This window comes from Odontesthes bonariensis, chromosome 22, assembly GCF_027942865.1.
Source record: "Odontesthes bonariensis isolate fOdoBon6 chromosome 22, fOdoBon6.hap1, whole genome shotgun sequence".
NCBI lineage: Eukaryota > Metazoa > Chordata > Actinopteri > Atheriniformes > Atherinopsidae > Odontesthes > Odontesthes bonariensis.
Window position 1 is genome coordinate 28,088,829 of NC_134527.1, and position 72,089 is coordinate 28,160,917.

The 72,089-nt window shown below is 40.7% G+C and overlaps 1 protein-coding gene across 1 annotated transcript; it reads left to right on the plus strand.

Moving 5' to 3' along the window:
• Positions 1–23,380: 23,380 nt before the first annotated feature.
• Positions 23,381–25,634, plus strand: nkx6.1 (NK6 homeobox 1). The gene is made up of 3 exons (XM_075455780.1): positions 23,381–24,129; positions 24,360–24,532; positions 24,956–25,634. Exons 1-3 carry the CDS (start codon positions 23,568–23,570, stop codon positions 25,199–25,201), a joined length of 981 nt encoding a protein of 326 aa, XP_075311895.1. The 5' UTR covers positions 23,381–23,567; the 3' UTR covers positions 25,202–25,634.
• The last annotated feature ends 46,455 nt before the right edge of the window (positions 25,635–72,089 follow it).

Consider the following 72,089-nt stretch of genomic DNA (forward strand, 5'->3'; position numbering starts at 1 on the left):
AAATAATGGTAACTAATCTTTAATCATTTATTAACTAACTTTGAGTAGTAAACATCTAGCTGCTTACTAATAGGCTACATTAATTAATGTGTTTCCTAATGCTAAGTAATATATAATTACGATTGTTAATACATTTTAAACAGTTAATTAATGCTTAAAGCTGCAGTCTGCAGGATTTGTTGTTGTCATACGTAAAGTCCTAATTTTTGGCATTTTAAGAGTTTACATGATCTATCAGAACGCTTGAAGTTGAAAACGGTGACCTCCGTAGTTGCAAAATGCAAGAAATGCTTATTTTTTAACCGAAAAATAAAAAGTTATTCAACTTCCTGTCCCGCCCCATCAAAACACATGAGAACTCGTGCACGTCTACGTGCACGCCAGATGCGCCTACACGACTCCTCATTCATCAACTCACCTGTCATTTGCGATCATGGAAGACGCAGTAAGTAGACTAGCCCGTAATGAAGTTCAATAGTCTAGATAAATAAGCGTGGGGACGAGCCTACCTTGTATCGCGCGTGCACAATCGGTGATTGACAGGCAGCAGAGCCCAGCTCGTAACCTGATTGGTTACCTTTTACCGGTCCGGTCTGCAATTTTGTAAACAAACCTGCTGGCTTTGGAGGGACCTAGCGGGACATATAAGGGACCTAGAGAACTCTTTTTTTTTTTTGTATTGGGGTATTTAATGTACTACTTTCAGAATCCCCGGACAGTTCCAGGCATTATGCTTGAAAAAGAGCTGCAGACTGCAGCTTTAATTATGTACCAACCAACGCCAACCAAGGGACCCCTATTGTAAAGTGCCACCAAACATTTTTATTGTGAAGCAGACAATATATGGTTTATATACAATGCTTCATTATTTTGCAATATAAATAACAATGTTTTTCCTGGACCCATCAAAGGTAACCCCTCTCCTGCAATTAGCTGGACGTGATGTGGTTGAGTCTGAATATGCTGTGGCCTGTGAGTTTCTGCTGAAGAAAATGACTGGAAAGTTAATTTGTCCAACGACTATTTTTTATGAGGTTCCACAAATAAATTTGTTTGACAAGTCTGTTGTCAGTCATGTTGATGAGTCTATTCCACAGTCGCACCATGTCACCCTTAATCTGCACTTCGCATGGCTCCCATCCCATATCACCACATACTGCGAGTTTGGGGGCCATTTTGTGTACACCAAGGAAGCAGCGCATAGCTCTTTTCTGAACTGCATCACATTTTGTTTTCTTACAATAACCCCAAACTCCTGCACCATAATCTAAAATTGGACAGACACAGGAATTATACAACTGCGTATAAGTTTTATACCCAAGATCCCTACACAGCTTGACCTTATTAAGGACAGCTCCCAGTGCTCTGCCTGCAGAATCTGATAGAACTTTTATTCCTTTTTCAAAGGTAAGATGGGCATCTAGAGTCAGTCCTAGGTATTTGTAGTGCTCAGTATGTGACAAATGTATTGAGCCAAAACAGAATTTAAGCTTAGTCTGTGGTTCTCCCTTCTTCCTGAAATGCATAATCTGAGTTTTACCTTCATTTATCTTTAATCTCCATTCATTGCACCAATCACGAACTATATCCAACTGACTTTGAAGGTCATCTTCAATCTCTGCAAGGAGAACTAAATCATCTGCATAGAGAAGAGTACCGACTGTAAAATCACCCAGTCCGACACCAAGAGCTGCTTGCTTAATTTCGATTATCAAATCATTAATATAGATCGCAAACAGTGTTTGAGACAACACTTACTTGTTATAGAGTAAAATTGATTTAACACTCACAATGGTTAATATACTTTTACTCTGTGAGATAAACAACACTCACAGTGTTATTTAAATATGACACTGCTACATTTTAAGTGTTATTCTAAATCATCTCCTACATTTTTCATTCATATGTAACACTCAATGTTAATTAAATTTAACTCTAAATGTTAATTTGTAACTAATCCAGTGTCAAAAAATGTACTCAATGTATATGGTTTTATTATAAACCTATTGTTAATATTTTTTACCAATATACTGCCAAAAATTTGCAAAAATATATGTAGGACAAAAAAACCCAAAAAACATTATCTTCCTCGTCTAATCAATTTAAGTTTCAGACAAAAATAAAATGCACTTAGGCTTCTCAGCATTTTAGCTTGATTACAACTTTATTACTTTGAAGAAGAACCTGACAACATTAGTGCCATTTTTGACAAAGTAAGCATCTTTGTGTTCGTTCAGATAACAGATATTTGTCCTTTGAACCCAAACATTCAATCATCAACTGCAATCACCAATCTTTTGGAATTAACGCATTGTGGAAGTTGCCTTTAGGCGAAAAGATGAGCCGAAAACTTCTCACATTAAGACTCTGTGAGTCGCGTTTATTAACTGACAAAACTAAAAGCTCGCGCATCAACAGAACAGCCGTTATCATGAAACGTCACCGGATCTCTTAAAGAGACCGCAACTATTAAATGCATCATAACATTCAAGACAATGAACCGCACAACATTAAAGACGATGAACCAACAACATAACAGATAACAGAACACATATAAGAAAGTGAATTATGCCGTCAGTATTGAGAGGACTACACATGCCCCCCCAGAATTCACTCTAACAGAAAACCTGAGAAAAAATATCAACGGCGTGGGGGGCGAATCAAACGTCCAGTGCGGCGCCGCCGAATTTGAGAGTGCGGAACCGCCCCCTCAGTGGCTGTCTGTGGGGCTCCCCTGCGGCATGGTCGAGGGGCAAGAGGAACGGGAAGAGGGGGCCTAGTAAGAGGCCGTCCCCGTTTTGGGGGCTGCGCCAACTCAACTGGCCTGGCCAGATCAAGGTGAGCTGGTTTAAGGCGGTCCACAGAAATACACTCCGGTTTGCCCCCAATGTCCACCACAAAGTGCTTGTCCCCAGTTTCCACAACACGGAAAGGGCCCTCGTAAGGTGGACGGAGAGGTCCGCGGTGCCCATCCACACGAATGAAAACATACCCAGCAGACTGTAGGCCACTGGGGACGTGAGAGTTTGGTAGACCATGGCAGGAGGTAGGAAGTGGAGCAAACAGCTTGGCATTGTCTAACAGGCTGGAGCGCTGGAGTGTGGCTGACCAAGGGGTCGTGGTGCTGGGGACGAAATCCCCGGGGACCCGCAGTGGCTGACCGTAGATCAGCTCTGCGGAGGAGGCCTGGAGGTCTTCCTTCGGCGCTGTCCTGATGCCCAGCATGACCCATGGGAGCTTGTCAGCCCAGGAACTGTCCTTCAGGCTGGCACGTAGGGAGGCTTTCATTGACCTGTGAAATCGTTCACAGAGGCCATTGCTCTGGGGGTGGTAGGTGGTCTGAAGGGGCGCCAAAACGGGACACCCAGGTGCCAATAAATGCCCGTGCCACGTCCACTGATGTTATGGATGACAGTGGAACAGCCTCTGCCCACCGTGTGGTCCTGTCGACCATAGTGAGTACATGAGTGTAACCCTGCGAGGGTGGAAGTGGGCCAACTAGGTCGATGTTGACGTGGTCGAAACGTCGTTCAGGCACTTGAAACTGTTCCAGTGGCGCTTTGGTGTGGCGGTGTACTTTGGCACGTTGGCACTCTACACAGGTGTTCGCCCAGTCCCTCACGTCCTTTTTAAACTTTGCTGCCACCAGCCGTTGTGAGGCCTTGGTTCCGGGGTGTGAGAGGCTATGGATGGCGTCGAAAACAGGCCGCCTCCACTTCGCAGGCACAACAGGCCTAGGGGAGCCCATAGAGATGTCGCAAAGCTGAGTGGTGCCAGCGTCGTCGAATGCCACATCCTGAAGCTGCAGCCCAGTAGCGGATGAACGGCAAGCCTGCACGTCCGGGTCTGTGGCCTGCTCCGTTGCCATGCTGCCGTAGTCCAAGCCGAGGTGGACCGCCCCCGCAACAGCACGGGAGAGGCAGTCTGCAACCTGGTTGTGCTTCCCAGAAAGGTGTGCAATGTCCGTCGTGAACTCTGAGATGTAAGTCAGCTGCCGCTGTTGCCTGCCGGACCATGGCTGAGTGACTTTGGACATGGCGAAGGTCAGAGGCTTGTGGTCCACAAAAACGGTGAACTGGCGTCCTTCCAGCAGTGAACGAAAGTGTCGGATGGCGAGGTACACTCCAAGTAGCTCCCGCTCGAAGGTGCTATACTTCCGTTCACTAGGACGTAACTGCCTAATGAAAAAGGCGAGAGGCTGCCAAGCATTACCCACCCACTGCTCGTAAACCGCACCGACCGCGTAGTCCGAGGCGTCCGTGGTAAGTGCGATTGGGGCAGAGGAGGCGGGATGGGCCAACATGGCAGCCTTAGCCAGGGCTGTCTTAGCGTCCACAAAAGCCTTGTCTCTTTCCGGGCTCCAGTCCACAGTGTGCTTAGGCTTGGCACCTTTCAGAGCCTCGTACAGGGGCCGCATGGTTTGGGCAGCCCTGGGGAGAAAACGGTGGTAAAAGTTAACCATGCCAAGGAACTCCTGTAAGGCTCTGACAGTGACTGGGCGTGGAAAAGTGGTGATGGCCTCCACCTTTGACGGAAGAGGAACAACCCCGTCCTTCGTGACTCTGTGCCCCAGAAAGTCTATGGTGGACCGACCGAACTCGCACTTGGCTGGATTGATGATGAGCCCGTGCTCGGTAAGTCGCTCGAACAGAGTGCGAAGGTGCGAAAGGTGCTCTGGAGGTGATGAACTGGCCACGAGGATGTCGTCAAGGTACACAAACAGAAAAGGCAGATCCCGTAACACAGAGTCCATGAGCCGCTGGAACGTTTGAGCAGCATTTTTGAGCCCAAATGGTGTGCGCAGGAACTCAAACAAACCAAACGGTGTGATTACAGCTGTTTTTGGAATGTCGCGAGGGTGTACGGGCACTTGATGGTATCCTCTCATCAGGTCCACCTTCGAAAACATGACCTTAACAGCGAGGTGCGCTGAAAAATCCTGGATGTGCGGCACTGGGTAGCGGCCAGGCGTTGTCGCGTCGTTGAGCCGTCAGTAGTCCCCGCAAGGACGCCAGCCCCCTCCTGGTTTGGGGACGAGGTGTAGGGGAGAGGCCCAAGGACTGTTGGAGCGTCGAACAATCCCCAGGCGCTCCATGGACTCGAACTCTGTCTTGGCTACGGCAAGCTTGTTCGGCTTGAGGCGTCGAGCGCGGGCGTACACAGGTGGGCCAGTGGTGTCGATGTGGTGCTCTACACCGTGCTTGGCTGTAGAAGAGGAGAAAGTGGGCTGGGTGAGTGCTGGAAACTCGGCGAGCAGCCGTTGGAAACTGTCCGTGACAGAGAGCAGGCTGGAGAGGTGTACTGTGCCAGAGTCGCTGAGCGCGCAGGCATAAGAACAGAAAGTGACGGCGTCGATCAAGCGCTGATTTTTAACGTCCACTAACAGTCCAAATGCACACAAAAAAATCTGATCCTAAGAGGGGAACAGCGACTTTGGCAGTCACAAAGTCCCAGCCGAAGCATTGGCCGTCAAAACACAGTTCAACATGCCTTGTGTCGTATGTACGGATAGGGCTTCCATTGGCGGCTTCCATGGGGGGGCCGTGGGTGTCAGCCACCACGTCCACCTGTGAAGCAGGAAGTAGACTCCGCTGTGCCCCTGTGTCGCAGAGGAATCGCTGGCCGGAGATGGAGTCGTGGATGAAGAGCAGCCCGCTGGCATGGCCGACGCTCACGGCCACTAGTGAGCGCCGGCCTTGGCGTTTCCCGCTCCACTGAAGCTGCATGGAGAGCGGCATCGTTTGGCCTTGGGGCCAAACCTGGCATGGTAGTAGCACACACCTGAAGACTGCTGCCGACGCGGGGCTGCTGCTGCGATGAGCATGTGATCATCGGATATTTCTGATACAGCAACAGCACCAGCAGGAAGAAGGGCAGCTGCGCAGAGCTGTTGACTAGCCAGGAAACACTTGTCAGCCTCAGCAGCCAGTTCTCTACAATCAGCGCTGGCAGTGTTGGCCAAAGCAGCTCTCACATGAGCAGGCAGTTGGCGCAGGAAAAGGTGGAGGAAAAGGAAATCTGGCTTGTTGTCACCGAGCAGATCGAGCATTCGGTCCATTAGCTCTGAGGTCTTGCTGTCACCGAGCCCTTGAAGAGAGAAAAGCCTGCTAGCCCTCTCTGTGTCAGATAGTTCGAATGTTTTCAGTAAGTATTCTTTCAGAGTTTCATACTTTCTCGTCAGAGGAGGACGTTTAAGAAGGCTCACTACTCTCGATGCCGTAGAACTTCCGAGGGCAGATACCACATAGTAGTATTTCGTTTCGTCGGCCGTTATCTGACGCAAGGCAAACTGTGCCTCAGTCTGAGCGAACCAGGCAGAAGAAGACGATTCCCAGAATTCGGGGAGCTTGAGAGACACAGCGTTTGCAGTCATGGCGATCTGGATACGTCCAGTAAACAAACGTCGGGGTCACCAGTGTAGAAGTTGCCTTTAGGCGAAAAGATGAGCCGAAAACTTCTCACATTAAGACTCTGTGAGTCGCGTTTATTAACTGACAAAACTAAAAGCTTGCGCATCAACAGAACAGCCGTTATCATGAAACGTCACCGGATCTCTTAAAGAGACCGCAACTATTAAATGCATCATAACATTCAAGACAATGAACCGCACAACATTAAAGACGATGAATCAACAACATAACAGATAACAGAACACATATAAGAAAGTGAATTATGCCGTCAGTGTTGAGAGCACTACAACATTTTACAATCATAACGTTCAGAAGTGAAATACATTAAGGTGCAAGATCATCTTGAGATCATCATTCACTGCTTAGTTAATTAGCCTAGCCCGTATCTCTGAAACACGTGGAGTCTCCTGAACTTTGCCAACATCTATGTTGTAGACGGTTGTTTGTATGAAAACATACATGTTGTGGAGCATTTGATTATAAACAGTTCCAAATACAAAGTGAGCTTTAAAAAGTTCATCAAACGTTCCAAGGGAGCTGGTTGACTTGCATGGTATGACCTGCTTGTCCAGAACAATGAAGAACTCGTGGATGGTGTTCCTCTTTGTCCCAAGAGCAAGTAGATAGGGTTGCGTCGCGGAGTTGATGGCATCAACGTGTTCCTGGATGCTTGTACCACTCTAAGTATGAAAAATATGAAGTAAAAAAGGAAAATAAGTAGGATTACAAACATTCTGTCAAAACTAACTGCTAGAAGCTTTCCCCATCAAAGTTCAAATCAACATCTAACCAACACTTTCTGCCCCCCAAACACAAGAATACATAGCAATAAAATGAATCAAATTGGTGTCAAATTTTTAAAACAGAATACATTTAATATATACAAAGAATCATAGAAGAAGAAGAGAAAGGGAACAGATGATAGTTGTTGCGAAAATTAACATACAGAACAAACCTTTTGGAAGACCACAAAGTGCTTCACAGCCTGGGACGCAGAAACTTTGCTAGGTCTTTTACGGCCCTGACAGGAAGGAGGAATCAGGTGGAGCAGGAGAATGATGGAAGCAAGATCACTGTCCCAGCCTATGGGAACAGAAATAACACAGAACATAAAAATAAAGAAAACACTTGCAACTATAAGAAGACTATTACTTTAAAGTCGAAACTTGAAGTAATCCAATTGGAAATTAAATTTAAAATTTCCCCAGTTACTATCAATAATTTTTTAAAGTGAAAAGTTTAAGTCCTACAGGACACAATTTAAACTACCAGAGGTAAGGGTCTCCTCTAGTTCCTCCTCACTTGGAGCTCCTTCAGCACAGTAGATTAGTTCTTAAAGGTCAGTTGAGGTAGGGAGACTCTTGCTCTGCTGCATAACTTTCTGCTTGAAAACAGTCGGCCACCTAAAGTAAAAAAGGCATTCTATTAACTGAGCACTGAAAACAATGAGGGAAAAATAGTACATCAATCATGATATAACAAAAATAATCACTGCAAACCATACACTACCATGTTGACAAATTATGTAAAATAAAGACAAAAGTATTACAATATAAAGCAAATGTTTGTAGTTTATGCAACAAATGGAAAAAATAATAAATGGGCAAATTTGATTAAGTTTTTTGCTACTAACCTCTCCAAAAACTTGGTAGCTACATCTTCTCCAAATTCCAGAATGAAGTCTTGATGAATCTAAACATATGGAAAAAGAGCTTATTGCAACATAAAACCCAAATGATCTTCAGGCCTTTATTTCAGGGGCAGGTATGTTAAGACTCTTCAAAGATGTTATTAATTTAAATGCAATGATCCTCATTTTTACTGGATTGTGTGATCAACTCACAATTATAAGCAAAACTCTTTTATTTTTTTTTTCTTCCATTGGGTTTGGATTGTGACTAAACATACTTTGGTAAAGCATCAAAAGTAAAGAATGTGGAGATTGCCCAAAATGAAATGTATATCTATTTAGAAGGTTTCCACTGTAGAAAACATGTCAATTCACTAATATTAACACACAATTGTACATCCAAAGGCTATTTGTGTAAAATGCTGAATTACCAAGCCTTTGACATTTCTGAAGCGAGGAAATTCAGTCAAGACATCGGATGATCTGTTTTCGTCCAGGACCATCTTGCGACGGTAATCAAACGTCATCTTCATTTTGTTTTTGATAGCGGCCTCATCAGAAGAATATTTCATGAAGGAAATGGCCTCCTTGCATTGCTCTTCGCTTAGGGTCACCTCGGGGTTAAATGAAGCATCTCGTCTGGCTGTTGGTCCACCCCCAGCCAGCTGACATGATGATCTTCTGCCCTCTGATAAGGTGCTCTTCCTCTGGATGGTTTTAAGCCTCCATGCTAAGTAGCCACTGCCACTTTCACCATCATAAAAATGTTCCTTTAAAATAGGTTAACAAGTATTAGAAAGATAGCATTTGAGTCAAAAGATAAAAGAATTTAAAACAACTAGTATGGTTCAAATTGGAAAGAATACTTACATATCCATTTTTCGAATATGGATCACGCAGGTTTGGGAACATTTCAATTATGCCTTGAGCATACATCTCTCTCACATGTCTTGGTGGTGCTGTCCTGAAAGGAGCCAAGTAAATATATTTAATGTCTGACAATAACTTTCAAAACATTATTTCTCAAGTAGTACAGCGCTTCAAGAAAAATTAACTTACCCATGAATTTCACTCATGTCTGCAGCAAGGATGTCAACTAGCTTTCGACGTGAGCCGTCTGTCAGGGTTTTTGTCTGCAGATATTCCTTAAGAATCTGATCTCCACCTGGTTTCTTGATCAGTGCTGATTCAACAAACTGTTGACAGACAAAAAATATGTGTTTTTTGCATATTAAGGATGATGATTCTGGTGCTGAATTTGTTGCAGTTTGATGCACTGAGGTGGGAGAAAATGATGTTTCCAGGGTCCAGTGAGATGATGTTGACCCCTGAGAAGCTAGAGGTCACAAGAAAAAAGTATAAAAAATGAATAAGTAAAATACTTTGCACTGGTTGTCACCCCAAAGTTCCATAGTACTTTGGTAATAGTCAAAATGCAAAGGAACATTCAGAAGGAACTTGGAATCAAGAAAAATCAAGCTTACCATTGCCAAATGTGATGGTCAATATGCCAGTCCTGGGCTGTTGCACTAGTTCCTCAAATATTTCTGCATCTACCTCAGTTCCCGTGTCATCAAAAACTCTGATGCCCTCAACAATAGGTGGAATGGAGAACTTTGTGAAAGCTACGGAGAAAACACCACATTTAAATTATCACTGAAATATTTCAAATGTAGGATTTACACTATCAGTTACCAAAACAAGAAAGTGGTGAATAGAACCCAGAATGGTTAGTGAAGAATCAACATTCAACTCAACCGATTTCAATTTTCATTATAAAACAGTTTCTGCGCAGAAATATGAAAAATGGTTCTTTGTGTTTATAATGACAAATTCATTGTTCACTTCTATTTGGGATCACTCAAGATGCAGACTGTAAAGAGCAGAACTGGCATACATCTAAACATCTTCAACCAAAATATTCTTCTTTTTTTTTTCCAACAGTGGGTCAATCATTGCTTACCAGCATTCAATAATTCTTCCAGGCTTGTAATTCTTCCAATACTTCCGTTCTGTATCAATTTTTGTTTTAATAAGCATGATGGTATCTACAACAAAATAACAAATGGAAATTTTGAGTTACATAAACAAATGCAAATTATTATTTTGGTCTTTAACCTAACAGACTAAAATAAAACCTATATTCATTATACCACAAGAGACAAGGCAAAGATAAAACCTATTCTTATTCTACAAAAATATGGTTTTTACATCAATTTTGGCGCAAATTACCAATACCAAATTACCAGCAGATTGCAACACACCTTTCCTCCTTGTTGATGCGTTTAGCAGTGACAGGGTAGAAAATGTTGGGTAATTAATAGTGAAAACAAACCTAACCAGATATTATTTTTCCTAAATTACTTTAAAGAAACCGCCAATCATGTACTTGCTTATTTGGTAATCGCTTGAGGATTATTTCACGATCGTTGAAAAACGTCCGGTAGTAACAAGCATAACTTTTATAAAATACCATAAAGGAGAAATAGCTAAGATTTAATGAAGTAACACTGACGATACATTCTATGCTGTTTCAGAGGAACCGCGTATTTCGTAGTGATGGGATTTTCGGCTCTTTTTCGAGATGCGGCTCTAATGGCTCTTCTTATTGTGGAGAGCCGGCTCTTTTGGCTCCCAAACGGCTCCCCATATATATTTTTTTTACATTATTAATTAATTAATAGCTTAAACCTAATTTTATAACATTTTGTTTCGTTATTGACATTGTTAAGCACTTATGATGAGTAAAAATGCTGCATAACAATGCTTTATAAATAAAAATGTTATTATAACCATTTAAATTATCACAACATAGCACCACTTCCACAAAAATAAATTAAAATAAATTAAACAGTTATAAATACAAACACTCACCACAATACGAAAAAGTATCAAAGCAGCTTCATAACAAAAAAGGTGCCACAATACAAATATCAAATACAGTGCTATTAAATTAAAGTATAAAACTATGAAGGATAAAAAACATGTGGACAACACAAGTTTTGAACCACTAGAGATGAAGAACTCACTGCATTAAATCACTCAAAGACTTACAGATTGGCGTTGAGAAACACCAGGGGGGTATTCCACGAAGCTGGCTTAGCGGAAAACCTGGCTTATTTCGCTACTTCTGGCTAAACTTAGAGAGAGTTCCGTTCCACGAACGTGGCTTATTTGAATGCCCGCTGAGTAACCATGGTAACTTATGCTGCTGAACTAGCCTGGTCCCGGGCAGGCTAAAGTTGAAGCTTAGCTTACCTGCATTTCAAAGAATGTCCGACCGGCTGAAACAGACTCCCGAAAGAAATGTTCACCTAGAATTCTGCGCTCTCGCAACTCATGTTTTGTCTAAAAAACTAAACAAAAACTGTGGTTATCATATCACCACTTTCACTGTCTCGAAAAATGAATCAGTCTGTGCCAGTGCAACTAAAGAAACGCAACTATACACACGTATTGAACATGAAATTAAATGAGAGAGAACATGGTGGTCATTAAAACTAATCAATATCTAACAAACATCTGATCTACACCCACGTAGACTCAGAAAAATGGGGGACAGGTAATAATGTTAATGATACAAATTATTGAGAGCTCCTCTCAAAACAGTCAAGGACACTGTACAAACAAGATATTAGATAAAACGCAGGAATTAAAACATCATACCATATTAAAAATACACAGAACAGAGCAATCAATGGAGGTAAGCACACTTGAACGGATGGGTTTTGAGTTAAAGCTGCAGTCTGCAAGATTTGTTGTTGTCATACGTAAAGTCCTACTTTTTGGCATTTTAAGAGTTTACATGATCTATCAGAACGCTTGAAGTTGAAAACGGTGACCTCCGTAGTCGCAAAATGCAAGAAATGCTTATTTTTTAACCGAAAAATAAAAAGTTATTCAACTTCCTGTCCCGCCCCTTCAAAACACATGAGAACTCGTGCACGTAGACGTGCACGCCAGATGCGCCTACACGACTCCTCATTCATCAACTCACCTGTCATTTGCGATCATGGAAGACACAGTAAGTAGACAAGCCGTAATGAAGTTCAATAGTCCAGATAAATAAGCGTGGGGACGAGCCTACCTTGTATCGCGCGTGCACAATCGGTGATTGACAGGCAGCAGAGCCCAGCTCGTAAACCTGATTGGTTACCTTTTACCGGTCCGGTCTGCAATTTTGTAAACAAACCTGCTGGCTTTGGAGGGACCTAGCGGGACATATAGGGGACCTAGAGAACTCTTTTTTTTTTTGTATTGGGGTATTTAATGTACTACTTTCAGAATCCCCGGACAGTTCCAGGCATTATGCTTGAAAAAGAGTTGCAGACTGCAGCTTTAAGACTTGAACAGAGGGAGAGTGTCAGTATTGCGAATGTTGGGGGGGGGGCCTCTGTCCTTTCAGGCTGCTGCTCCACATTTACAGTAGCCGATAATGTAAAACAACCTACTGGCTGAAGTATTTGCATTAAGTTCATCATCTCCCTCAGGCTTCCCTAATGTTATCGGTGCACTACACTGTACCCATGTACGCATCCAAGGCAAGGCAATTTGTAGAGCACAATTCGTACACAAGGCAATTCAAAGTACTTTACAGCTACATAAAATCACAAGAAGGCAATAAAATCATTCCAAAAAACAAAAAAATCATTAATTAATTAATTTAAAAGTGAAGAGTGCAGATAAATACTTTCAGGTATCATATGCACATCTAAATAGAACTGTTTTCAGTCTGGATTTAAACATTGTCACATTTTCCAGGCCCCTGCTGGACCCGTGGAGGCTGACTATGTAAACCGAAATTTTTTCCATATCCTAAATGTACAGGTACACTTGGGGATAATTGTCCATAGACTCTGAACTCGATTTCTCATTTTGAAAAATACCACATCAACCCCTTTGAGTAATGCTGAGCAATGTTACATTTATGCCCTGTGAAACCTCATCATTGACTCCTATCCTCCGTGCATACAGATGATCTGTGATGGAGCTCATTTCATTTCCAACATTGAGGCCAAATGGCCGGGATCAGTTCATGATTCTAGGATCTTCCGAGCATCCTTACTGGCACAGAGGTTTGCACAAGGCGCAAGCATTTTACTTACCCGAAGGAGTTTACTTTTGAAGTAAGGTGTAGCATAGGCAGAATTTTAGTAATCTAATGAGAGGTCAGGTGTAGAGGTCATCTTAAGGAATTTAAAGTGCTCGTCATACTTTATTATATAGCCATATAAGGTACATATTGCATCAAATTGCCAAGTCTTAACACATGTATATCCATCCAACATTTCTCTTATTCTGCAGGAGAGTTCAATGGTGTCCTGCTTGGGGACAGAGGCTATGCATGCTGGCCGTACCTCCTCACGCCATGTCCTGATCCAGGAACAAGGGCATGCACATGCACATGCACATGCTAAAACAAGGGCACGGATAGAAGTGACCTTTGGCCAAATTAAATACAGGTTCATTGCTTAAAGTTTTCAGGCACCATGGCTGACTTCTGACAGAGCCATCTTAAATTAATAGTATACTTCATATTTTATACATTTTGTCTTGTAAACCACTTTTCAGGCTCAAGTCTTTTCTTCGTTGAGTCCCTGCAGGTTCTAGTTCCTGAAAGGACTCAGTTTCTCCTGACACAGTGAGGGACCTATACAGGGACACATATTCCCTTTGATCCTTATTGTTGTGACCTTTGAGTTAGAACTTCTTTTCATAATTTAGCATTGACACAGTAGCAGTTTAAGTCAGAGCAAGTGTAAGAAGGCTAAATGGACAGAGATGATTGATAACTTTCCACACGTTTAGGTCATGGCACCCCACTGTGAATATAAATGTAAAAAACACATTTCTAACACTTTGCATGAACCGTACAATAATGACAAGTTTGAGTTCAAGTTGTGTTGAATTGTTTAATTATTATTACATGTTTCTCAAGCTGTTGAGAGAAAACAGAATTAAATACAGTTCACGACACGAAATTCTCCTTTATCTGAATTTATACTAACATCCCTCTCCAGTTTCATAATCTCTAGTCATAATCTCTTTTTTATTTTCAGTTTCTTGTATTCCATATCTAGTTTGGTGCTCTCTTTATTGACAAACACATTTCTTCAAAGGCTACTTACCACTCTAAAATATGTTCCTGTACTTTATTCTCACCTGCTGCCAGGTACGCTTTTGGCTGTTAAGATTGCTCCTGTTGAGATGTAACAGTGAAAAATTAACACACTCACGATAATATAGTCACAAAGTATGATGATGCGTGTCGATTATTGGGTTATTAATAAACTGAGCAGGGCCAGTATATTTGTGCTGTACATCTCATACAGAAACAATTCAGCATGCTTTATGTAAACACATTATAACACAAAGAGGAGAGCATAAATACATGAGGACTAGTGATGGGATTTTCGGCTCTTTTTCGAGATGCGGCTCTCATGGCTCTTCTTACTGTGGAGAGCCGGCTCTTCCACAAAAATAACTTAAAATAAATTAAACAGATACAATACAAACACACACCACAATACGAAAAAGTATCAAAGCAGCTTCATAACAAAAAAGGTGCCACAATACAAATATCAAATACAGTGCTATTAAATTAAAGTATAAAACTATGAAGGATAAAAAAGACCATGTGAACAACACCAGTTTTGAACTACTAGGCCTAGAGATGGAGAACTCACTGTATTAAATACAAATACCCACCACAGTACGAAAAAGTATTAAAGCAGCTTCATAACAAAAAGGCACCATAATACAAGTATCACTTTCAGTGCTATTAAATTAAAGTATAAAACTACGAAGGATAAAAAACATGAACAACACAAGTTTTGAACCACTAGATATGAAGAACTCACTGTATTAAATACAAATACCCACCACAGTACGAAAATGTATTAAAGCAGCCCCGTCACCTTATTAATTGAAAGCTGGTGTGATTGGTCAGATGTGTGGAGCACACGCTTGACATGAGGGCAGTGGAGACATTAAGGCACCGACCGAGGAAAAAAAACCTCCCTCTAGCACTGGCAGAAGTAGAGCAAAACGCAAGGAGAGGGAGAGTGAGGGGGAGGGGAGAGACAGTGAGGCACCAAAGGACAAAAAAAACGATGTGGGGAAAAAACTGTCGGCTCTGTGGCACTTGTAGAGCACAAGCGCAACGACAGGGAGGCGGAGAGACAGCGAGATACTGAAAAATAGAGATACTGTCGTTCACTTCAAAGAGCCGGCTCTTAGAGCCGGATCGTTCGCGACCGACACATCACTAATGAGGACAGTAAAATAAATGTCTAACTATTGACAATGGTATGAAACTTTCATAACTTACGCGTTTAGTCTGTCTGCAGTTGTTAGCCATGCCGTTTTCTTCGCTTTTTTGATCGCAGCTGTATTACCATTTCTGGTGATGACACTTTTAAAAGGGCTTCTTACGTTCCTCGTGCACTCGCACTTAGCCAGGCGATGTAAGTCTCGCTTGGATTAGCCTCACCGAGATGCAGCTAAAATGTCTTCGTGGAACGACTTGAGGCTTAAAGCTGCAGTCTGCAGGATTTGTTGTTGTCATACGTAAAGTCCTACTTTTTGGCATTTTAAGAGTTTACATGATCTATCAGAACGCTTGAAGTTGAAAACGGTGACCTCCGTAGTCGCAAAATGCAAGAAATGCTTATTTTTTAACCGAAAAATAAAAAGTTATTCAACTTCCTGTCCCGCCCCATCAAAACACATGAGAACTCGTGCATGTAGACGTGCACGCCAGATGCGCTTACACGACTCCTCATTCATCAACTCACCTGTCATTTGCGATCATGGAAGACACAGTAAGTAGACAAGCCCGTAATGAAGTTCAATAGTCTAGATAAATAAGTGTGGGGACGAGCCTAGCTTGTATCGCGCGTGCACAATTGGTGATTGACAGGCAGCAGAGCCCAGCTCGTAAACCTGATTGGTTACCTTTTACCGGTCCGGTCTGCAATTTTGTAAACAAACCTGCTGGCTTTGGAGGGACCTAGCGGGACAGATAGGGGACCTAGAGAACTCATTTTTTTTTGTATTGGGGTATTTAATGTACTACCTTCAGAATCCCCGGACAGTTCCCGGCATTATGCTTGAAAAAGAGTTGCAGACTGCAGCTTTAACACTAAACGTCACGATTCACAACAAACTATAGGAATACAGAAATTAAAACATGCTTCATATATTTGTTTCTCTAAATACCCGGCTATGTGTAAATGTGGCCTCAGAGTAGTCATAGATGTCTGGGTGGCCTCTCTCACTAGCCTCCTTCTTGCACGGTCACCCAGTTTGTGCGGACGGCCTGCTTTAGGCAGATTGACACATGCGCCATTTTCCTTGCATTTCTTGATGATGGATTTAACAGAATTCCAGGGGATGTTTAGTGCCTTGGACTTTTTTTTATATCCTTCCTCTGACCTATACTTTTCAATAATCTTTTCTCTGAGTTGTTTGGAGTGTTCTTTTGTCCTCATGGAGTAACAGAAGCCAGGAATACTGATAACTGATTACTGAATACTTACCAGTGAATGGACCTTCCAGACACAGGTGTCGTTATACTACAATCACTTGAGACACATTTACTGCGCAATGATCCCCATTACACTAATTGTGAGACTACTGGCACCAATTGGCTGGAGCTCTGTTGAATTAGGTCAGTCACTTCAAAGGGGGTGAATACTTATGCAATCATTATTTTACATTGCATATTTTTATTTAATTGACATTACTGTGTAGAAATCTGTTTTCACTTTGACATGAAAGAGGGTTTTTTTTGTAAATTTTGTTGTAAAAAAAGCCAACTTATATTGACCATGATTGATTTATAAAAGCAATAAAGAGGTAAAACATCTAAGGGGGTGAATACTTGTTCAACCCACTGTGTACACACACACACACACACACACACACACACACACACACACACACACACACACACAGAGATCAACAGTATCTAAGGATTTTCTTTCCTCTGTTGCCTCACAGCCTGGCTTGTTTGCCATTTCATTTGAGATATCTTGAGTTTGCAATGCATTTCATTTCTCTGTGTTTCAGCAACTGCCACAATCCTTGCTCAGTCTATTTTATTAAATAAATTTTTTGCTATGAAAAATATGTGTTGTATTTTATTTCCACCCTTAACATCAAGCAGGTTGTTAGACCTAGTTTCAGTTTGTGTTCAGATATGAATCATTATGATTCAATTCCACTGTGGAATAGTTTTCCTAATGGATCAGTGTGGCTTCATTAAATGAATAGAGGTTGTGCTGGGTGGGCTCACCCTCAAACTTGGTGTTGAACAGTGTGTCCATAAGAATGGACTTCCCAAGACCCATTTCACCAACACAGAGGATGTTGAAGCAGAAACCATGGTTGACAGACTTGTTGACCAGCTGGTCAGGCATACTATCAAAGCCAACATGTCCTGAGAGAGGCACAGCACAAGCTCCTTCACCAGCTTTTCTTGCGGTTGACGCCATGGTTCTTGCACTGTAAACCCAAATAAGTAAGCAGAACTTAAAAAAAGTAAGGCAATCAGTTGCCACAATTCTTTTGAGTTTATAAACTCAAACATTTGAGTATATCAAAGCTTATATATTTTGAGTTTATGTTAAATGTAATTTTAAATTATAGTTCACTTAAATTTACTGATTAAGCCAACACAAAAAATGTCAGTTTCTGCTACTCAGAATATTCATTCATCTTTCTCATTGCAATAATTCAAGAGAACTTAATCATTTCAAGCATGACAACTCAGGATTTCTATGTTTCATGTACTTAACATTTATTAGTTTTTTCATTCAATCTTCTGATTACCCATAACTCAAATACATAGACTTGTTAACTCAAAACTCAAAAAAGTTGACAAAAACAAATTAACAAACATTATTAGAAATAGTAAAACAGTATATTATGAAAATCAATTAAATGCAAATAAGACCAACATGAAGGGGAATTTGGAATATATTAAACAGCGTGTTAAAAAATAATCATGTAACCAACTCATACCCAGATTATTTTATAGACAACTCTATTGAAGAGCATAATATGGAGAATATTGTAAACACATTTAATGAATTCTATATAAATATCGGACCCAAACTAGCAAATAAAATCCTAGTAAGCAACAGCAATGATTCTGTAAACTCATTAATAAATAGGAATCCAAAAACCATTTTTCTCACAGATGTGAATGAGGAAGAAATTAAAGCGGTCGTGAACAAATTAAAAAATAAATCCTCTATGGATAGTTTTGACATAAACATGAGAGTAGTAAAAACAATAATCAATAACATCTCAAAACCATTAACTTATATATGCAACCTTTCCCTCCAAACTGGAAAGTTCCCAGAAAAAATGAAAATTGCTAAAGTAATACCACTTTTTAAAAGTGGAAATAAGCACATCTTTACAAATTATAGACCAGTCTCTCTTCTACCCCAGTTCTCAAAAATATTAGAAAAATTGTTCAACACCAGACTAGAAAAATTTATTGAGAAACATAAACTGCTTAATGATGGACAATATGGATTTAGACCAAAGAGATCAACCACAATGGCAATTATAGACGCTGTAGAAGAAATCACTGATGCAATAGACAACAAAAAGCACGCTGTCGGAATTTTCATAGACTTGAAGAAAGCATTTGATACAATTGATCACGGTATCCTACTCCAAAAATTAGAAAAATATGGCATACGGGGAGTGGCCTGGAACTGGATTAAAAGCTATTTAACAGAGAGACAGCAATTTGTGAAGTTGGGTGAGTTTGAGTCTGAACGAATGAGCATTGTTTGTGGTCTGCCTCAAGGTTCTATACTGGCCCCACTGCTGTTCAACTTATACATTAATGACATATTTAAGGTCTCTAACGTACTAAAAATGGTATTATACGTGGACGACAAATTTATTTCACTGTGATGAGAATTACAGCAAGCTAATAGAAGAGGTAAATCATGAATTAACTAAAGTATAAACATGGCTGAATATGAATAAATTATCACTCAACCTAAACAAAACAAAAGTTATCATATAGATAGAGAAAAAGATAAATCAGCAATTAACATAAATGGTACTGAAATAGAGAAAGTAGCCGAAATCAAATTCTTAGGAATCACAATTGATAATAAACTGAGCTGGAAATCACATATCAGACATATACAGAAAATGGCAGCAAAAAATATTTCAATAGTGAACAAAGCTAAATATGATCTAGATCCTAAGGCTTTGCATATATTGTACTCCTGCCTGGTATCACCATACTTAACCTATGGAATTGAAGTCTGGGGAAATAACTATAAAAGTTCACTTCAGTCCCTAGTAACAATACAAAAGCGAGCAGTGAGAATCATTAATAAAGTGGGTTACCTTAAACACACAAATCCATTGTTTCTGCAACCCAAATTATAAAAACTTCAAGATTTAATTGATTTCTATACAGCACAGCTATTGTTCAAAGCAAGTAAGGAATTATTACCGACAAATATACAAAAATATTTTTAAAAAGAGAAGGTAACTACAATTTGAGGGGCTGTGGCAAATTCAAAGTACCAGCAGTGAGGACCACGAGGAAAACCATGTGTGTCTCTGTTTGTGGCGTCTCTGTATGTGGCGTCCCTCTATGGAACAGTCTATGTGCCAATATTAAACAATGCCCATCCATTCACCTTTTCAAACTAAGATACAAAAAAATGATATTATTAAAGTACAGTGCGCAAGAAGATCGCTGCGTACAACAGTAAAAGATGTTATGATCAGTTACTCACAGGCCTTACCCTTGGGGTATTCTTATTGCCATTGCTGGTATTTTTTAAGGAAGAAGAAAGGGGGGAAGAGAAATGTATGTATATGTATATGTATACATATAAATAAATACATGTACGTGTGTATGTATGTGTGTATGTGTATGTATTTTTTCCTTTTCTTTCTTTTTCTTTTTTTATTTATTGCAACTGTACTATGTACACATATTTGATGGAGAACCAATGATGTAAATGGCGGCGGCCTTATTATTTATTAAGAACTGAATGGGGGTGGGAATCTATAAGCTTGTCTTCGTCCCACTCCTTTCCAAGCTTATTCGAATCTAAGTTGTATAAATGCACTTCTAAAATACTACGAATAAGTTCAGTTTGTGTATTGTACAAAAATTGTAATGTACTTAGCCGCTTGTTCTGTATATTATTTTTGCTTGGAATAAACTAGACTAAAAATAAATAAAAATCATTTACCTCCAAACTTAAAATATTTGTGGCAACTGATTGCCTTTAACACAATAAGTACTCTTTACTAAAAGTCAAACAAAAAAACCCACATCAAATAAAAAGTAATTTTTTTTCTATTCATGTTTAAAACTTTTCTTGCCCCGTCTAGATTTCTAGGCTAGCGCACACACACACATCCACTTTAAAACCTGCTGATGTGTGCAGTTACACGCTGCAGCCACCGGGCGGCACCAGATTCCCACCGCCGCGTTGAGCGGCAGCCTGTCTGAGCAGGTTTCTCCTCGGTTCATTATTACAGAGCAGCAGGATCCACGTGCCTCACTTTAACTGAACCGCGTGAAGTTGTTAAAACAGACAAACAAAACAAAGTGAATCCTCAGAAAAAATGAGATTTTATTTAAAGTAACGGGGTCATAAACAGATATGTGGCTTTATCTGAAGAATATTCAGTCTGAATCTGTTCTAATCTCCTGAATCTTTACACAAGAAGCACTTGATTAGTATTACTGATTCATTATATTATTGACAATCAGTTTGACTTCTACTGGCGTATTTCTGCTGTGTATCAGCATCTCGGTACTGAATTATCACCCTCCAGATCCTCTTCATCATCTCAGAAATCATGTCAGAAATCCTGTTGGGGGGACAAATATGAGACTCTTAGAAGCCGTCATGTACATCATCAGTAAATCTGACGGTTCCTTCTGTAATGATCAATTTATTGATTGATTGGTGATTGAAGTGTCAGAAACTCAAACCAACTGTAATCTTTTGCTCCGTCTCACCAAAACAAGAAAACAGAAGATGCTGTCACAGAAACGGTTCACTTTCATCAAAGTGGATCCCAATCATGATTCTGGTTGATGGACCCAAAAGGTTTTTAGGGGTAAAAAGACAGATCAATTGGGCTGATCAGACCTTTAGGGAGGAGGAGGCCGGCCTTCACGGCACTGATTTACTCTGAGGTTTGGACCTTTCAGGCACCCATGAGAGGCCGAGGAGGTCAGACCTTCAAAAACACGTATGAAGGTCACACATGCACGTCACACACTCTCCAGGCCACGAGCACGCACACAAAAGTGTAGCAGAAAACGGAGTTAAGAGTGATTGTTAACGTGATTTTAATTGTCAGTTTTGTAGATAACGAAAGACTTTGCTAATAAGAGATACAAATATACAAAACAAATATTCTTTTTTTATTTTATGGCTCCTGATTGGTTCAGTCGCTGCTTTTGGTTTGCAAAGGCTGTTTAAGGACTGCCAACATCCCATAATCCACCTGTAAAGCTGCACATCCTCCTGAAGCTCTGATGCTGCTTGTGGGTGAGTTTTTTTTTACTCTTAATTCAATTTATTTCAGTTTATTCTTACAGCACAGACTCACAGCAGAAGTCATCTAAAAGCTTTAAACAGATTTTTATTCAAATCCAATTCAATCCGGTTCTAATCTGATTAAATACAGATTAATATGAGGTTTATAAAGAAAAGCCCAGCAGATTGTATCTTTGATAAAAATGCTGAACATCAGAGCTGGTTTCTGTTTGAATTCATTTAATTCACCACATTTTGATCCTAAAGAACAAAGCAGAGAAAACCACAGAAGAAGAAAACCAGCGTGGAAGAAGAAAGATAAAATAAAATGATAATTAATTCAATATTTCCTCTTTTGTTTCTCTTTATAGTTTCTCCTTCGTTTTAATTTCCCGAGATTTCTTTATTGTTTTGTTGTTCCATTAACAGAAGAAGAAATGAAGGTCATCATTCAGAGTTGTGACACATTTGATCAATTTAAACAGAAAACGCGGTGACGTCACCACCGAAAACATCAAAAGTTTGACCTGAAGAAGATCCAAATGTCTGTTTTTTTAACGGCGCTCAGTTCGTTGTCATCACGCCTGCTTGATGACCTCATCATGGATAATCAGCTGCGTCATTAACCAGACAGCAGAGGAGCTGACGTCATCAGACAGCTCATATTTCTTTTATGTAGCCTACAATATTTAATTTCATTTACGATCTTTAGATGAGTGAAACATGTCACAAAAGGTTTTAAATTGTCAGAAATAATATATCAGTTATCTCAGATGCTCTGATCAGCTCTGCTGGAAGTTGAAAGGAAATAGGATGAACAATTATTTACTTCGAAATTAAGTAGATTCATGGGCATTTTAAACCCCGAGGAGTACCTGCAGGTTCCAGCTGCCTGGAAGGTAAAAATCAAGGTTCAAAATTTTTAGAGAGGAAAAACCGAAAAATATCATCATTATTTCTGACACTAATTATTTCAAATTAGTAATTAGTAATCCCCCCCCCCCCACCCCCCCACGGGCCGATGGCAGAGTGGGCGGAGCTTCAGTATTTGTTTCTATATATCCTATCCGGAATAAATCCGTTAAATTAGACTCAACATTCAACCAGAAATATCAGTGATAATTAAATGTGATGTTTTTCATGTTTTATAGGTTTGAGTAAAGTAAAAGTAAAAGTGTGAAACACGCAGTGGCTCTGAGGCTCAAAACATTTTGTTCAGAGTGTTTCAGCTCAGAAATCTCAACTCCACCTGAAGATGTAAAGCTTTAATGTTTGTGACACGCTGAGCTGCAGATAATCTGGATCCAAAACGAGGGCCCTGTGAAGGCCCCCCGTGAGAGGCCACCAATGCGGTGCTTTCAGAGAGAAAAGAAACAACTTCTTCTTTTATTGTTGAGTTGAGGATTTTGGATCATAAAATCCTGTTTTCTTCTTGAACATGTAAACATTCTGCTGCACTTTATGTGTTTTGGACTTCATCGTCGTCACGTGCTTTTCTGCTGACCTTTACATTCACTCTCATCTCCTCCTTCCCTCTCTGATGGCGGATCATCAAATGCAAGCCGAGCCACGGAGCCAATCAGAAGCTCCGCCTGAAGCTGGACAGCCCACGTCACGGTCGGGTCACCCAATCCAAACACAGATCCCCCCAACCCTCGGCTCTATGTATCCTCCTCTGAAAGTTTGGACTTGCGGCTGACAGACAGCCGGAGCAGATGATCAGTTTTTATGAACTCACGCGGCTCTGCGCACCGCGCCGGACGTGATCAGGACCTGGACCTGGACCCGGACTGTCTGTGGAAGCTCAACTTTTCGCTGTTTTCCTGGAACATTTGGGGATTTTTCTGCAGACTGACTGAGATGGGCTTTGAGTTTGAGTGCAGAGAGGAGCGGCTGTTGCTTTAGTTTGAGTCTGGACCCGAACCCCCCGCAGAAACCCACCCCAGTCCTCCCGGGTCCCCCAGAGAAGTGGTAATGTTAGCGGTGGGTCAGATGGACGGGTCCCGACAGAGCGCCTTCCTCCTCAGCACCCCCCCTCTGGCAGCTCTGCACAGCATGACCGAGATGAAGACCCCTCTGTACCCGGCCTACCCGCTTTCCTCCACCGGCCCCAACTCCTCCACCTCCCCGGCCACCACATCTCCCAACCCAGGCGGCATGGCCGTGTCCTCCCCGGGGATCAAGTGCTCCACGGGGATGTCTTCGGGGCTGGGCTCCCCGCAGCAGTGCTCCTCGGCCACCCCTCATGGAATTAACGACATCCTTAACCGGCCCTCCATCTGCTCCGTGGGCACCACAGCAGCCGTGGCCGCCGCCGCCGCCTCCTCCTCGGCGGGGATTCTGTCAGGACTGCCCCGGTTCAGCAGCCTCAGCCCCCCGCCGCCCCCCGGACTTTACTTCAGCCCCAGCGCCGCGGCTGTGGCCGTGGCCAGGTACCCGAAGCCGCTGGCAGACCTGCCGGGTAGGACGCCGATCTTCTGGCCGGGAGTCATGCAGAGTCCGCACTGGAGGGACGCCAGATTTGCGTGTTCACCCCGTAAGTGTGCGCGCGTCTCTGGAGAAAAAAAGAAAAGAAAAGAAAAAAATATTTCCTAATTAAAATTTCTTAAAATTTCCATTTTTTCCCAGAACGAAATAAAATGGATAGAATAAAATAAATATGTGTTGGACTTTTATTCAGAGGGGTTATCTAATCCCTCTAAAATGTTATATAATTTCAAATAAACTGGATTGAGTTTAAATGGTTCTGTTCGGTTTCTGTTGCAGATCACAACTCCGTGTTACTGGACAAAGACGGGAAAAGGAAGCACACACGACCCACGTTTTCTGGACAGCAGATTTTTGCACTGGAAAAGACTTTTGAACAAACTAAATATCTGGCGGGGCCGGAGAGAGCGCGGCTGGCCTACTCCCTGGGCATGACAGAGAGCCAAGTGAAGGTAACGCCCGGCCCGGAGACCCGGAGATGCTCGAGCCTTTCATTCCATAAAATAATCTAATCTCAATGATAGTTTTCCCCGTTCTGGGGGAAAATCTGATCATTAATAGGCCTACATGATTATAATAATATTTGCAGGTGTATTTTTTTTAATACATTTTCACTTAGGCCTACTTTTCTTGTCTGGAATTTAGTTTTGTGTGTCAGCCTAAATTAAATCGTGTGATTTGGACTGAAATTGAATTGAGGCCCCTCCATCACTCAGTCTGAGCTAAAGATTATCCCGCCCGGGTATATAAGAGCCTGCGGCACCTTTTCAGCCTGAAAAATATAAATCTGCATCATCACATGTCAGGAAACAAACACCTGAACCGGCTGTGTGTGTGTGTGTGTGTGCGTGTGTGTGTGTGTGTGTGGGTGTCAGGTGTGGTTTCAGAACAGAAGGACCAAGTGGAGGAAGAAGCACGCGGCGGAGATGGCCTCCGCCAAGAAGAAGCAGGACTCGGAGACGGAGCGGCTGAAGGGGACGTCGGACAACGAGGACGAAGACGACGACTACAACAAACCTCTGGACCCGAACTCGGACGATGAGAAGATCACACAGCTGCTGAAGAAACACAAACCGGGCTCCGCGCTGCTCGTGCACACGTCGGAGAACGACAGCTCCTAACTGTGCGGCTTTTCTTTCTCTGAACTCTGGAGCACCTGCAGCTTCACTTTGTGGGGTTTTTTTTGCGCGGCGCTGGAGGACTCAGAGCCGGTGAGAGGACGGCACTGTTGCTGTAAATAGAAGCCGATGAGAGGACGGGACTTTTCCTGTAAATAAAAGCCGGTGAGAAGACGGGACTGTTCCTGTAAATAGAAGCGTGAGTTGTATGAACAGAACAGAATAATTTATGTGTAGTTTTTTGTACAGCAGCGCTGCTCAGATCAGACACACTTTATCTTTTCTTTAAAAATCAGCGCTTCCTCTGCGGGTCCATGAACGCCTCCTGGTTCACCAAATGAGGACGGGGCCATGAACGCAGCAGCACCTGTACAGACACACACACTTTTATTTATCTGTGTGGAGCAGGTTCATGTAATGCACTTTTATTTAATAAAACTCCCATGTTGGCTTCCTGTTTCCGCCGCAGATTTAATCCGCAGATTTTTAACCTCCTGCTTTTCTATCATAATTATTATTTCTCTCATTGCTGGAATAATAAATTCTTATAAATTATTTGGGGATAATGGAGCGGAAAAAGTTACATTTACAGGCTCTTGTTCTGCTTCACTTTGATCTGCTTATAAAAGCTGAATCTTTGAGCCTAAAAGCAGAAACATGAGCGGAAAAACGCGTTGAGGGACGGGACGCGGAACCGCGCGTTACCGCGGGCTGTGTGGAGCCTCAGCGGGCGGCAGGTTGTTCCCTGCCGGCCTCCGTCTCCGGCGCGATTTTACCCAGAATTATTCCGTCATACTTTATCTTTTACCTTTTCCTAAAATATCTAAAATAATGATAAAACCGTCTCCTCTAAGAGAAGTTGGAACTCGTTACATCGACTCTCCGCTGTGATAAATTCTGGATTTGAACATTTAATTCAAACGAAGCTGATTTAAATATTAAATATTTGCAGATTTTATTTCGTTCAGAATATACAAATATTTTAGACATTTACTGGGAGCAGCTCTCCCTGCTGATGACGATAAAAACACGTGCTTTAGCATTACCGATGATTCTAACAAATAAATATCTGAGTTCAAACAGTCACAATTATATTTTATTAAACTAATATTTGATTATTAACAGACTTTAATTACCCGCAGAAACATTCTCATTTTCTCTCATTAAGAAAATCTGTTTTTCACCTTTAGGAGGTTAAACTAAGTTAATGTACTGTTCAGACATCAGTGAAACAAGCAGATCAAACCGGATTGAAATATGACCAGGACTGAAATATGTTGTCAGATTAAAAATAAATCAGATTTATTAGAAATAAAAAAAAAACAAAATCAAAACCTGTAAATAGATTAAACAATATGAAATAAATAATAGATAGTTTTATATAAAACAGATTAAAAAACAGGTTCTGAGTGCATGATGATGAAGATTCTTCTTCTTCTTTTTGACTCAGTAGTTTCAAACGTTTTTTTTCCTGGTGTGGAAAAGCTTGTTTTTTTTTTTTTTTCATCAGAGCAGAATTTTCTCCTTTATAATCACAGATCTGGGGAGTTTCGGGGCTGTTCTTCGTCTCTGATCCTCGGCCTCCTGTTCCTCCCACTCAGGCTGGGAGGCTGCTCTCTGATCAGACCTTCAGGGAAAGCGGCTGCATGTTGCAGAACTAACTCCTCAGAGTTTAATCTGAGTCTCAGATCTAAACCTTCATCAGTTTCACATGAACACAGAAACTTTCTGGTCACAATAATCCGTCTCTGATGCAGAAACAGATCAGAAACACCATGTTTTGACTTTATTATTTTGAAAACCCTTTTAAAAGGAAAAATCAACATCGAGATTTGATTATTTGCTTTTATTTGCTTTTTAATTCTTTAACTAAATTCCTCCAAATTGATTTTGTGCCAGCTGACTGACTCTGATGCATCCAGCTGGAAGAAGCTGTTTTTTTTGGTTTCTGCAGAAATAATGAGAGTCACATCTGTCATGAGGGCCACAGGGGCCCGACAGCACGTTTCAGCCCAGGGGCCCCTCAGGAGGTTCACCCAGTCGTGACCACAGAGCCGAGAGGCCAACCCGCTCAGGGTCTTCATGGTTTATCTGATGATCCTTCATCGGGTCCTGCCCCTCATGTCGGGAACCGTCTATCTCCTGAAACACAATTAAATTTCAGAGCTCGGGATGAAACACTTTGTCTGTGCATTCATGAATGAAGAGAAACGATTCTGTTTTCTGACTTTGGCTCCGTTGGTGGCATGAAGAAGTTTTAGAAACCAGATGATTCGCTGTTTTCTGGGGCCTCAGATCTGCTTTCCTCTAACATTTGGATCTTTGACACAAACACAGGTTGCTCCATGTTTCACAGAGCAGAAAACCAAGATGTCCCCTCAGACTCACAGCAGGCCTTCTTCTTTTTCTTTTCTTCTTCTTCTGAAACGTTGCGAAGCTTCTCAACAAAACACACGGGACGATGAGCTTTGACTTTCACAGCTCAGCTCCTCTGTACTGCAGAGTAACTTTGTACTATTTGGAAACCCTCACCGTTCACAGCTTTTCTCAGACTGCTGCAGGCTCAGTTAACGTGTCATTTCTCAGTTTAACCAGTTGTTAAACACACAAACGTTCCAACGCGTTACACGATGAAAAGATATTTTTTTTAGAATAAGCCGGATGTCATTTGTCACCTTCTGTTTGATTTTTTTTTGGATTCTCTGGGAAATGACGACCTTCTCATCACTGCTGTTCTAATGCTACTTACGTGCTAACACAACAGTGATAATTATGCACAAACATGTGAAAGAGTCACACCTGAGCTCTGTAAATAGTTGGTGACGGTAGGAAAACTGTAGCTTTAATAAATCCCAGCCAAAAACTGAAGCTTCAGATCATATTTGTGCTTTAGTTAGAACAACTGAACCTGATTAACAAACATTCACCTGCTTCTCAGCAGGTTGTTCTGCTCATCTGAAAGTTATCTCGCCATGTTTTTACACCTCTAGCCTTCATGCTCCTGAATCAAAATTATCCCCTGACCGCATTAACATGTAAAATTGTTTAATAATGTTGCAGCTTATTGAAGTGAATGTGGACTTTCGATAATTAACGAATGTTTAGTTGATAAAAACTTAAAGTGAGTAATTGATGTGAGGTTTTTATGTTCAGCATCTGAGAACTTTTACTTCCCTGTGGTGACTGACTGAGTGCAGCGCAGGAACAGACCTCCATGTTGAACCTCAGAGGTTCTGCTGTTTCAAGCCGAACGTCTTCAGAATATTAAAATCATCACAGAGGAGGCATCAGTGCAGCTGTGGTTCCAAACCTGAACACAGGACCTCTCACAGGTGAGGAAAGTTCATTTTCACTGCAACAACTAATCAGTGAGTAAGTGGACAGAAATGAAATGTGCAGGAGAGAGTGTTCCCTCTGTGTTTGCAGCTTTCAGCTTCTCAGATGTGAAAGTTTTGTATCTAAGACAATGAACCAAATAAATGTGAGTTTTGAACAATTGGAATCAGAGTTTCTGCAGCAGAACAATGAACAATGAGTTCACTGTGCTCATTTACAGAGGACGATGGATTTACTTTTACTGTCTCACTGTCTTTAATAGGACAGTTTAAGTCCAAGAAATATTTACCTTTGAATAGATTATTGATATTTATTATAATTATTTGTTAGAACAGCATTCTTGATCCAGGCCCTTGTATCTCCAGGGAAACAGTGATATACTGAAACTTGGTCAAATATAAATATAAATACAGAATATAAGGCAGAAACAGAGTTTGTACAATTTTAAGGAGCTTTAAAGTGAATATTTGGTCCAAGCATCTTCATTCTCCAACACAGCCTGAACCCTCTCAGACGAGCTTTGTGTCCTTTCTTTAAGGAGTCTTCAGGAATAGTTCTCCAGGCTTCTTGAAGGACATCCCAAAGCTCTTCTTTGGATGTGGGCTGCCTTTTGTTCCGTTCTCTGCCAACATGATCCCACACTGCTTCAGTAATGTTGAGCTCCGGGCTCTGGGGAGGATTCATCCCTCCATCAGACCTGCTGCCACTGATTTTCAGCCCACTTCTTGTGTCCTTTGGCACAGCTCAGCCTTTTCTCCCTGTTTCCCTTCCTTAAGAACAGCTTCTTGACAGCCACCCTTCCATGGAGCCCATTTCTGATGAGGCTTGGGCCAACAGCAGATGGATCAGCTGAAGGTCCAGATGCATCTCTCAGCTCCTGTGTCAGGTCTTTGCTGGATTTTTTCCTCTTTCTTAAGGACATCACTTTCAGATCCTGTTCATCTGCTGGAGATAGTTCTTTAGGCCTGACACTTCTTCTTTTGTCCTCCACTTGTCCAGTTTCCTCAAATGTTTTAAGGACACACTGCACACCATGCTGAGATATGTCAAGTTTTCAGCTAACAGCTCTTTGGGAATCACCTTGTTGCTGCAGAAATCCTGTTTTCTGTCTGTCAGACTGTGTTATCTTTGCTGTTTTTCATAGATGAAACTAAAGAAATGGGAACAAAAGATGTGTCTTTGTGACAGGCTGCTAGCAACAAAGTGCCTAAAGATCCAATTTAAAACGGCTTCTTTGCTAAGTTGTCTGTTATGGTGTGGACACAACACTGGTTCATCCCTTGAGTTAGGAGCCTTTTTTTTGCTTGAGTGATTCATAGGTCAGAGTTAAGTGGAAAAACACATTCCTCTAAAAATGGTCAGGTTCAGGACTGGACTGAAAATGAGTGAAAAAGCAGAAAATATCCAAAGAAAAACTCTGAAAGACCTTCAGAAAGCCTGAAGAACTATTGCTCAAGACCACTTTAAAAGATAATAAAAAAGTCATAAAGAAATGAGGGCTGGATCAGGACTCTGGAACATGGCTGTATTTGGCAGAAATAAGCATCCCAGTATTCAGAGATTAAATTGAGAAATCAAATCATACAACGTGACGCTGGATAAACAGCAGAAAATGAATAGAAGTGTTTTGCTTACATCTATTTCCCACAACAGGCAAGAAAAGATATTTAAGACTTTTGAACATGAAATATCAAACATCTTTCAACGCCTTTTTTTATCTAAGGATTTTCAGAAGGTGCCGTTTTTTTATTTGACCATTTAACACCAGACGTTTCAGACTGATTTGTTCACAATTTTCCGATGATTTACAGACAAAAAACAAATCCCGTCTCGTGTGATTTTGATGTGGTTATTTTTAGACAGTTTAATGCTCTTTTGTATGTTTGAACCACATGAATCTCACAGATGAACTTTATAGATTTGGTTGAATAATTGAAAATAAAAAATAAGCGCTGCTGTTTTAATGGGAGTTTAAGATAGGATCAGAGTGTATTGATCCAGGAGAGAATTTACAGGCTGCACAGCAGTAAATAAACTAATCAGACTGAGCTGCACCTTCAGCTGACATCAAAGAGATGAAGACATGAATCCATCAATAATTATAATCCCATAATATGAGAGGCCTTCATCTGAAAATGGACAACCTGCATAATGAGGAGTTTCAGGCTGACGTTCTGATGCTGTGACGGTGATCCACTGTGGGTTCCCTCTTTTAAACACAATCACATCAAACATGTTTGTCTTGTTCCTTCTGAGTGTGAAGGAAAACGGCTTAAATCCAAATCAGAGACAACATGAAGGCACAAGAAATATGAGCTGATTTTTAAGATATGACTCTGCAGCAGCAGGAGTTTAAATGTGCACCTTCCAGAGCGTCACAACCTGTAAAGTCTTAGCCTCAAACCCAAAGCTAAGCAGGTCATTTTGGTGCCGTCGCCTCCCTCATGTCTCATAACGAGTTATCTCATCGTTCCCCAGTTAAAACTTACCGCAAAGCCTTGAGATGGCTTGTTATTCGTGTCCCACATCAGGCGGAATGTGTCAAACGTTTTGTGGTTACGATACAATTTGTCAGATCTGTCACTGACATCTCATTATGATGTCCAGTAATTCTACAGAGGGCCCATCCATCACAGAGCTGCAAAATCCTGAAAAGACAACTGTCTTTTTTAAATGAACACTGCACATTCCAGCATAAACTGAATAAGCCAGTTTTAGAGGTTTATTTCTTCAGAAACAGACGGTTTTAGTTACATTTAGGAATTTAAATGATACAATTACAAATGAAGGTAATTAACAATGAATTCTTAGAACACAATAAGTTCATTTATGCAAAACATGCAGAGATGATATGACATGGATCATTCATTTATTGATTATTGTCAGTGGTTTGTATTGTGTCTGGTACTTTAGAAGATTCAGAAATGATGCCTGATAGAGTTCTTAACGTATGTTTATGCTTTATTCACTTTCAATTGTAAATGAAAGCTAGTCATCTCTATTAATGTTGTATTGGTTAGCTGCTTTCAGATAAATATGTTGAATTAAAGTATTTTGGTCACTTTATAAACAGACCGACTCTAATCTGTCTCACTGGTATCTTTGACTGTTGTTGGAATTGTGGGAAGGCGAATGGACCCGCTCTTATGTTTTACTCTGAGGTTGTAATGGAAATCAAACTGACTCTGTGGAGGATCTGTAGCAAAACTTTGCAACCGACCCATCGTGTGGTTTATGGTTAGCCAACAGTTTGTTCAGTCCAGCAGTCTGAGTGTTGATGTTATCACATCTTTAACATTAAAAGTATATTCAAATTTACATCTGTTAATCTTTAAACCCCCAATAATTTGATTACGTTTTCCACACGTTGCACGTGAGTGACACAGATACTTTGACAGAGAACAGGTTGAACCTCTATGAGTGAGCTTTCTCACCTGTCTCTATTTTGTTAATTTTGAACATGTTAATAGGAATATAATAATTGAATTACACTGTATCGAACATACCGCTGGGATAGGCTCCAGCCCCCCCGCGACCCGACCGACGGATAAGCGGGTATAGAAAATGGATGGATGGATGGATGTATCGAACATAAGGAAAATTATCATTGTATTAAATAACATAACGTGTTCAAAATTGAGTAAGAAGAAGCATAAGCTTATCAAATCCCACCCCTAACTAAGGAGCTTCATTTTATTTTTCTTCCTGTTGATGTTCTAAACTTCTATATTTACATTTATTCTTACATACACTCATATACCCATACATAGAAACATACAAAGACACATAGATACAAACACACATTGATGCAAGGGATATGTAAAGAATCCAGAATTAGTTTTCCAGTAGTTCATATTCCAGCATGATGTTTAAAGCTGCAGTCTGCAGGATTTGTTGTTGTCATACGTAAAGTCCTACTTTTTGGCATTTTAAGAGTTTACATGATCTATCAGAACGCTTGAAGTTGAAAACGGTGACCTCCGTAGTCGCAAAATGCAAGAAATGCTTATTTTTTAACCGAAAACTAAAAAGTTATTCAACTTCCTGTCCCGCCCCATCAAAACACATGAGAACTCGTGCACGTAGACGTGCACGCCAGATGGGCTTACACGACTCCTCATTCATCAACTCACCTGTCATTTGCGATCATGGAAGACACAGTAAGTAGACTAGCCCGTAATAAAGTTCAATAGTCTAGATAAATAAGCGTGGGGACGAGCCTACCTTGTATTGCGCGTGCACAATCGGTGATTGACAGGCAGCAGAGCCCAGCTCGTAACCTGATTGGTTACCTTTTACCGGTCCGGTCTGCAATTTTGTAAACAAACCTGCTGGCTTTGGAGGGACCTAGCGGGACATATAGGGGACCTAGAGAACTCATTTTTTCTGTATTGTATTGGGGTATTTAATGTACTACTTTCAGAATCCCCGGACAGTTCCAGGCATTATGCTTGAAAAAGAGTTGCAGACTGCAGCTTTAAGTGTTTGCTCTCTAATGTTAAATTTCAAGATTTGGGCTTGAAGTTTTTTTTTTTTAAGTTATCAGCTGTAACAATAATCTATAATAACTCACAACTCCTCCTGTAATGGGAGAACTTTACATGACCTTTTGAATGCCCCACCTCAGAGTCAGAAACAAGCCTTTATCTGCAGTAAAAAGCTCATATTAATGCCATCACATGACTATCTGACAGTATTAGTAGCTGGTTTTAGATGATGGTACAGGAAATAATGCCTGCATAGAGCAACAATTGTGTGCACCAACACAGTTTTGATTTAAGTTAATGAAAAACGATCAGCTGACTGGGCTAAATTCCTGCTGTTTTACAGTCACTTCCACAGATGTTCCTCTTTTTGTGTTGCTCAGACTCATCAGCAGAGATCCTGTCGTGATGTTCGACGGCGTCAGCGCTCTGCGGATCCAGGTGGAGGTAACCAGCTCCCTGTTGACTCCAGGTGGGGGGAACATTGGCTTTATGTGTTCCAGGTGTAGTGAGCATGGCCCCGGCCTCCAGGGACCCGCTGCAGCATCTGTTCACTCGCTCCCTCTGCCAGGCTTCTGACTACACCCCCTGATGTATTCCAGAAGTATTTGGACAGTTACTTCTCAGTCTGTGTTTTTCAGCACATTCAGTGAGAAATAAAATCAGGTGTTTCATACTTCCAGGTGGCAGTTTTATTAGGGGGATATTACTTCTCTTTTCACACGTGATGCACTGATGTAATGTTGTTGGTAAGGGTCGAGTGATTCAGATGCAGTAAACTAACCTGATTTAACAGAGAGAAAAACATCCAAACCAAAGCATTTCTTTTTAGAGATTCTTCACGTGTTTCCAAGCACCCGTTTTCAGTGCTGAAAGAAACATTCACATCTTTCACTGAAGTAAAAGAACAAATAACTCACGGTAAATATATTCGGTGCGCAGAAATTTAACTTAAAAAAACAATGAATGATAAAACTGGTGTGCAGTTGGTGAGAGGCTGAGGTAGCTTGTGGCTGTAAAAAGATGGTTGTTGTGGTGTGAGGAGCAGATCTGTATAGGGAGTATAGGGAATTACTCACTGAGTCTGGTCCTTTATTTATTTATTTATTTATTTATTTTTTCGTTAGCACAAGTTTCTTGTGTTTACCTTGAATAGGGATGGCTCAGGTAATCTTGAAACATCCCATAGTTAAGCTGCTATAGGCCTAGACTGCTGGGGGGCCTGTCACACCTTTCCTCACTTTACTCTCTTTGTGTATATGTGAATATGTGATACTATTGTGGTCATTAACATGTGTTTCCCTGTTCCAACAGATATCCTTTGAATGGTGTTACAGTGCCGCCGCAGCCGCGCCCCCCCCCCCCCCCTTTCTGTCTTCTCAAACCCCAGCTGGTCGAGGCGGATGGCCACCCTTCCTGAGTCTGGTTCTGCCAGAGGTTTCTTCCTGTTAAAAGGGAGTCGTTTCTCTCCACAGTCGCCTCAGGCACGCTCAGGCCGGGAGATTGGACCGAAAAACAAAAAGTTTTCAGTGCAATCTGTTGGTTTTCTTAGCTAGGAAATAGTTTTTGAATTGGCTCTATATGAACGAATTGGATTATTTTATGAATTATGATTATTATTAATTAATTGAATTCCAATTGGCTTGAATTGGACTTACTATCTAAGTGCCTTGAGATGACATTTGTTGTATTTGGTGCTATATAAATAAAAATGAATTGAATTGAATAAAAAAAAAGGTATCATGAAAATATTCCGAAAGAACTGCTGGCACATCTGTGTTTTATGTCAGAAATATCAGCACAGACAGCAGAAACACTTTCAAATTTTCTGTAACGTCACTGTTTGATTAATTTAATTATTGCTTAACCCAAAGAATTGGGTTTAATCCACAAAAAGCACGAGATTGAATAAGTGTATTTAGTGCAGTAGCCCTGAGCAGCCAAGGCAAAACAGCAAAGACAGTAACAACAAGAACACAACAAAACAAATCAAACTAACAAACTAAAAAGAAAACATTTTAGGAAATGCAAAATTTGTTCCACAAAACACCAGATAAAAGATGTTCAAATCCAAAAAATGAAACCAAAACAACAGAAAGCAAATGCATAAAATAATACACAAATTAGACGAACACAAATAATATTGTCAAAGAAAACAAACAAAAACATTTTAGAGAAATTCATTTTTTTTGTTTTCACGTTTTGTGAACATTTTTTTTTTTTTCTGAAATGTTGTTGTTTTGCATAAAAATCCCTGATTTACGAAGGAACCAGCTGTCCAACAGGTGCGGTGCAGTAAAAGAACGACACGTGGATCATTAAAGGAGCACGGCGGTGTTCGCTGCAGATGTTTGTGATAAACGAGCAGCGCAAACTGAATCCAACCTGTTTGCAGCCTTTCAGCTGCAGCTCTACCTGTTGACTTCCACTAAATCTTTTCCTGTTTGCTGGTGTGACTAATGTGTCAGTCGACCTTTATAAAGAGCCTATTGACGGGCTCTCAGTTGACCGTGTTCTACAAGAGATTACACACAAGGACATGTGTCACGGGAGGCTGCGGATCCCACAGACCTGGATGACGGTCTTATCTCGTTCCAACCCACCTGCAGTCCTGTGATAAGGAGCGTCTGGGGATCTGCATTATGAGGAGCTGCCGGGCCTTCTCTAAGCACACGTTCATGGTTGAGTGGAAACATTGTGGGTCTCTCTGTGAGTGTCAGTCATTCCTGCAGCATTACGCTGCTCACTGACTGCAACAATCAGCGGCCCAGTGGGGACGGAAATAAAGTCAGTGTTAATTGCTCTGTCTGCCTCAGCAACTTAATGACAACTTATGTGAATCATTAACTGAATCTGTGTGTGTGTGTGAGTGTGTGTTGAAGCAGAGGAGGACGTCACCTGCTGGTCTGAACATGATCATGTAACAGAGGAGATACCACAGAGTGTTTCGCTGCCATCAGGAGTCTCTCATCTCTGACTGCCTCAGCTATTTATCCCCACATAATCTCCTTTAATTATGTGACACACGTCTCATCTGTAGAAAAGAACATAGTTTTCAGATTATGTTTCATATTCAAGTGAGTTTGATAATTTAAGTAATTTCTGCTGAATATTATATTTGCCCTGTCATCATCTAAAGTATTGTTCAACTATAAAAAAGTATCTTTAACTTGGATTTTAAAAGTGTAATTGAAAAAAAAGATAATTGTTCTCTCTTAAATTGAGAACTACCAGCCAGTCACACTGTTTCCTTTATATCTGATGACTAAAATGAACCTCTCAGCAGCTTTTGACACGATGAACTCTCTGCACACGTTTAGATGGTGATCTTAATTTAAACGCCTCTCCACAAGTGTGCCCCAGGGCGCAGTGTTGGGCCTCCATCTCTTTCATTCAATTCAATTCATTTTTATTTATATAGCGCCAAATACAACAAATGTCATCTCAAGGCACTTAGATAGTAAGTCCAATTCAAGCCAATTGGAATTCAATTAATTAATAATAATCATAATTCATAAAATAATCCAATTCGTTCATATAGAGCCAATTCAAAAACTATTTCCTAGCTAAGAAAACCAACAGATTGCACTGAAAACTTTTTGTTTTTCGGTCCAATCTCCCGGCCTGAGCGTGCCTGAGGCGACTGTGGAGAGAAACGACTCCCTTTTAACAGGAAGAAACCTCTGGCAGAACCAGACTCAGGAAGGGTGGCCATCCGCTTTGACCAGCTGGGGTTTGAGAAGACAGAAAGGGGGGGAGGGGGCCGCGGCGGCGGCGGTACTGTAACACCATTCAAAGGACATGCAGACGATACCCAACCAAAAGCCAACCCATCAACCAAAAAGGTCACATTGATAACTTTTCCAAACGTTCCTGTTTTACAGATTTTTACCTTAAATGAATACATTTTTAATTTTTCCAATATAATAATAATAATAATTTATTTATATAGCACCTTTCATACACAAAATATAGCTCAAAGTGCTTTACAAATAAGATCAATATACAAAGTAAATAAAGTAAAATCACTACAAGAATAACAAAATAGAGTACCAACACATCTCAAAAACAAGCGTGTTTCGGATTGTGGGAAGAAACCAGACAAAAGCCACACAGGAACAGGGAAAACACGCAAACTCCACATCTAAAAGCCATGATTCAAAGTGAGAACCTTCTTGTTATAAGGCCACAGCACGAACCACCACACCTCCGCCCCCCAAAATGATAAATTAATCCAACAACCAAAGGTTAAAATCTCTTGGCTCTCTGCTGTGGATTCACTCGTAGTCTGGTTAAGTTTAGTCAACAGAACTTTAGGGTTAGACACTAAAACCACACGATCTATTATCATCATTTTTTTTATCATTATCTTTATTTCAGTCCAACCAGTTGTTGACAAAAAACACAAATAAATTCAACAAGAAAAAAAACACAAAACTGAACAGAATTGACCGAAAAGATGTCGGCTGAAGCTTAAGCTTGTTACACAACACTTTTCCTACTAACTTCACCAAAACAAATGCCAGTGTAAATACAATATTAAGACTATACATGAGGATCAAAATAAATATTTAAAAAACAAAAACACATTTAATCCACAAAAGAAGTTTGGACATTTTCTTGAATTTACTTCTTGAACAGCATAATTTTAATTCCTCATCAAGATTTATTCATAAATGTACTCCTCTAACAGATAAAGACTTTTTTTGTTTTAACATTTGTCCTTTTTTTTGGTGCTTTTTTTAACCTGTATTATTACTTCTGAACACAGTTAGGTAGGAGATCATTTTACTTCTACTTCTACATTAACTGAGAAGTGCTGAACTCGACTAAATCATAAAACTTTAAAGTGTGCAGTTTAATGAAAATTCCTTTGGTTCATACTAACCTGATCCGTTTACAATTCTTAATGCTTTCTTCTGAAGCTTATAAACTGGGTTGATGTTGGTTTTATATGCGCTTCCTCAAATCTCGACACAGTTTAAAGTTTCATTATGTAACAAAAATGCAATTTAATGTTCATAACTTTGTCTTCATTGATGCAGAATCAAATGAAAATAATAGTTTTTGTGTCTGTATGAACTTGTAACTACCAATTTATATTTAAATAAAGTCGTGGATCATTCTTCTCACCCCTCTGGCATGATGCATCGTCATGTTACTGTCATGTCCATGGGGTTTTCCCCATGTTGTTAGTTTTGTGTTTATCATGTTTTAGGTTATTTCATGTCTTAGTTTTTAAGTTCATGTTTAGTTAAGTTTTGCCATGTTTTAGTTTTGCCATTGTTTTCCCCACAGTTTCTGTTTCCTCAGTCCCCATGTTCAGGTTATTAGATCATTCACTTCACCTGTCGATTCCCTTAGCTGCATCCATTCCCTCATCAGTTCCCTCAGTATTTAGTTTCTTGGTTTCTCACAGCCTTTGTGAATTCCTTACGCTGTTTTCACCATGCACCTTCACGCCACGCCAAGTCAACCAAGTTAAGTTCTGTCAGAACCACTCTCGTCAAAACGAGACGAGAAACAGAGATGAATTTCAGAAGCTTATTCTGAATGCATACAATTTATGTTTGGCGGTATGGCTCTGTTCGGAGGAAGTTCCCGACTTTTCCATGAGCTCCATGGAAGCCAAGACAGGGAACAGCAGCATCCTCAGGTGGAGTGCCTTCCATTTGCTGTAAAGGCAACAAACCCCCTAGAACAGAGCAAGCAACAATGAACAACAGTATGACATTGTTTGGCAATGAGAAGTCGGTGGAGCAGGGGAGGTGGTGGGTGCAAGCAGAGAGCAAAAAAAAGCAGTGACAGCAACCAAGTTTAAATGAAGTGCCCCAAATGCCAGCATCCAATTGCGAGCATCAGCTGATTACCCATTGAGTGCAGCTAGTTGTGGAGCCATAAGGGTTGGGTCCGCGTCAGCCAATAGGCAAAGGGCACGTTGACTACGTGGTCTGCCAGAACTAACACGGTGCTCCATTTCTTTCAAGTTATGCCAAGTCATGTTCTTTGTTTTGTTTTGCCTTAGCCATGTTTTATTTTCCACAGTTTAATTTCGTCATCTGGCTCAGCCGCGCCTTGTTTTGACTTGTTGTTTTTGAAAATAAACCAAGTTTGCTTTTACCTTTGAAGTCCGCATCCGTGTCCTGCCACCTCCAAATTGACAGTTACTACTGTAGCCCAGAAGAGACAAACCAAACATTGGCTCTAGCAGGTCTTTTTACACAGGTCTTTAGTTTGGGGATAAATTGGGGACATTTGGTTGGTTGTAGATGGCAGTGGGAGCAGGTCGTTTAGGCCATTGGCGTTTAGGCCGCAGTCGATTAGGCCCCCCTGCAGTCGTTTAGGCCAGGCTACCTGCAGCTGAAATCTTTATTATTGTACATACGTTATTATTTGAAGTGGGCGTTTTATTTTGAAGACGGTTTGTGCAGTTCCTCTTCCTTTCTTCACGTTCACCACTCGACATGTTTACACCGGTGTGGCAGTCACTGACGATGTAAGTTATGTTCATACTGATGTGAAATGAATGTGTACATGTTACTTACCTTTCTGATAGTGTTTTCTTGCTCCTGGTGTGTATTTGCACTCTTTAAAATGTCCGTTTCTGCTCGTTAGCATGATCGCGATTTAGCATTGTTAAAGGGACACTATGTAATAAATTAAGTAATTTATTAGCTCAAATCAACATATTCATTCATAAGTTAGTCCTCATTGGTGTAAAATGATCTCTGTCAAAAATCTCACTTATCCTCCTGAGTGAAGAATAACTAGTCTGTATCTACATAGAGCAGGTAAGCTCTATGGAGGCTGCCATGTCCTTCCGGTCTATGAAAAATGACGAAGTGCCGAGAGGGACATAAAGCACTTCGAATCGCGATTTCCCCACCAGGCCTACAAGCAGAAATGACGTCATTGTGACGTCATTTCCGCCAAATGGCTTATTACAGCCGCTAGTGCTAAATAGATTTTATTCCTTGGCACATATGTCTTTGTGTTCATTAGCTTTCTTTTTGTAAGTGCATCATCTTCTTCTTTTTATTATTATTCCTATGCTCCCCCTGGATATCTTCTTTTTGGCGTTATGCTCACATTTGTAAACTGTTATTTTGTTGATTTACTAATAAAGTTTAAAAAAAAAAAAAAAAATGCTAAATAGATTTTATCTCGTAAATGATCCCACTAATAATGCATTGATTGTTACCAAACTTCTGTCGTAGTACACATAGGCTCTTAACTCACAAAACGAGGCATTAGAAAGTTTGTAAGTTTACCGGGAGTTTATTTACCGCTGCTAATGCTCCTATTGCTAACGCAGGCTAATGCTAACGCTGCGTCGACGTCACTTCCGGTAACTCCCGGAATATGACTAATTGCATTGCTTGCACACCAAAGGAGATGTTATGTTATCTGACATGTTATCTGTCATCTGTATTCATAGTGTTGTTGTATGTGTGTTATATAATCCTTTGTACTGTGTGTCTTGATTTCTTTTTGTTTGTATGGACCTTGAGTCTGAAGCTATAGCTTCTTGAATCTTGACACATTCCGCTTGCCGTAGTTCAAGAAGTTGCAGCGCACATTTGAAAACGTGAGGCGCTAGAGAGCAAATTCATTCAACTTTGCAAAATAAAATTGCACCACTAGATGGGGGAAGAAATTACATAGTGTCCCTTTAAGCTAACCGAATTTGTATTATACAGCGTTATTGTCCAATGAATGTGGCAATGCGGATGATTATTTCCACAATTTTATGAATTTATAAATCACCATTTATTAAATAAAAAAAACGTTTCCACACTAAAGTTGGTTATTAAATAATTTACCATAGTTATGTAGGCTACCCAGACAGACCAGTAGAGCTGACTTATATCTTATAATAACGAATGTACAGTAATAAAGATTTCAGCTGCTCAGGTAGCCTGGCCTAAACGACTCCTCTGTCGGCCTAAACGACTGCGGCCTAAACGCCAATGGCCTAAACGACCTGTATCCATGGCAGTTTATGCCACTGGATCTCACTCATAAAATAAATCCAGCACGTCGGATATTGACGCAGAAAAATATATTCTCACAAAGTTTATAGGAGAGTTGGATCAAAGAGAAGTTTCAGTGCAATCTGCTGGTTTCTTGAGGTAGGTAATGGGTAACAATTAATTGGCTTGAATTGGACTGTATCTTTGAAGTGCCCTGACATGACATATGTTGTAATTTGGCATCTGAACTAACTGAACTGATTTGAACTGAAATGTAAATACTGCAAACATCAACTCTGCATTCTGAAACCATGCGAGTGTGTGTGAAACAAATGATTTATTCAAAAAGATTAATCAAAAGCTGCATTTTTACTACTTATTATCGGAAAACTTTTCAAATATTCAGATGTTCTTCAAACAAATAAATTGGGATTTATGGTTTCATCAGAAAAATGAATAAAAGCAATCTTTGCTCTTCAGCGTACCTTAGGGGTCACAGTTTCTAAACTCCTCCAGGATTTGCATTACAGAGAAATTTAATTGGAGAACCTGCTTAGGGTTTGTTTTGTAGTCACATGTTTTGATCGGTGTGTTCCAGATATATTAACGACAGGGAGGAGTTTGACCACCTTTAACTGTCTCAGAGAGAAGCAGAGTCAAAGCACTGTGATTAATTATCAGACTGAAGTTGGACGTGGCCTTCCTGAAGGATGGACGGCGGTGAAATGCTGCTAGCTTGGAGAATGTGGAGGGAGGAGGGGCTCTGCTGGGCTAAGTAATGACAAAATGAGCACCCTCAGTAGACTCTGGCAATGAAAAACCCTGCCCTCATCACCCAAGTCTTTTGTTCAGAATTTTATTAGCACTAGCCCCGCTAAAATAACCTGTTAACACGTATCATAGTGCAGCAATAATAACCTCCTCAATCATATTTTAAAAGTCACGTCAATGCGGCCGGCCGTAATTCATCTCTATGCAAATACCTCTGTGTCAGCCCATTAGTGTGTTCCTACAGGGGTTTTATTAAAATGCATTCGGCCCCTCTCTCTTCCTGCTCAGGACTAATAAAACACGAGCCCTGTTGCTCAAGAATTATAGCAACTATTAGGGTAACATATGGACAGCGTGCACTGTGAAAATAAAAACCAACAGATAAAGTGGCAGGGTCAGGCTGGGGAGCAAACACTTAGGAAATGGCAGTGAAGTAATAGATTGCTCCGGAGCTGCAGACCTGGAAATCAAAGCCTGATTATTCATTCATTTGGGTGGGGTCTCCCGGGTGTTACAGCACCCCCCGCCCTCACCTGCAGCTCCTCCGCCTGATCCATCGCTGGCAGCAGTGCCATGCCACAGAGCTCCAGAGTCATAAAATGTGAGGACACTAAGAATGTAATAAAGTGCATTAGGCCCTTAATGAAATTAAAACAATGGAGATGGATTCATTCACTGATCAGCTGACGTGCACAGCAGCGAGTCGTGCATTCATCAGCGCCTCTACGGCTGCTGCTGTGTGCCAGGCTGAACCGAGTCACTGTAAGCAGTTATGTTTTAATGACACTTTTGAACGCATATTGTTTTGAGAAGCAAAACGCTTTGTCATACAGCTTCATGTCAAAAGAGGTGAACTATCCCTTTAAAGGAATGTAAACTTATTTTCGGTAAAATAAAGAAAGCATCACAGGGAACTTGTTCCGTTTTTTAGTACTTTCTTGTGCTTTTGACCTGGTATTTTTTATTCAAATGTTTTACGTACTGTTTTGATGATTATGTAACTTTGAAATTGATTTGTTAAATTGTATGTTTGAAACTCTTTAGAATGAGGTTACCTGGACAAAAATAAAGTTTAAATTTAAGAAAAGAGTAAAGTGCATCCACCCAGCCTTGTGGCTTCTTGAAGAAAACACTTCAGAATAACGTTTGCTCCGACGTGGAGACGTTCCTAAGAGTCATGTTTCACTCCTGCTGCCTGTAGAGGGTTATGGTAGTTCAGAGGACACCCCCATGGATCGACTTTAAGGTTTTCAGATAACATAAGGACCTATTTGTTCATTTTTATTGACAGACTTGTTTCACTGATATGAATTTTGTGTTTCTTTGCTTGTCTTTGCACCACAGTTTCTCAAGCCTTTCATGTCTGAGCAGTTTGTTTAAATTGGTGAGTTGTTCCACAGAAGGCTCGACGGCCTCGGTTTTGTGTTTTGAATCTTGGAACATTGAAGGGCATGTAAGTGGTCCTCCTCAGTGTTTTCGCTGGAGTATGACGTAAAGGTGGAGCTTGAACAGTCAGAGCCTTATAAACTATCAATAAAATATGAAAATCGGTCCTGTAAGCCAATGGAGTGGAGCCAACACTGGGGTTAAATGAGCATGTGACTGCATTCGTCAGCTTCTGTTTCACATGAAAAATGTAAGAGTCAGTTCCAAAATAAGTTGAGATGCTCCAAAAAATGTAAATAAAGGCAGAATGTGGCGATTTTTTAAAATATCTCAAATCAATATTTCATTCATAATAGAACATGTAAAACATATCAGTTAAAAGTGAGACATTTTACTGTTTCATTAAAAATATCAGCTCATCTTGAATTTGATGTCCCATCTTGACCCATCATGCTATATCCACTCTTCTTTTAACAACATCTGGAACTGAGAAGACCAGCTGCTGGACCTCTTGGAGAGGAATGTTGTTCCATTCCTGTGTGATATAGGATTTTAGCTGCTCAGCAGACCTGGGTCTTCTTTGTTGTATTTTAAATGTTTTCAGCCTAAGAACAGTTTTCCACTTTGCCTCAGTCCATTTTAAATGAGCTTTGGTCCAGAGAAGACGGCAGAGATTCTGGATCCTGTTCACATATGGCTTCTTCTCTGCATGATAGAGCTTTAACCTGCATTTGTGGATGTTACGGTGAGCTGTGTTCACAGACAATGACTCCTGGAGGTGTTCCCGAGCCCATGCAGTGATATCCAGGACAGAATCAGGTCTATTTTTAATGCAGAGCTACCTGAGGGCCTGAAGGTCACAGAGATGTCTCTAGTTTTTTTAAAATCTTTCTATGATATGTTTTGTAGATGATGGAATATATAAAGTTTTCACTGTCTCTGCTGCTGAACCTCTGCCCATCTTTCCTTCTGAGAGACTCTACCTCTTGGTGCTCTTTTTGAACCCAATCATGTTGCTGACCTCATGCAATTAACCTATTTTTTGGCAACACGTTCCTCCATCTGTTTCTTTTTAGTTCCACTTACTCTCCAGCCTTTTGTTGCCCGTTGTCCTAACTTTTTTAAGACACGTTGCTACCATCAGATTAAAGGGATAGTTCGCTTCTTTTGACATGAAGCTGTATGACATCCCATACTAGCAATATTGTGCATGAACATTGACTTACCCCCTTCTGCATCCTGTGAGCCGAGTTCCGGCCTCGTTTTGGCGTTGACAAAAGTAGTTGGCTGGGGTCAAAAAAATAAAGCAATTTGCTTCTCAAAACAATATGCGTTCAAAAGAGTAATACATTTGCATCACGAAATCGTTGTCTAGGAAAAAAGTCAGACCTCACAATCGCTTGGCGCTATATATTCTCTCCCTTCGTATCACTGCGTGCTGCCACCTGCCGAGCCTGAAAACTTTCCTCTAAAATACTGGAAGGATAAGGAACGATACTGGATGTACTAAAGTGTCACTACCTCAGACCAGTTTCACCTTTTAAACTCTGACACTCCTCAATCACATATTAGTAGAGGGGCTCTGAGATAAAGAAACATAAAATACCACCAGATTTATTGTTCTCCTGTGGCATCATGAATAAAGCAGTGCAACAGATTCTGTTCTGCAGTCTTCTGCAGGTCCTGTCTGGAGCTCATGGAGACATCCGGACTGATGAGCCCCCACCCTCCTGATTATCTGTCATTTAACAGTTTATCAAAGTCAGAGGATGCTGCCACGCTTGTGTGAGCGGTGGATTTTTCTGTTTTATTGACTCATTAATTTCATGTGGATCATTAGCCTCCGTGTAGATCTTTGCTTTGACAAATGCAGCTGGTGAATTATACACACAATGTGCTTCCTGGTCCCCTGAATGAGTCGCATGATAAACAGGGAGCACCCCATCACATTACCCAAATGTGTTTGTGGGGGTGTCCGTCACTCCATTACAGGAGGAGGCGCTCAGTCGCTGCAGCGAGAGGATGACACATGATGTGAACATCAACGAGCTTTTCACTGAGCCTGTCGGAGCGTCTGAAGGAAACAACATTAATGTAACGCCCACAGATGAAAAATTAACCACAGCCTGACATCCCCTCACATGAAATGATATTTGCTCTCAGCAGCACTTCATGTCATGCTGCAGGAATGAGGAAGAACTGACTTTTAAGAGGTATTTATGTGTAAACTGAATATCCTCAGTTATCAGGTTCTGTTGCTGTGAGTCACAGTCAGCAGCAGAAAGCTGGATCAATCACTACCACACCTCTGCCTTTTATTTATGGCCCAGATTAAAAGTCTGCTCCTTCATGTTTAAAAAGCTCCTCATAAAAGCTCTCGTTTTAAAAGGATTTTTGCTCTTGTTTGAGAGCCACAGAAAGTTATTTATCGAAAGTAATGCTGCTCAGAAGGTAGACACGATGCAGAGGAAATGAAAATAAACTGAGAGGAAAAGTGCAAGTCAATGGAAATCGTAAGGTATTTTAAATGGTTCCTGTCAAAATTCTAAATGGACTTTGGTTTGGGGCTACGGAGACAGCCACACCAGCACTTACACCTCATACAGCTCATTCTGTATGTTGGTGGCAGGTGTGAACAGGGTGTAGAATGTGTAAAGATACTGTCCACTGACCTTTTTACTAAATTCATGCTTGATCAACTTGAATTAGAGACTTCTGTTGACATACATTTTTGTAACCTCTTTAATCCACCAAACACCTGGTTGAATACATCAAGTTTCGAAGTTGTATTAATTATGACTCTGATGTTAATACGAAAAGGAAGGCTTTCGCTCAGCAACTCCTCCATCACGAATAACCATCCATCCATTAATCGGGAGTCCTCTGAATTTTTTTATGTGTTTTTTTAAAGGTCATTTTTGTGACCAACATTGGAAAGCAGCTTGATGAGTTAGGAGTGTCCATTCATGGCTAGAAATGGGAGTGGAAATTAGGTTTGTGTAGTTTGACGATGATTGAGGTGTATGAAAGAGAACTACACGTACCAATAAGAAATGTGGAGAAAAAGATGCATATTCCCATTTCTTCCTTTGTGTGTGTTTTTATTCAAACTACACACAGTTTTAAGCATCTCCCCCCGATTTGCCTGTCACCTGGCCAGCAGGGGGCGACACCTCTGAAAATGTGTGTGGTGTTTAAAGTTTTACTCCTTAATATATTATGCTATTTTGGTAAAACTTTGATCCCGATGATAGAATAGATAAAGCTGGGTTTGCTTCAGGGCTATGGAAATAAAACGCTAAACATAAGGCTTCAGAATGGTATGCAAACCAATAAGTGACATAATGCTCGTTTTACTGGTCTATTTTCTAGAAATGCAGATTTTTATCTCTTAAAGGGATACAAGGTAGTTTAGCGGCAGTATAGCGATCTCTATTGGTCAAACTGAAATTCTACACTGTCGTAAAAATGCCCACCTGTACACACCCACTAGCTAACCATCGTGGCGAATGCTGCCGTTGTGTTATTTAGTCAGTGCAGTTAGGTCATCTGATTCACAAGTGTAGACTGCCCACGTAAGATACTATAATCAGAGATTTTCTGAAGCGAGAACTCAAGATAATTTGCTATAATCCTGTTGCTGGAGGAAGTGGCCGGGGACCGGTACGTCTGGGTTTCTCTGCTCAGGCTGCTGTCCCCGCGACCCGATCCCCGGACAAGCGGAAGATGATGGATGTATGGATGGACTGGTACTGATCTTGATTGGGATTCTTCCCTCATCATGGTGTATTCGTGGAGTGATTCCTTTGTATTAGCAGACACTTACAAAAGTTACATCTTAGACAGAGATGCGCGCAGGCACTACCAACATACACGCCGCAATAAACGCAGACTAGCTCTACACTATTCCGATTACAATCACAAATTAATCAATTTTCATTTGTAGATAACAATTCTTGTTCGGATCAAAACGCTATTCTTATTCTTATCAGGTCAGTCCGTGTATTTCTGAAGCTAGGCTACGTCTCGAACTCAGGAGGAATTAGAGCACCGTCATCACCTGTCTCTTCACGATCTAAAACGCAGATCACTATGGTAGATGAACAAGATCACGCTTGGAGAAATTTCACAAAGATGGGAAGTGCCAACATCGAACGTTTCATATTCAGTCTGTGAAAGGCAGAATATGAAACGCTTGGTGTTGGCTCTTCAACGCAAGCGAACACATAGCTACAACTACAGCTAGCATACAGTACCTAGCTAAGTGCCGTAAACACAAACGACTCTTCTCGCGCATCACGACACTTCAGAAGCGGGTCGCTCCTGCCGAAGTTACATATGGGATTTTCAGCATACAGACCCCTGTTGGGAGCGAGACAGGCTTCATTCGCTTACCATTGACTTGTTTGACCTTTGTTAAACTCCTGAAGGCTATAATTTTAGGTGAAAATGCTACCTAGTGCCCCTTTAAAAAATGGAATATGTAAAACCGCATGGAAACACATACTTTCTCATACTACTTTACTTTATCCGGACCTGGTAAAATACTAAAAATAAATTCCTTTCTTTTCAAGACTGCAAAAGAAGCCTGATTAATTTTCTACCTTAATTGTGTTCATGATTGTGGAGGAGGCTGACATGGTGCGAGGGGTGGAGTGTGGCCAGGGCATGCACACTGTTAACCGAGGATGCTTGTTTTTGGAGTCTTTTGGGGACAAACCCAAGCAGCTGACAGAGGAGGTCAATTCTAACCATCTGGTTTTAGAGCACAGTTAAAAACTAACCAGCAGCTGGATTCAGGATCATTCTGTTTGGATCTATTGATCACTCCTGTTGGTCTTTTCAGAAGCTGCAACTGGAGTTCCCTTTAATTCCTCCTGCCTCCTCCTCCTCCGAGCTGCTCCCCTTCCTCCGACACCAGGTTCTCCAGGACTGAAACAGCTGTAAGTTCCACGTTTTCTGCTCTCTACTCGTTAGTTAATCTAATTTTGTTCAGTTGTTTTTCATAAGGTTGCTTTCAGGTGATAGAAACTGGAACTTTTTACACATTCATATTTAAGCCAAACCGCTTGTTGGAAAACATGGGGTCAGACAGGAGTTGAACAGGTTCATTGCAGGACAGTCTGTGGTGAAATGTCACGTTCCATCATGTTTTTCCTCCCTATGAAACATCTTTAGGTTTGAGCCTGTAAGTTTATTTTTCGGTGTTTTTATGTGTGACAGTTTCATGCAATCCAAAATATTCTTGTGAGGATTTGGAAAGTCAGACGTTCTTGTTGCCCTGAAAGTGAAGAAATTTGACCATTTCTTAGCCTGCTATATTTTGTAATGTAGACCAGTTTAGCTGTTGCACGGTCGGGAGTCAGACTGGTGCCTTGTTCTGGTGAAAATTCTTTTTCTTGAGTTAGATTTTTTTTTTTCAGTGGTAAAATCAGCCTCCAGATTTTAGGTGTAACTCAAAGTTTCTTCAATGATTTTTATTGACAAGTTGACAAGTCTGCATTTGGAGGTTAGAGAGGTTGGAGGATGATGCCACACAGCTGAATATCAAGTGGAAGATTTGATATGAAGTCCTGACCACAGGTGCTGTCAAGTAACTCAAGTAGTTTTGCTTTCACTCACTGTTTTATTGCTGTTTTACACATTACAAAGTACTTGGATATTGTTGGGAATTAAAAAGAAATAAGGATAAAACTCGCCGAAAATACAAATCAGGTGCTGAGTCATCTTCATCAGCAAGTTATTTCTCTGACTTGACTGTTTTATGTTTTTATGTGAGACTGAGTAGATGTAGATAAACATGCAGGTGATCAGGTCTGACAGTTGAAGTAAACTAAATGTCTATTCCAGGTAGATTCAATTCAATTCAATTCATTTTTATTTATATAGCGCCAAATACAACAAATGTCATCTCAAGGCACTTAGATAATAAAGTTCAATTCAAGCCAATTGGAATTCAATTTATTGTGATCATAATTATTTACAAAATAATCCAATTCATTCATACAGAGCCAATTCAAAAACAATTTCCTAGCTAAGGAAACCAACAGATTGCACCGAAACTTGTCTTCAGTCCAATCTCCCGGCCTGAGCGTGCCTGAGGCGACTGGAAAGTAACGACTCCCTTTGAACAGGAAGAAACCTCTGGCAGAACCAGACTCAGGAAGGGTGGCCATCCGCCTCGACCAGCTGGGGTTTGAGAAGACAGAAAAGAGGGGACAACAAACACTATAACACCATTCAAAGGATACCTGTTGGAACAGGGAAACACGAGTTAATGACTACAATAATGTTACATGTACATAATATCATTTGAGAAATTAAACAGGGGAAAAGGAGAGTAAAGTGAGGAAAGGTGTGACAGTTGAGCTCCACCAGCAGTCTAGGCCTATAGCAGCTTAAAGCTATGGTAGGTAATCCTAGAGAGCTAGCAAGAGAGCTAGCAAGATTCGAAAGTGTCCCCTCCTCTAAGCTCCACCCCCCCCTCCCCATTCCGTCAGTGCGTCATCCAAAGCCGGTAGAACCGCATGCGCACACGGAGCAGGGAGCCGACAGAGGGGGGCGTAGGCAGAAAGCAGAGGCATCTGATTGGTTTTTGTAGGCGCTCCAATCCGAGATCAGCGGGACGCTGATCTCGGATTGGTCAGCTTTTTCTCAGTCCTGCAGCTGCCACAGAGGTCTGATTATTTTCGTCCCTTTTTCTAAATACATCTTGTATAGATTTCTCTCAGGACAGACGGACCATTTCACCCAGTATTACAAAATGTGTTTCTGAACAGGATTACCAACCATGCCTTTAACTATGGGATGTTTCAGGATCACCTGAGCCATCCCTGACTATAAGCTTTATCAAAAAGGAAGTTTTAAGCCTGGTCTTAAAAGTGGAAAGGGTGTCTGCTTCCCAGACATTTACTGGCAGCTTATTCCACAATAGAGGGGCCTGATAACTGAAGGCTCTGCCTCCCATTCTACTTTTAGAAACTCTGGGAACCTCAAGTAAACCTGCAGTTTGGGAACGAAGTGCTCTGTTAGGAAAATATCTTACAATGATAATTTGTGTTTCTCCAACAATAGACGACAAACAGCTAAACTCATATTGTTTATGATGTTGTGAGGAAAATGTGCTGCTGTGACCAGGGCCGTAACCAGGATTTTTCAAATACCGAGGTCAAATATTGCGATAAATCTTATTTGACAAAAAAACCATCCTAATATGTTGACTTTTTAGAATACAGTTTGGAAATGTGAATAAACAGAGGTAAATCACAAGCCCATCAAGGAGGTGAATATATAGGTGAACAAGTTTATTATAACAACTCTACTGACTCTCTCTTCAACTCCCTCATTCTCATCCTCTCCTGTGTCATCTGTTTTAAAATATCATCATCAGCATCACCATTAATATTATTGTTATTATTAATATTACATTATTATTATAATTACTATTGTCACCATCATCACCATGCATGTGCATGACCCACTAAAAGGTCAAATGAATGAGTTGGGTTATTGGTCTAACCGATGTGCAAAATTTTAGACACCATTTGCAATAAAATCCAAATGGTTCATTAGGAAAAATGCATTCATTTTACCTAAGTAACTGGTTGAATCCACCCACTAAATTAACATCGTAGAATGTGCCAAACAGACCACAAGATGTTGGCTGTATTTTAGATGTATAGTCTGAATTCAATCCATTCACTCAACACAGAGAAGACAGAGGTATCATGCTGGGCCTGACAACTAGCTAAATGCTGGTAAAACTTGGCTTAATGCACCATGAGCAGCACAACTAACCTCAAGATTGTGTCATATGAGAGAGTACACGGGGTATTTCATTCTGTTATTTTGCCCCGTGTGCATCATCAATTGTTTTAAGTAAAATGAAAAATATAAGTTTCTGACCCAGTTTCTATTAGTCTGCTTTATTTACATGTAGGAAGCCATATAGCACTAAACCAAACTGTAGCTAGTGAGGCTGAATGAGCCACAGTTGGCACAAAACTGTCAAGCCCTGATTAAAAAAAAAAAAAAAGTTAGCTTAACAGCCCAAGCCGTGTCACGATTCCCAACAATTCCATTACAGGTCGCTACTTTTTCTTTTGGAAAATCGAATTGAGAGAGAGATTTGTGTGCAGTGTGTTTGTGCCGACTGGAAAACGAAATCCTAACCAAGGGGCTTTGTGACTGGTGCTTGAAATGCTGAGGACAATGATCTAGCATCTTCCTATTCCTAGCCGCGCTTTGAAAGCATATGAACATTATCTGTCACTCATTCTCACTGGCGATTGGCGAAATGAACTCACCTCCTTCTCTCTTTCTTTTCCCCTGGCCAGTTGGCTTTCCAAAGCTGAGTTTAGTTTGTTTAGTAGATTTCTTCATCTTGCTTCCATTTCCTAGCTGACTTTCGCGTCGAAGCTGTGTAATATGATAAACATGTTTCCAATGGCGGGTGGCGTAAAAAAAAAAGAAAAAAAAGTCGGGTGGCGTTTTTCCGCTCAGTTTTAAAATATAACGTGATGATAAAGGGATTATGTGGACTTTATTTTCAGAAAAACAAATGAGAATGCATGCTGATCTTTCCACCAATCAAAGTCAGAACGATTTTCATCATATATTAAAGGCATGGTTGGTAATCCTGTTCAGAAACACATTTTGTAATACTGGGTGAAATGGTCCGTCTGTCCTGAGAGAAATCTATACAAGATGTATTTAGAAAAAGGGACGAAAATAATCAGACCTCTGTGGCAGCTGCAGGACTGAGAAAAAGCTGACCAATCCGAGATCAGCGTCCCGCTGATCTCGGATTGGAGCGCCTACAAAAACCAATCAGATGCCTCTGCTTTCTGCCTACGCCCCCCTCTGTCGGCTCCCTGCTCCGTGTGCGCATGCGGTTCTACCGGCTTTGGATGACGCACTGACGGAATGGGGAGGGGGGGGTGGAGCTTAGAGGAGGGGACACTTTCGAATCTTGCTAGCTCTCTTGCTAGCTCTCTAGGATTACCTACCATAGCTTTAATTTGACATTTCTCTGAATAAAAGAAATTAAAAATTAAAAAAATTAAAAAAAAACACCGGGGAAAATACCGAGGTCATGACCTGTGTGTCCTCAATGCTGGTTACGGCACTGGCTGTGACCTGCCAGGACTTTGTGGTGTTTGGATGCTTTGAGCTCAGGCTGCAGGGCTGCTTCTGTGTCTGTTTGCAGCAGAAACTCAAAGTTAAAGCACGTGTTGATTGGTTTCCTTGAAAATAGAGCCAAGGTTTTTCTGTACAGGTTTGTTTTCATGAGAAACCAGTTCACTGCAGATGTCATATCCATGAAGCCTTCGACTGTAAAGAGAGAATCTTGAACAACATCATTTTTAGTCCGTCTCAGCTCTCATTCTTTAGATTTTCATTTAATTTGGGGGTGAACTTTTCAGGCTCAAAGCTGTGAGGATTCAGAGTTGCAGCTCAGAGGTCATGACTGTAACTTCAACAGATAACTCGGAGCAAGAGGAGGCGTATTGATATTTAAATTGGATTGTTCTTTGTGTCTGTTGGAGCTTTCGTTCGTTTTCCTCTGTGACCTTGTTGTCTGGGCCGGACGTTCGCTCAGCCTGATCCGACCTGCCCGGCCCGTTGTTTGCTTTATTGACTGACCGTGGACACGCTGCAGAACATCCATTGGCTTAAATGGGTTTTCATTTTTTATTGGCAGGCCGGTGACTGTCTTGCTGGGGCTCTTTACACTTTAACAGCTCAGGATATCAAAATGTGTTTTACTGGCTCTCGTAAAATCAAACAAAATGAAATAAAATCAGATGGAGGCGAGTAGCAGGCTGTGCTCAGCAAAAACAAGTCAAGGATTGGAATGAAAGTGTAGGAGACGTGTTTATGGTGACATGTTTCAGTGACTGATGACATCAGTAAATATCAGTCAAAATGGATTTCTGAGGTTAAAAACACAACAAGTCAGAGCAGGATTAGATACCGACTGCATTTCAGTGGTCTGGGATTTTTCTTTGTTTCCCATCATCCCTTCAAAGCTTCATATTTATGTTTCATTCAGAGCAGAATAAATTCAGTTTCATTTCAAGTTTAGAAGCTATCATCTGTTCAACAAACACAGACTGTTTGGCTTTTTACTTTGGATATAAACAGAACTAATAAACATATAAAAAGAACTAATCTGAGATTTAGATGTCCCTTTTTTTCCCGCTTCAATTCAACTTAATTTATTTGATCTTATCTTGACAAGTAAAGTGAGGAAGGTGGAGTTATGTGATTGTTGTCATGTTGTATGTTTGCCAGATGACGCAGAGGCTGAACCTCATGAAATAAGCACTGAATTGAACAGAATTTGCACATGCTTCAACTATTCACCAAGTGTCATGATGTTCATCTTTGGAGTCTTTGCATAATCTTGCAAACATACAATTGACAACAATTGTATGTCTGATGGATAGAAATTGTGCAGTAAACAGTTAAAATGACATCATTTTTTCTTCCAACATTCCAGAAGACACAGAATTTCAGATTACTGGAATAAAACAACAAAGAAAACAATCATTTGAATCATTAGCTTTTTTTTCTTCTCAATTGAAACTTATCATTTCAAATTTACTTTTGTCCAACTTTGTCTGCACATGAATTCATTTTTGGGAGACGTAGTTCTTTTTTTTTCACTAGGAACCAACATATCTGCCTGAATTTAACATCCTTTTACTTTTACAGATGCACATCCATGTCGACAGACCGGCTTTGCAAAGTCAAAAACAGGTTTCTCTGTCTGTCATGCTGTGGGGCATTTAAAATATAAAGCTCTGACATCGCACCAGCAGTGGCCCTCACTCACTAATCATGAGTTTGTCTTCCGGGCTCATTGCTGTGTTTTTCTGCAGGATGAATCTTTTAGCTTTTTAGAGGGGATGGATGTGTAAGTCTGGATACATGCATGATGAAAAACAAAAGTCAGGTTTCCACCAATCATATTCTTTTAGAAAAGTAGCAGGAGAAAGTGCATATCTCTGGCACTCTCGGTCCACTGCTGTTACTGAAACAATCCTGTGCTACAGCCCAGCTGCTTTAGCCTCTCCAACCCCACCTCTTTACTCGTGATGCTGATGAGTAAAACACCACCACAACCACACAGGTGGGCTGCAGGATCATTTCTATTCTGTAGCGGTCGGGTGTTTGCTAGAGCTGTGAATCTTTGCTGATCTCACAATTCAGTTAGAATACATCTGTGAATGATTAAAAACATATGAAGTTGTATTTCTGTCTCTCGCATCCTTAGAGACAACAATCCTTTTATGTGAATGCTGCAAACTCTCAATTATATATTTTGGCACCTCACTGATACAGAATCATTCATAACTGCATTAAAATGCATTTTAGAATCAAGATATTTTCACACCTCAAGCGTTTGCTATACTGTGTACATGATCATACATCTGGGCTTCTTTAAAATAAACAGCTATTAGCCTTATTTAACGAAGCCTTTTCTACACATGGCACCTTTATGAAGAGCTTCAGTCGAATCTCAAACTGTGAAAAAGGAAGGGAATAAGATGGAAACACAAGACATTTGACGTGAGGTTTATTTCCTGATCCCTACAGTCACAGCTGATCCTTCTCTCTCCTGGTTTTAGCTGCTGCAAACATCAGAACATGTAAAAGGTCAGATCATGGTTTTTATATTTAATAAGATTGAGACACAACAAAGGACTCAAGTGACACAAACTGCATGAAACCAAAATATTACATTTTCTAATTAAATCAGCAGCACCATCACTCCTGCCTGTGGTCCAGGCCTAAATGTAACCGGCTGTCTTAATCGATTGAAATGTGGCTGGTGTCTCAGCACTGTGAAAGGGCAGTAAAAGTACTTCCTGTGTGGGTCAGGTCACAGCAGAACCAGGGTCCACAGTAGCAGCGATCAGACGGTGACCTCAGCAGGAAAACAGCGCTGCCGTCCCTCTTGAGCTGCTCCATTTCCAGCCTCTGACAGACACCCTGACAATAAATAACTCTATGAAAAATGAGGAAGGAGGGAGAGCACAGTAACCTGCTGAACTTGAGAACCTCTTCTCATCGATTATGGAAATCTTTCCGCCGCTGACCCGGGCTATTATGAGTCTTAAGCATTGATTAAATACGCTGAGGAAAATACTTTGGCAGTTAAATCAGCCGCTCATTCGATTAGTTTCCCTCTTCCACTGTTCACAATCTACTGCCATTTAAAAGGATTTCATTTTTGTGTGTAAAGCTGTGTTGTCTGGAAATGAAATTAACTCTGCTGCAATGTTAATGTGGGGTGACCCTGGGTGGGTGGATGAACCCTGACCTCCGACCCAGCGGAGCGTCTGGTCATAAGTACCCCCACGCACTTAAGCCCCTCTTTTCTTACTGATTGGGCGCAGACGCATCAAATCATCTGCTGCTAGGATCAATATCTCCTCTGAAGTTGACTTCATAAGTAGGTCATAAGAAGCATCGTGGATATTAGCACAGGCTGAAAAGAGTCTGGGTGGAGTTCACGCTCCTGCCTCGGCCTTAAAGAGCATGTCTGCACTAAAGCTGAGCTCACATGTTATCTGGACATTTCCATCAATACACCACCATATTGATAACTTTCTCCAAACCTGTTCTGTTAATGGCAGTGCTGCTCTCCCACAGAGCTGCAGCAGCTTCTTTTAATGGGTGGAAGTGATTAGTTCACCTCGCTGCTGGTGATTAATGTGACGCCAAATAAATCTTAAAGCCGCTGTGTCGTTTTACGCCGTCATGTGCAGTATGTGGAGTGTGAGTTGGGCGGGGCAGACGGTTCTGGAGGTGGTTTCTATCTGTTCACATTTTGGAAATGAATTGAGCGACTTTTGTAAAAATGTGTCTGCCCAAGTTGTTGTCACTGAAATTCTGAAAATGTGGGTTTCACTTGCAGCTTCATCACAGTCTCCTTTTAAATGTTTTTTTTTTGGTAACTGACATTGAAACACCAACTTAAAAAGTTGAGCGTTATTGTTGCTGATCTACTTCTACAGCCGTCCGAGAAAAGGCGTGTTGATATTTGCAACATCTGATCATACGGCCATGAGAGGACATGACACCTCTGACAGGCAGGATGTGTTTCGCTTCCTTTGTTTGTCTGTCTGTTAGCAGGATTACACTTAAAGTTACAGTTTGTATGAAGCAAAATTTTGACTGATTTACGGTGAGGATGAAGCGCATCAAACCCTGCTGCTGCACACAGAAGTGTGTTCCATGGTGTCTTGCATGTACATCCTGTAAAAATGCAGAAGAAAGAGTAAATAGCTCAGTATACAACCGTGCAAAGAGCTGGTTGATTAGTTGTAAAACAGTATAACTCAGACTCGTTCGTTCTACAGTGAGACTACCAGTCTCAGCAGGGACCTGAATGGAACATCACGCAGTGAAAATATGCGTTTTATGAACAAACTGAAGGACAGAGTTGGAAAACAGTCTGTTCCCAACAGTCAGGTGTGTGTACGCCCTTACACACCTACTCTGTACTGCTTTCTAATAATCAGCAATATTAGCACGCTTCTATAAGAAATTTATTTTTATAGATATTGTTGGTACTTCAAAGGTATCACGTATTGTCCCTCAACATTTCCAGCATCAAAGACAGAATACCTCTAAGCTTGAGCACAGTCTCACAGCTTTGAAACACTCAGTGTATTTAAGTCCAGGTTGAAGACACACCTATTGTCAGCTGCGTTTGAATAAAGCTCAAAACTTAATCACATTTTAACTACTGATTTTATCTGATTTTATCTATTGTTCTTATTTCTTTCTTTTTTGTTTAAAATGTAAATCATGCTTTTTATTTCTACTGTTTTAATGTCTCTGTTAAGCACTTTGAATCGCCTTGTAGTTGAATTGTGCTATACAAATAAACTTGCCTTGCATTTGGAAGGTCCACTCAGTTTTAGCTTTCTTGCTTCTGAATATTCACTTCAAGTATCCTCAGATCGTGAATGACGCATTTATGTCCTAAGATCAACATACAGATTTGACCGAGCACGTGGCCCCATGAAGCAAAAGGCACTGTGAAGTTGCACAGTTCATGAACCCATACAACACTTTGGCCTACAAGCTGTTAGGCAACAGTTTCTGATCAGCATGGCTTTCACAAAAGTGTTAAAGTGTTATTTTCAACTGAACTGTGGACTTCAGTCTCATGAAAAGGGACTGAAGGTGAGCTTCAAGCTGTCATACTGTTGGTAAAATCAATCAATGAACATTTATTTATATAGCGCTTTACAACATCCAAAAGGTGACCAAAGTTCTTTATAGAGATGATAAAACAGAAAACACACATAAAATAGAAAACACGTAAAAACAAGTATAAAAGTGGGTGCAAATGTCTCAGCATCACAGGGCAACTAGGTATTTAAAGCCACGTACGTCTTAAGTTCAGATTTAAAAAGTACAGAGTCTACAATGGTGCGTAAGTTGGGGGATGACTTGTGAAAAAACAAGCTATCCCCCAACAACAACAACAACGAAAAAAAGCACAAGCAGCAACAACACCAACAGCAAGCACATACATCACAACTGTGGATACGGATGGCCCGAAACCACAGGAAGACACAGCAACTGCATAGCAAGCATGCGAATGTGTGTGTGTGTGTGTGTGTGTGTTCATGCACATGCAATACATATGGCACAAGTCCCACATGAACTGTGCTCAGTTATGAGTGTATAGGGCCCTATACACTCAAAGAAAGAATATCTGAGAGATAAGATGGGGCAAGGCCATTTATGGCTTTAAACAAGAAACATTAAAATCTTAAACTGAAATCAATCAATTTTCATTTCTTCTTTTCAAGCCTTCGTGTCAGATTTGACGGTCTTTTAAGAAATAATGTGCTCGCTTTTGGCCTCGGCCGCAGCATCTACAGAGAACAGAAGCGAATTCAGAATTCAGTGTTTCTATAACAAGGAGACGATGACTTGGATATTAGCAGGAAAAGTACAGAAATCAAGAAAATAAATAAATAAAGAAAACAGATTTGTTGGTACCACGTCTCTGACTGTGCTGGATCATGGAGATGTCATTTACATGCATCTCTACTCTGCTTACAGGCTTTTAGATACAGTCTACCGTGGAGCAACGAGGTTCATCACAAACCTCTGAGCCTCGACTGATCATTGTCTAATTTGTCCTTTGTTTGACTCAAATATTAGTCTGTCTGTTTATACAAAAGCTACCTTGGTCTGCTTCCACCTTGTTTCCCAATCTACATCACTCAAAAACATTGTTCAATTAATTTCAATTCATTTTTATTTATATAGCGCCAAATACAACAAATGTCATCTCAAGGCACTTAGATAGTAAGTCCAATTCAAGCCAATTGGAATTCAATTAATTAATAATAATCATAATTCATAAAATAATCCAATTCGTGGGGAGAAGGGGGCTGCAGCGGTGGCGGCACTGTAACACCATTCAAAGGATATCTGTTGGAACAGGGAAACACGAGTTAATGACCATAATAATATCACATAAACACAAAGAGAGTAAAGTGAGGAAAGGTGTGACAGATGAGGCCCCCCAGCAATCTAGGCCTATAGCAGCTTAACTATGGGATGTCTCAGGATTACCTGAGCCATCCCTATTCAAGGTAAACACAAGAAACTTGTGCTAACGAAAAAATAAAAAAATAAATAAATAAAGGACCAGACTCAGTGAGTAATTCCCTATACTCCCTATATAGATCTGCTCCTCACACCACAACAACCATCTTTTTACAGCCACAAGCTACCTCAGCCTCTCACCAACTGCACACCAGTCACAGCGGGAATGGGATTCAAACCCTGGTTCGGGTAGGGGGTAATGAAAGTATAGAAGGTGCCAGAGGTGGAGGCAGGACAAGACACACCAGCAGATTCAGCAGACAAATTCACCTAAACAGTCCTATAATCACTAAAAATACCAGCAAAAACAAAGCCATACAACTCACATACTGTTGTGTTTGTTCCTAAGACTTGTTCCTTTTTAGCTATCTCTGAAGCCTAGTCTGAAATGTGTAAAAGGACGTTTCAATCTGGAGCACTGAGGTATCTGAGGTAACTGGATTCTTTGGGGATCAAACCTCTGACTGAAAATATTCTGTTCTGACCTCTTAACTCACCTCTGATATTTTAATGTCCTTTAGTTTTGATATATGCTTGTTGTCTTATTCTTTATGACGACAATATGAACATCCTGTTTAAATGGTTGAATAAAGGTTAAAAAAGAAATTAAATGGAAATAAAAACATGATCCCCCTTTATGTGCCTCAACTCTTTATAGAAAAACACGAAGTGAAATTAGCTTATGGGAAAATTTCAATAAAATGAACACAAAATAATCCTGATAGAACCACCAGCAGTTCTGTTCCCAGTTGCAAAGACCGAAATAACCTGTTAAAATGTGTTTCTAAATGATTAGAAACCAGATGTTTCAGCCTCCTTCATTTATATCAACAGGACGCAGGTCAACAAGGATTCACTGAAACAGGCACAAACTGCTGTCACAGTTGATCTGGGTCCAGACTGATCGGCTCATTGATTCTCTTCGGATGTTTTCTGGATGTGAAGTGTTGTGGTGAAATTTGATTGGCTCTGCAAGGTTAGAAATTAAGCACAGTGTTTTTCCCATGAAGCAATTTAACAGCTTGATCGGTTTTAATGTTTCGATAAATGGTTACGATTATCATAACTCCTGTCTTGGTCTCTTTTTCGTATCTGGAGCATCTTTTGTGTTATTGATTGCAGCCAGCGGAGGGCTTCACCCCACCTCTGTGGATCAGATATGCAGTGCAGCGGCTTCCTCTCACCTACCAGACGTGGACGGCCGCTTGACAACAGAACCAGTGTCAACACGTTGTGTCTACTGAGACAGAGGTGCAAGAAAGGCACGACCCTGCCGCTCTGATTTATGAGCTCAGGCGCAGGAAGAGGCCCTTTTATGGAGCTGATCCTGCCTGGGAAAGTTGGTATACATGAGAGAAAGTTGTCAACTCGGTGCAGATGGAGGCACAGGCGGGCTGCTCCACACAAGGCTCAGATTGTGCCTTGTTTTCTCGCTCAATTCACCGCAGGACTATAATGCTGTTTTCCCATGCTCGCCAAAGACCCACGTTTGTTCAGTGATGTCGCAACCGGGCGTTAATGCCTCTTTAGTTATGTCACCCTGAGCTGCTGAGAAGGCGCCTCCATCTACTCACTCAGGAGCTGAAGGGTACCGTTAACCCTGTCACCTCCATCCAGCTGGGACACAGAGCAGGAAAACACAGCCAGGTCAGGACAATCAGGTTGAATTTTTCACACTCAGATACATAAACTAACCCCCACTGTCTCTGTTCACAGGGTTAACGAAAGACCTGATTCCTCTCACATACTATGAGGCAAACATTAGAGCAACTTCGTCACAGGGAGCGATTAGGAGCAGAGCTAAGTCTTTGGGTTCTGTCTGGATGAGGAAGACCTCCTGTTGTTCATTAATAAAAAGTGGAGCGTCTGCAGTTGATTTAAGGAAAGGTACGAGCTGAATAAACCTCCTTACACTCCCTGGCAAAAACACACACAGATCTATGTTTGCAGTACTTGATAACACCTCACACACTGCCACACTTTTCATGGAACCAGGACCACAGAAACTCCAGCGTCACAAAAAACACAATTTATGTTTATCTGCGGCACTCTGGACTCAATGACTGCAAGGTGTCCAGGTCCTGTGGCTGCAGAACAAGCCCAAATCATCAGCCCTCCACCACCATGTTTGGTAGTTGCTATGAGGTGTTTGTGCTGATATGCTGTGTTTGGTTTCCTCCAAACGTGCTGCTGTACATTATGACCAAACATCTCCACTTTGGTCTGGTCTGTCCAAAGGACATTGTTCCAGAAGTCTTGTGGTTTGTTCAGATGCAGCTTTGCAAACCTAAGCTGTGCTGCCATGTTCTTTTTAGAGAGAAGAGGCTTTCTCCTGCAACCCTTCCAAACAAGCCACACTTGTTCAGTCTTTTTCTAATTGTGATGTCATGAACTTTAACTTTTAACATGCTAACTGAGGCCTGCAGAGTCTGAGATGTAGCTCTTGGGTTTTTGACCTTGGGGTGAGCTTGCTGGGACGTCCACTCCTGGGAAAGTTGACAGCTGTCTTGAGTGTTCTCCACTTCTGAATAATATGTTTCTCTGTAGAATGATGTATCTATTTCAGATACAGTCCTGTTTCTTAGGAGTGCGTGTGTAGGTTAACCCTGTCTGATGGCGGCTCCTCTGAAAGGATAATGGATCGATCTTTAAGTATCTAATTCTATGATGGTTTCCTTTAAGAATGTCCATCCTGTTGCTCTCTGAGGCATTATTATTAGAATTTGTTTATCATTGAATTAGAAATTCTTCATCTGTCCTTAAGATGATGCTGTAATCAGATTACTGATCCTACAAATGCAGTCCTGTCTCATGTCCTCGATGTATCCATCTTTATTGTGTGTGACTTCTAACCTTTTTTGCGCTGGCAGCAGTTCTGGACTCACAGCAGCAGCATTTAAACAGTCAGTCTGCATCAAAGACGCACAATTAATCATTTATTCATCATCATTGTGTCAGCCTGCCTGCATTCACACTGCAGCACCTGATCACACACAACTGATATTTGCAGGTGTCAGATCTTCTAGATTCAAGATTCAAGATTCAAGAAGCTTTATTCATCCCGAGGGAAATTGCTGAAATTCCAGTTAGAAATCTTTATGTGGACTTGGTTAAGATGAAATGAAGGACAAGGTATTGCTGGTCATCCCTTCCAACCTGTGTGACATCACAAATGAGGAAACAAACAATAGTGGCTGAGACAATCAGCACAGTTACATGCATACCTGAGTCGAGCTCCAGTTCCAGCTCAACCGGTCCATCCAACAGGACCAGCGTCCCTGTATACACAGCAGCAGAATCCAGTTCTTGACTGAAGTCTCTCTAAGTCTGCGACGCTGTGGATTGTGAAAGAAAACCTTCCAGCCATCCAGCTGCTTCTAACTTCCTCTGTGGGAGATTGTGGAACATGTAAAAACAGCTGAATTCACTATACAGACGTTGTCTTTAAGTCACTTGAATGGTGATTTTGTCAGATAAGGCTGTGGTTATAAAATCAGGATTTTATTAGAGCAGAGCGACAGTCTGGAAATGCTTTCAGGGAGTTGACACGAAGTCTTAATGGGATGATTTTCAGTCCCAGTTTCTAGCAATGAAAATCGAGAACGAGATGTTCTCGAAGAGATCGGCCCCCAGTAGTTCGATTCCGTGGAATCGTTAATCCGCCTTCTTAACAATCCCGTTTATAGGTTCTGCTAACGTCTGACGCATTTGCTCGATGACGTCATGTGCACGCTACATATATTCGCTCGGAATGTTTCCAACATGGCGTTGAGGCAGAAGCGCTCCAAAGTTTGGTTATTTCACCAAAAAGGACAATACTAGGGCCAGTTGCAACACGTGCAGAGCTTTGATCACATCAAAGGGTGGAAATACATCCAACATGCTGAAACATGTGACCACGCAGCATGCAATTACTCTGCACAAATGTAAAGTCTTTCTCACTGCTAAGTGATGGCCGCAACTCTCGTGGGGGAGCTTGTGGCACAGTGTCTTCTGTCTCAAAAGTCCCAGGAAACGTAAAACTTCCAGGTCCTGTTGATTGCAATAATGTTAGCGACATACTGTATGAATAATTTCCATCTGATATTAACAAATATTTGAGGAGGACTGCAAGAGTGTGGTAGGCTATATATACTACATTTGTACTATATATGACTGGATGAGAACCAATAAGAGAACCGATAATAAGGAACCGAATCGAAAAGAGATATCGATATCAATAACGGAACCGGAATTGCTAAATTGTTAACAATTCCCATCCCTACCAGTTTCTGACAAGAGAAATAGAAAAATATTTCAATGAAAGCAGCTTTGTTGGGAATTCAGTTGGATTAATATACTCATTACTGTTTTTACTAAAAACTTCAAAAAGATGGAACCGTTCCAACGTTTTCTTTTTCACTGCCATATAAACTTCTTTTTCAGATCAAATTTGTCACCTCAGTACCCTTGCTTTTCTTCTTTTTTTTTAACATTTTTAATCACGATCATGCTTGGCTATTGTTTTGGTTTCTGAGTCTTAGGCGTTTTCCTGAGAGCTTTGGGCAGAGCCTGGATTGCTCCTGCCACTACACCTGTTCCTTATCAGCATTCATTAAGACATCCTTAGAGGAGCTGTAGGAGCAACCAGTCTTCGCCAGATTGTCTCACAATCTTTTGTGGTAAATTGATCTTCTCCTTCTCCTTCTCCTTCTCCTTCTCCTTCTCCTTCTCCTTCTCCTTCTCCTTCTCCAAGTTACGACTCCTTTGTCTCCCAGTGTCTGCCTCCCTTGCTCTCTCTTTACCTTCATTCTGGTTTCCTCGTACCTGCATCGCCTTTCATCCTGGATATCCCTGCCAGCCTTTACCATCAACCCCCCGACTCGGATCCAAAACCAACACAGCCAGCGCCCGCCCCTCATTCATGGACTTCCTCCTTCTCAAATGTAAGGACTATTTACTCCTTTTGGATTTTTCTCCCACCATTACGGATGATCACTTTAACCCTCTCCCTCCTCCTGCAGAATCTCCAAGTTGTCTGGATCCTACCTCGACTATCTACCACAACTATCCTAATAAATCCTTTTACCCGTTTCTCTTCCAGTCTGCAGTTGAGTCCGTATTCTTTGACGACTTGTGTTCAAGCCGTGAATATTTTATGATTAAACATTTCTTCAGTCGTCTGTGCAACTAAATGGCTCATGACTAATGGGGAAAATACTGTTTTAATGTGAATGGAAACTGAGGATTTCAATCCTCAGATGTCTTCATGTGAAAGACTTTTTTAAAACTGAAAATTAGGCCTGTGTCTCTTCCTTTCAAGATAATGCAGTGCTGATCGGATTAATTATAAATAATTGGATTATTTTATAAATAATTATGATTACAATGAATTGAATTCCAATTGGCTTGAATTGGACTTTATTATTTAAGTGCCTTGAGATGACATTTGTTGTATTTGGAGCTATGTAAATAAAAACGAATTGAATTGATCTACATATTTAGGATCGGTGTGATATAGGGACAAAATGTTTTACACAGATTCAGTGCAGTCTGATGCAATTCAGAACATTTGTTTTACGTTGATATTCATTTTCCTTTTCTTTAAATGTGTCCGTGATGGGCTACCTTTTGATAGATGCATTAAATGAAAGTCCAGGGAAATTAAAGTAGTTTTGGAACTTCAAATCTCATGAAGAAATGGAGGAAATAATTTCACGGACGACATGTCGATATGTTTACTTCCAACACATGACTGAAGATTTCTGATGATTTATGGCTGATGACCTTTGACCTTTCTGACTTGGGGTGTAAAATCTCTTCAGTATCCATGTTTTTATCTTGTGTGTTGTTTTGCTAGCTGCGTTAGTATCCAGGATTCACCATGACGTCTCACCAGGTGAGTGTTCCTTCTTATAAAATCTAAACTCTGTAGGTATCTTTCTAATTTTTTCAGTTGTTTTGGCATCTTACATCCTAAAAGTGTCCTTACATCATTCTTCTGGATTCCGCTAAGTCCTCAAATTCACGTTGTCATCGTTCTGCAGAATCCAGAATGAACTTCTGTTCTGTTCCATTTCAGCGATTTCAGACACACAAAACTCAAACTCCTGGTTTGTGTCAAAACTTCCTCAAACTATTCAAACAGAGGTCACAGTTGGACACGAGGGGTTGGACTGACACGTTAGTTTATTGTAAGAGGTCAAAAGACCCAAAGGGCGGCGAGACACCGACACAGCTGTAGAGGAGTGGTGCATTGTGGGTAACTGCTGGTTAAAGACGGGGTGAGCAAAGCACACATTTAACACCAAACACTGCTGTGAGACAAATTGTTACAAATTGGTATTTTTCCACTTCATGGGATTACAAAGGGGCCCCTGTGGGGCACCTCCAGGGGCCAGAGTTGGAGTAGGAGGGGTGTGGGTGGGTATGGTGGGGGTGTTGGAGAAACAAAGAGACTCTGGGAATCTGGTTCTAGCTGCTGTGTCAGGGTCAGACTTCAGATCAGACATTTAACACTGTGACACCTGATTATAAGTTCAGATTGTTTTCTTTAAATCCTCTATGTGAGCAACTGCTTCTTTGGCTCCATGTTGATATAAATTCAGCAGATTAGCAGCTTCTGTGGAAAATAAAACAATGTTTAGATGTGACATCGAAGAAGCTTCTCTAATATTTATTCTATTTTCCAACAGCATGACACAATGAGATTAATCAACTGAGTGAAAATAAAAAAAATCATACTTACCCAGGGTAAAAGGAAGTATTATCAGCAAAATCTATTGAAATAAGATCATTATGCAGAAGTTTTGAGTCCCAACAGGAAAGTTAAATGTTAACATTTAACACTAATTTATCCAATCCAATCAAATCCAATTTATCAAACATTTCTGCAACTTTCCTGCAAATTCAACCAGTAACTTGACAGAAATTAAATGAATCTGTTTAGATTTCATCACCACATTTAGATTAAATTTTAATTAAATCTGAAGTTCTGTACATTTTACATTTTTAACTGTCTTAATATCTCATATTGTAACAGGGAATGGACAGAATAAGATTTGTTTGTTACAAAGTTGTAATACTGATAATTGCTGCACAATCCAACATTTTAAAATACCAATAATCCTCCCAAAAATCTTCCAAATGCCTGTAGGGAATTTGTTGAATGTTGAACTTTGTGGTCGTACTGGAGCCTCTTAAGTTACTGTGGTGCATCTTTAAAATAATGCAATTTGACACAAGTTTTGGATAGAAGACTGAATGTGCTTATTTACTGGTTTCTGTTGGTTCCTGACGTTTTTCCAGTCAATTCTCATGAACTGTAGAAATTAAAAAAACAATCTGAATGCTACTCTATAAAATTCTCCATCCTATGATTCTCACGTTACACACCAACACTTCTCACACTCGGTCATTATTCATCCAGATCAAAAAACACTGAATGATTAAGTTGCAATTTTCCAATAAAATTGTGAAATCTTGCAGCCTGGTTTTCCCAGCCCCCCAACACACAGAGACACTACTCAGCATGTGATGACTAATCAGGCTGAATAACTGTGTTTGGTGAAGATGAACGCTGCTCTTCACACATTCCCAGGCGTTAGCGTCCGGCTGCTCGCTCCCAGGCAGATTCTAATGGCTCTATAAAGTCTGGTGACCTCAGTCTGTCTCATTTACAGCCAATGACTTTAAGTGTGTCCAATCCAATCCGCAGGTATTTATTGAGAGAGAAGTGCACAGCAGCTCTAAGTAAATTGAAATCGCTGCCCTCCCACGGGACTTCATTTCAGCTGGTGTCTTGCATTAAGGAGGAGGAGGTGGGGTTGGCTCACATTCACTGAGGGATATGAGCATATTTATGCATCCCACATGATGTTATTACCATTTATTCCATCTATAAAAAAGTATTCTGTTGCAGCCATATTCCCCACAAATGACTTTAATGTCTCACTAATGTAAACAGAGCATGATTGAGGGTATCAGAACACATCTGATAACTTGGAGCTGATTAAACGGCAGCAGAACTCCCAGAGACGGGGTCGTGCCTGTGCTGATCAGCGCAGATAAATTTGGCGTCAGTGTGGGACAGTGTGCACGTGACCGATCGCAGGGACTCTGACAGGAGCCTCGCAGCTTTCTGCTCCAGCTGTGTAAACGGCTTATGTGTGAAATGTAAGCTATGCAGGTCAGTGCTGAGCAAATAAAAGCAGTGATGTCATACGGCTCCCTCCCTCAGCTGAGGATCGAAGACATGCTTCATGAGCAGAGAAAATCTTGAACCCGATGTCGCTCAGTGATGACGCATTAATCAAATAATGACAAATGCACCTGATTGGTTCTTGTTCTGAGTGTGCAGCATGCTATGTTCTAATGCAGAAAGATGGATTCTTATGTAAAAATCAATAGAGGATATTCTCCAGAAAGGTGTCAGCGTTTAGCGTTATGGATCTTTTCTGTCAGAGAAGCAGCTGCTGCTTTAAGCTGAAAACGTTTTGTCAATCGATGAATGAGCCACTTCTTTCACCATCTTCACTCTTGGAGCAGCATCTGTCTTCTCAAGCACACTTAGATGGCTAATGTCCAGTTCCAAGATATTCTAATGATGATTCTAAATCACATTTATCCTTTTATTGCTGATGAAGGGGGTCCGAGCGGTTTCATAAGCTTAAAAGGGCCACTTTATTTTCCATCAGTTGATCATGTTTCTGGAAAATAAAGAAAAAGTCGATTCTCAGAGTCCTGCTGAAGTCCTCAGTTGTTTTCTTTTGACGTCATTCCAAAACAAAACGACTCAGATTGGAATATGATCAGACTAATATGAAACAATGAATGTTAAAATAATGTAAAATGAAACAGTTAATTTATGGTTACAATTGTGACATAAATCTACAAAAAGCAAAACACAAAGATGATTCTTTCATATTCGTGTTGATTTGCTTTTTCTCAGAAAACTGATAAACACTGTTCTGATGCTTGATGTTTTTTGCTGGACCAGCAACAATGAACTGTACGTAAATGAAAATAATTTAATATCAGTTTAGTCTTTATTCGGTTAATAGAATGTTAGCTGTTTTCTTTTTTAAGCAGAAGGTCGACACATAAAACACTCCACGGTTGAAGCTTGTTTTATGATGCATCTTTTGAAGGTTTGAGTAACTGCATGGAAATCACATTATTTTATTCTCTGTAAAATCATTCTTCATTTTCCACTAACTTCTAAAGCTTTACAAACCAAACTAAACCTATTTTGGTTTTGGACAAATGGTTGGATTTTTGATGAGTAAAATAACTGGTCTGAACTGGTTTGCTGTGATGGACTGACGACCTGTCGAGGGTGTACTCTGCCTCCCGCCCTATGATGGCTGGGATAGGCTCCAGCCCCCCCTGAGTTGGATTAAGTGGGTACAGAAATTGGATGGATGGATGGATGTCCTGGTTTGTATTTCCTTAAACAAGCTGTTCCCAACCAGAGGAACCAAAGATCACAAGGGATGCGCAAAGTCTTCACTCCACAGAGGTTGTAAAAATGAAATTAGCACGTACACAAAATCATAACAGGTTTACTGGATTATCAAAAGTGTGTGATGAGGAAGAAGCACTGTTGTTACACGCTGACGAGGTTGTTTGAGTTTTATGGATTTCCAGAAAGAATGATTTTCTTTCTGCTTCTCTGTACAAGCAGCTGACTGGTTTAAGACATTAAACTACAGCGGCCACATTCAGTTCCTTCAGTGAGACCCACGAGCAGATGAGAGTCCTGAAGCTAACAGAGCGAAGAGCTGCAAAACATTTAAATGGGGAGTTTCACTAGTCTGGTGGCACTGATTTACACTCCATATAAACAGTCTATTCCAGCACTAAGACTAACATGTTCACATGAATTTTAAGAGTCTCATTTTGGTCAGACTAACAATTTTTTTCTAGTTCAATTTAAATATAGTTATTAGTTGACTTTTTGCCTGTTGGTGGTGCTCAAGCTATTTTATCTATAAGATGTATGCACCTAGAAGTGCCTGACAAATATGAAATATGAAAATTACGATGTGATGAACTTGTTTCTCTTGGTCTGATCACAAAGCAGGTGACTCACTCTCGTGTTAAAAAGGGCTTCAATTCTCCCATTTAAAAGGATTTTCTATTTTCATGCGCACATTGTTCTTTGTATTGATAATCAACCCAGTTATCAGCTGAAACAAAGGTGTCCACAGACAGTCTGAGGCTCATCACCTGATTGGTTCCCATTTATTGATCTGTGATGCTTTTACAGTAAAGCTGCTTCCGATTCCAGCTGGAGCTCCTGGTTACAGGCCCGCGTTCGGCTCCTTCCTGTCAGAAGATGTAAGCAGTGCAGGAGCTCAGATGAAGACATTAATGGTGCAGAGGCGTCCTCCTCCCTGCTCCTTATTGTTTGATAAAGCCAGCGCACAGACACACAGTCCAATCTCTGATTGATTACGCTGCTCCTCTCCATTGATTGTGCCGCCTGCTGTCGTTGTGCGGAGAAAAAAAAAACCGACGAAAACATTTTGATTCCTATTTGTATTTATTCTTCCATTCATGACGAGCTGAAGAATAGTTTTTTATTAATTCCATGGATTATTTGCTCATTATGCATTAATCATTGTGCCCCATCTGGAAGGTGCAGGCGCCACAGTGTGAGAAACAGCCATTCTGATCTCAATTAGATTATGCCTCTGCGCACCGTCTACCCATAAATCACTTCTGCAAAGTGAAATTAACAGTTACTGGAGCGCATTAATATCCCAAGTCAGGCATGAGGGGGAGGCAGCGAGTGGAAGCAGCCATCTCTCACAATGTGAAAACATCATTTTGTTTGTGAAATATCAACATCACGCGCTCAGGTTTCCCTCCTCCTCCACCGCTGACTCTGACAGGAAGGAATGATGGCAGCGGATCTCCAGTCAGCAGGACATCTCACACCGCACCATGCACAACCTTCCTCTCACTCCTAGTGTAGCTAAATGTGTCCCGGTTCACTGATCGTGATGAAGACGCAACATTTTTAAAAATATTAAAGCCCCCCCCCACCCCATAAGATTGAGATCACAAAACAACCTCAGCTGCAACGATTATTCAACTGATCCCAACGAAAACCTGTCAGCAATCAATCTTTTCACACAGAGCATGATCATTGATTGTAAAGAAAATGCACAGAAGATGATGGGATGAGTCTTTAAAAAACGGCTTAATATTAAAGAATGAGGAATTCATCGTTGATGCATCAAGTAAAACGAGGTCAGAGCTTTTTTTTTATTTGAATGATTAACGTAAAAAAATAAACTGCAATGCTGAAACATGTATGTGGAATTTGTAGTAAAATTTTTTTTTTTCCTATGTAAATGACTGTATGCCATTCTACTCATTTTCATCATCATTTCCCTTTTTGCCCTTCTTGGTTTTGAACAATCAACCTTCTGCTCACAAATCGGTGTTTCTAAGCATTTAATTGTGTTGGACTTAAACTGAGACTCCAGAGGCCACATTTATTATCACAAACACCAACAAACATGAGCAAAAATTGAACATAAAACAGTTTTATTAGAATAGTTTTAATTAAAAATGTTTTTTTGTCATTGGTTCTCAAAGATTTTTACTTAATTGCTGGTGCTGAAAACTACACCCAGCAGCATGTTCTCCAACACAGTCTGCAGGCGAATAAAAATCTGAGAGGTGTTTTTAAAATCACACACATCAGCCTTCATGAAACGGGGTCCTCTGCATATCCCCATCCTTCCTGTCAGCCAGCGTCTCTGAGGGATTTCAGTCAGTCTGTGGTCTCAGTCAGAGGTCAGAGGTTGCCCACGTTCTTTCGTCAGGTCTCCCTCGAGTCATTTCCATTTTAATGTCACGCTTCAATCCATCACTGCTGTGACGGACATCACATACAGGTTTAAGTCCGTCCCCTGAGCTCAGTTCCTTCAACCAGGTGAGTCAGAGCAGATGTGCAGATGTTGACATGATAAAATGAAATAACACTGGACTTTAACCAGTTGACCCTGATTAACAGGCCTTATATCCTTACGCAGGATTCAGGTTTTGATCCAGATTTTGATTTAAAGCTAAACATTCTTCGTTTTACAGCTTGCTTTGCCTCTGAGTTCTTCTGGATGTGATGTTGCATGTTAGAACTGTGATTTTAGTCGGATCTGCATTCCGGCGTGTTGCTTTTGAAGCAAACCGTCATCAACAAATGACAGACGTTTTTTCTTCCCGCAATCTCCATGTTTTTTTTGTGTTCATGTGGAGAAAGCCCTTTTTGCAGCAAATTACACTGTCATTATGGATACATGCAAAATGTTTGTTGTATACGTGGCTTTTTTATGCTTTATGATGCATGATGCATGCCTTCTGCATGTCTATTGCATTTTTATACATTTTTTTATTTTTGGGACAAATGAGGCCATATTAGGATGTAAGCTGGGGTACAAGATCAATCTGATGTATTATTTTTCTTGTGCTCTACTTTTAGTTTGTATATCTCTGTTTAACTTGAGGTAGATTCTTTTTTCCGTTTTTTCCTTTGATTTAACGTGAACTAAAGCCACGTGTTTGCGTTCAGAGAATCAAATACCAGGTTGAGGTCAGGAACAACCACCCGCCCAGTCGTCAGGACTGAGGCATGTCGACAAAGTGCACGTGCATTTAAAAAAGGTTAAATATACGCGTGCATATTTGAGGTGTTTTTGGTTTGCTGAAATTTAAAATGGCCACTTTCTTTCCCTGAACACTGGGATTATTTTTTTCTTCTTGGTGCTGCATAAGTAAAATTGAATAACACAAACCGATCAGAAGAAGATGCAGAAAGATGTTAAAAATGGAGAAAATAATAATTCAGAAAACACAGAAATGTGTAGGAGCACACAGAACTTTATAACCCAGTCTCACAGCAAAATGTAAAATAGTTACATCTACTGATCCATGTCCACAAGCTCGATTTTTAAAAATAACTCTGTAGAGTAATACTGTGTCACAAAAAGTTGGTATTTAGAGGCCAGAGGGGTTAGAGGATGGTACCAAGTGGGAGATTCAACAAAATCCCATCTTGACTGCTGAGGCCTTAAAGTAACTGTACTTTTTTTTTTTTTTTTGTAAAATATTTTTATTTACATTTTCACATAATACAGAACATACAGAACTGCTCAGACATGACAAAAAAAGATACAGCAGAATATGGGCATATTGGTATATTGAATTTACAATAAAAATAAACTAGAGGGCAAATTCACCACCTCGCCCTCTCCCTTTAAATCCTCTACAACAGAACAAAACAATATCCAGATGACCACCAAT

Coding starts and splice junctions, on each gene's coding strand:
- nkx6.1 (XM_075455780.1), top strand. CDS start 23,568: ATGTTAGCGGTGGGTCAGATGGACGGGTCCCGACAGAGCGCCTTCCTC. Junction 24,130..24,359: donor CAGATTTGCGTGTTCACCCC/GTAAGTGTGCGC, acceptor TTTCTGTTGCAG/ATCACAACTCCGTGTTACTG. Junction 24,533..24,955: donor TGACAGAGAGCCAAGTGAAG/GTAACGCCCGGC, acceptor TGTGGGTGTCAG/GTGTGGTTTCAGAACAGAAG.